The sequence below is a fragment of the Ixodes scapularis genome, unplaced genomic scaffold, assembly GCF_016920785.2.
Source record: "Ixodes scapularis isolate PalLabHiFi unplaced genomic scaffold, ASM1692078v2 PGA_scaffold11__112_contigs__length_91849675, whole genome shotgun sequence".
Taxonomy (NCBI): domain Eukaryota; kingdom Metazoa; phylum Arthropoda; class Arachnida; order Ixodida; family Ixodidae; genus Ixodes; species Ixodes scapularis.
Window position 1 is genome coordinate 76701180 of NW_024609837.1, and position 72089 is coordinate 76773268.

The 72089-nt window shown below is 44.5% G+C and overlaps 1 pseudogene; it reads right to left on the reverse strand.

Moving 5' to 3' along the window:
• Positions 1-41291: 41291 nt before the first annotated feature.
• On the reverse strand, positions 41292-41876 carry LOC120837291 (annotated as a pseudogene).
• Positions 41877-72089: the final 30213 nt, after the last annotated feature.

The following is a 72089-nucleotide window of genomic DNA, read 5'->3' on the forward strand; positions in this document are numbered from 1 at the left end:
TTACTCTAACTTTCTAGAAGATTTGAGAACTTTTTCGTTCCTTCAAGTTCAGAATGTTTGAGGCATAAATGTTCTAGACAGAAAAGTCGAGACACCTGAACAGCTACAAAAGGGACTCCGCGCAGCTGCATCAAGTCAGTCGGCCTCCTGTTTTCGTCGAAGGATACAGTGATACCCGATTATACATCTCCTAATTATACGACGACCTGTACTTTACGACGGATTTGCTTGGACCCGCGAACTCCCCATACAAATCCAGTTTACACGACGGTTACCTGCCTCATACGACGATCTGGACTTAATTCCAGAAGATTTTTTCTTATCTCCTTCTCTATCTGGGTTGCTTTTCTCCTCCCTCCATGAGAAAAAACCACAAACCTCCTCCACCTGTGTTTACGTTTCAGTTTTTCTGCTGTTCTCCCTTCTTTTGTCGCGACCTGGCCATAGCTATTGCACACACGACGCCCGGCTTTTCCCAGGCATGTTAGCCGACACTGGCGGCAGTTGTTTCGCCAGCTACACTTTACTATGTTTGTTTGCTGATGTTCTAAATTTTCTCAACATTCATGACTTTCTTGATGGAACAATTTTTCTTAATATTTTAGGAACACAACCTTGGGCCATCTTATTTAGACATATACTCACATCTCACTGTCATCATCGGATACCATGTCGGCCTCATCCATGTCATTTCTGAAAATATAATATAGATGACTCAAGCTCTGCGCATGTCTGAAGAATTATGAAAATCCATCTTCAAAAGCTGCAGGAAAGCCTCCTAAATTGGAACACCTTGTGACACATACTCACCTCTCACTGTCATCATCGGATACCACATCGGCCTCATCCATGTCATCCCTAAAAATATAATATAGGTGACTCAAGCTCTGCGCATGTTAGAAGAAATATGAAAATCCATCTTCAAAAGCTGCAGGAAAGCCTCCCAAATTGGGACACCTTGTAACACACAAACCACCAATAGTTGCACAAACAGTGTTGCAGGAATGAGATGACTGGTGAGAGTAACAGAGCGTGATCATGCTTGCTTGACTCAAGTAACTACTGCTGTGATGTCACATTTATACTTTTGTAGCAACGACTGTAAGGCACACTTACATAAATAAGGAACGCATGTACATAAGCCTCATACATTTATAGGTGATCCTGCTATGTTTCAACTTAGTTAAAACTGACAGGAAGTCACCATAAACAACGAGGGGCTGCTAGAGTGTCAGCCACAATGCAGATGACACGTTGCATCTGCAGATGCCATTTTCTGACATACGCAAAAACTTCTCTAGTATATGAAAACGTCACTTGCGTAATGACAACACTAATAATTGCTTCATAGAAGTGAGCTGGCCGCTTCTCTCTAATTGAGTGAGTATTGTTTGCAAGCACCTAGCTTTTCAAATTGTGCAAGTCAGAAAAATATAAAAAATTAAATGAAGGCCTCAGCAGATATCGGTATAGGACTGTAAGTGTCAAAGGGAGGCTTCGCACTATTCAGCATCATAAATACTAAAATTTACAATGCATACCAGTCGAACTGTCCGCCAGGTTCGTCAACAGGATCGCACGACGGTTTCGCGTGAGGCGGTACAGCTTCCGGAGGTGACCCTTGTCCGCCCTCAGGGCTCTCTTTCTGGCCGCACGTATGGCAATCCGTGGGCTCTGTTTGGGTACCTAGAGAAGAGTGAATTGTAGCAGCCTTGAGCAAACGTGTAACTGGTATCACAATGCCAGATATTACGCTAATAATTAACATACAAGTTCTCCGAAGCATTATAAAGTTTGCATGACTATAAATCAGATCAAGTGGTGTAATGTTACTAAACAGTTACTAAACAGGCTGGCCCCAGAGTTAGTTGCTACAGCATAAATGCCTGCATTCATACATACATTCAAACAAACATTCAACGACCGTGCTGTAGACATACCACTATCCTAGTTAGGAGTAATTCAGTTACTGGAACGGAAAACCAAGGTGACACAGAGGTGCTGCGTGCAGTGTTAGAAGGTAGCTGAAGAGGCAATTGGGGTCTCACTACAAAAACAATGAGTTGGAGGACCATTGCATGGGAGTTTGAAACCGGCCAAGTTTACTTTTTCAGCAGACTATTTTTCAAGAATTGCTGTATCATCTTTCATCTAAATGATACCAAAAAAGCACACACCATCCTTATTTGACTGTCAATGACACAATTTCGAATGCTCAAAGTGATTAATTTGCAGTCGCTTGTAGCTCTTGGGCAATGTGAGGGTGGGGTACGGCACTGGAACCACAACTATGCGCATAGGCAGCACAGTTGAAGTTTCGCGGTTGATGTGCAAAGACAAGAGCAGTAGACGTAAAATAAAAAAAACAAAAAAAAAAAACTAATAAGAGACTTGTTAGCATACCTCTGCTTCTGCCTATGAAAGCTGTCTGCGACTTCCTGCTGGTCCCAAGTAAACCATTGGCTTGGCAGCCAACGTCAACAGCCCTGAATGCTGACGGATCTTCGGTCCAGTCTTCGCAGACATCATCCATGGATGGATCAGGGAAATCTTCGGCAGATGGTCCAGGTGCTGCTGCTCCGCTCAATGCCTCGTCCATTAGCTGCGTTTGATAATATGCGATGTTACATCCGATGTAACTTGACTTGCATTTTTTTAGTTACATACGACATTGTAGATTGAAATGCAACATTTGGTGTATGAGCAGCTTGTGCCTGTTTTAGAGCGCAGCTCTTAGTGGCCCGTTTCCGGCTTGAGCGGCGCCGCCGTGGGCGTAACCGCAAGGTCACGTGACCCCCCGAGTTCACGTGACCCCACCCCGGGGTCACGTGCCCGCCCCTGAGGTCATTGACCCCCCTGGCCCCACACGACCCACCTCAGGTCACGTAACCCCCCCTTGAGGTTACGTGACTCCCCACAGGTGACGTGACCAGCCCTGACGTCAGACGACCCCCTCCGAGGTCACGTGACCTCAAGGAGTCACCTATCCCTCAGTACCCTTTCATCCTCCTCAAGAGCTGCACTTTAATCCGTCGTTACAGGGAATTGTAAACGGCTGTCATTTTTTTTTATTGGTTCTTTTTCACTCTGGCTTAGTGGCCAAGCAAGTTCGGGGAAGTCATTTTCCTTCTTAGTGCCGCAAAGTTATAGAGGCCAAAGAATAGTGAAGACCACAAGCACGAGCCCGAATGCTCTTCAATAAACCCTCGACTATGTGTGTGTCGCCATGGCACAACAAACACAGCGGGAGTCTACTGTTTGTTTCTTGTCATTTTTTTTTGTCATGCGCAGCAACAAGTGGGTTGTATTGTATTAAAAGTTTGAATACTTTATATTTTAAAGACCATACAAAAAGAAGAAAAAAAGCACGACCCGGGTTCAACAACTTGTGGACAGTAAGATCCAGCACCCTCAGCTGCGAAGTCCAACAAAAAAACACAGGGCTACAGCTTGTTTTTTTATGTTACGCAGCTAACGTAATACGAAACGCTGGACGTTACGCACTGTGTGTTATCTCTAAAAGAACCAAGAGCGCATAGGCACGCACTCCCGTTGTATTCAAAACCAACAACAAGAACAACACTACAACGCGGCAGACCTATACAGATATATCTGTCACGGACGAGAAATCGTACCTAAAAGAGCGAAGAATCTCCGAATCGAGATATCTCCATATTCAGCAATCCCTTCGAACAGGGCTGTTTGTCGCTACGATCACTCGCATTCTACAGAGTGAGCACACAACAATTAGCCGCGCAATTCCGTAATTGAAAACGCCGTGAAAAGCATTGAACGCTGACGATACCAACCTCTGCTCGTCTCCTTTTCGCAAGTGCTTCCCTTTCGATGGGTAGTCGCTGGGGCTCTTTTGTGCGTGAAGAGTGTTTGAACGGCGCCAGGCTTCAGCTTGCGGTTTCCATGGACGAGGCCGAACTCCATCATCAAAAGGCTCCTCACCTCGAAGCAGTCGGTGTCGAAATGTGCAGAGCACAGTCGAGTCGCACTCGTCGGAGACCACCGATCACGGCGCACAGCTCGGAGCCATTGCTCGCGCAAGGACGCTTCGCCCGGAAAACGATGGTAGGAGACGCTGCGGGTGTTTCTGGTGCTGTTGGTACATCTGACGGCACAGCAACAGTTTCCCCCACCACCACCCATGGTGGGGGGTAGAAAAATTCGCCGAGATAAAATAAAAACGAACGCAGAATACGGCGTACACGGAGTCGCGACCTACAACGCCGCTGCAGAGGCAGCGGAAGGGTAATCCCGAGACGTCAACGCACTGTTCTTGCCCGTCGAGACTGGCATGTTGGAATCAACGAGGTAGAGGGGCTTAGAGTGATAAACCGGAAGTTCCGAAGTGGCACCCCCCCCGGTTGCCGCCATGTTTTACGCAAATGTGACCACTCGTCACGTGACCTCACAAGAGCCGTGACGTCGAAGGTAAGATGGCAGCGCCCAGAGCTGGCGGATGCGAGTTTGTTCGGTGCGTGGCAGCCACGGCAGCCGTGATGAGCAGCGGCTTCCCGACGATTTCGGGCTTTTTCGTGCTTGCTGGCGCAGGCATGATGTGAAATTATGAAGGAATAAGACTTTATACCCTTTTTGCGCAAGATCGCTCTGGATCATCTGGATATTAACATCTGTGAGACAGCATCAGCCGTATCGCCGTACCGGTGCTCGGATTCCGGGATGTGTTCGAAGATCGATAGAACTTTGAGTGCTTTTGGCATGAAATTTTCGCGTTCTCTTAGCTTTGTTTGAACGTTGAAATGTCTATGAATCGACGCGAAAGGTATACGTCGCGTTAGGGCCTAGGAGAAGTTGTTTCAGGCCTGCGTCACCTAATAACCATAGCAACTTTTAGCGAGAAAGCTCCTGCGATCTTTAACCATTTGTGCTAATTGACGATTCTGAATTCGATTGCCTTTCCTCCTTTCTTGGTGAGTGCGAAGTGCACACTTATTTTCAGCTACGAGGATGAAGTTTTATTCAGTGTGGGGATGAATAAATCGTTGCAGGCACCTGCTTCAAAGCTATTCGTCTTGCAATAAGAACAACTGTTTTGGTGTATGCATAGATTAAGTGCACCTTTTTTTCTTTCGTAGGGTTTATTGCAGCAATACTTTTTTTCATCAAGAGTGCATTGTATTAGTCAGTCAACTATTTACTTGTTCTAATTACCTGGATAAGATGATTCATATTTGTGTTCATCCCTTGCCTGAAGAGCAGTCTTGTTGAAAAATGTTGACCATTCCTTTCGGTCTCTTTAATAGCCTTTTTTGAAAAGTGTGAGTTGCCAATTATTTGTATCATTGTAACCTGGAAAAGGACAACCGCCACAACCCCCTCGAGCCAATCAGAGAGACAGAGCGAAGGTGTGTGACAAATCTGTGCAGACGAGCACTCTGAATGACATGTTGTCATTTGCCTCTCTCCTACGTGCATATTGGCTCACCAAGACTGTTGTAGCCTTTGCTGTTTGCCAAATTGTGATGAAACAAATTACAGTAGCTACTACTCTAATTACCCCAGGCTTTCACACTTTTGTCATTTGTTCGAAAAGAATGTTATGTCCGCCATCACTGTGAACTCGGCTCAGCGCCTACTTGACTCGAATGCTGCATTAGCATTTGACGTGAACTGGGGCCCATTTGTGTGTTTTACGCCGAAAAAAAATGGTAACAGTTGTGTTGCTTGATGGGGTTCTGCAAAGGGTCTACGTATAAGAAGTGTCCTGCTATATAACAATCCATCAACACATACGATTAAAGTATATGCTCAGAGGTGTGTGCAGGAAAAGTGGAATGAGTGCAGCCCAATGCAACAAGTCTGCCAGTCTGGTATGTCCCATTAAATAATATTGAAGGGTCAGAGATGCGAGTGTCCTCAAAAGGACCTGCGCGTGTGGTGAACACAATTCTTGGTGTATAAAATCTCAAGACGTAAAAGCAAGCGGAAATAGGTTTATCTGGTTAGTGTATCAAATATGTTTATTTCCACTGGATTGCATAATTATTTATTCTTAGTTAATGGTTCCAGAATGAGCTCCTTCTCCGACAGTCTCCTGTCAGGCGTTCGGTCGTAATACCTGTGGACCTTGTTGTGGGATGACGGTCCTGGCACGTCGATGTTCAGTTTGGTCGAGTAGCAACTTTAACCGACTGATGCCGTCTTGTAATCATACGTCATGTGCGCCCACTGACATCTGATGCACTGAGGCTGCAGGGCTGGCTTCTAATCCGCAAAATTTTCCTGGTAGTTTTCTGCATCAATGGAGCAAGCTCGGGCATGTATTGGTTATGTGGCTGTGCCTTTTGCTGTACCGTTGACTTGATAGCTGGCAACAAAGTTTGTTTGCTATCCAAGCCATTTCACTTCCATTTCGTAAAGGAGATTTATTGTGCATCCCACGACCACTGCAACTTGTGGAAGTCTTGTGTGGCAAAGTGAAGTCTCGTGATGCTTGCAGTCCGCTTTTGAGAGCAGCCAACCATTCTATTTTTTAAGGTCACTGAGCGGCATTCTCCCTCAAAGTTCGAAATTGTGTGCTTCGTGGCGTGGACACAGATAATTAGTGTCAGCAAGTTATTAGGTATTGTCCTTGGACGACAAACGCCACCAGATCAACTCTCCTTGCATTGCCGCTCACCTGCTTTGTCGTGTTTACCTCCCGTCCAGATGAAGTAGATCACGAGCTTCGGGGTAATGCCGGCACCAAGGACAAAGACCGCTGAAGATAATCCTCAATCTTCCCCGGACGCTCGTCGAGACGTGGTCGAGGGTCGTTCGGCACGAACCCTTGCACGCCAGTTCATTGGTACGGGAACCTCCAGTAGACATGATCGGCCTCATGCAGTGGTAGCAGAGTGGTTTTCGATCGGCCATTCGCAGTACCTCCGTTTTACTCGGTGTACTTTGTTCAGCGCGGACCTACACTGGTTCTTCTGGATTTCAGGAATGCTTCGGCGTTGGGGTGTTTCGTTGAATTGGCACTGAATAGTAACAGATAGCCGGTGGTGGTCGTTGTGCCTCTGTGGCATAAGTCGCCCTCGTTTCGTCAGATGCCGCTTCGCTCGAAGAAGTCTCCAGTGGGAATGCCTGTCGAACTTCTTCTGAAAAAAATCTCGGCGATCAAAATTAAAGCCGGGCAACTGATGGCAGGAACTAGCTTCCTTATCTCCTCCCGGACACCGTTGTGAATGATGTCACGGATGCCTGGGGGGCAGGCGTCGAAGTTGCAGCTGGACGACTTGAGTGTCGCGACGCTGGGGAGTTTTTAATAGTGACATGCTCGGGTCTGCAGTGTACATTCAATGTTGGAAGCTTAATTGATATGAACCCTTTGACTGTTGTTGTGGAGTTACACCGAACATACTGACTACCTTTTCAAGAAATATAACATTCCAAAAGTTCATGACATATACCGAAGGAGGCTTATGCGAGATGTTTATTATAGCATTAGGAAAAATACCTCTACACTCTTAGAAATAGGAAACTTAGAAAAAAGGCAACCTTTGCATAAAACACGAACTCCAGAACCATGGATAGTTGCTCGTTCTCGGACAAATTATGGTGACCAAATGAAAACGAGCTATTTCCTAGAATTGTTTTGTGTTCCTTACCCGACCTAATCATGTTAAATTGCAACTGTATACTAATGTGTGGAGCTGTATCGAATGAGTGAATCTGATTGACCAGGAAGTGTTTTGTTACTGTGTGTGAGTGTTTTGTGAGTCCAATGCTGCCATCATTTAAAGGGGGCCGAGGGCCCCACAAGCTGCGTTTGTAGCTTTTTTCCTCGGCCTCCTCCATTCTGTATGAAATGGAAAACCAATAAAGAAAGAATAAAGAAGAAGAAGAAGGCTGCTGAAGGTCCCTCACATGAGGAACGTGGGATTCTTAGCTTCTTGCCTTCTGTAGCATCAGGGTTGGCGTGGGTGCTCGATCAGAAACAAAACATCCTCCACAAAGGTGGTGATGCTCTCGTTGGGGCTGTGTCCTGGACAGAATCAGGAATTCGGCTCTCTCTTGTCAATGTTGGCTGATGAACATGCACTTCACCTCGATCTTGCAAACTTCCGACGATGTTAAGGAGGATTCGTGGTTCTCAAACCAGTGCCTCAATGTTTCTTCCACGAGAAGTATAGGTTCTGCACCAGCTGGTTGTCCATCTACCCACTGTGGCGGGCGACACGGTCATATTGTTCAATCCAGCCCTCGACGTCTTGTGCACCTTGCGTGAAAGGCCATCAGAGTGCGAGGTGCGACGGGCATGCAAACGATGGTGGGAGCGGACGTGGTTTGCTGCTACAGGGTTGTCATTGTTGGCTTAGTCAGCTTCGGTTTTTCTGGCAAAAGACCTAATTCCGGTGGTTCTTGCTGGTAGCAGCGACTGGCTTGGATTTCAAGTTCTTCGTGGTGTATTTCCAAGTCTCGCCCTTGTGGTACTCACTCGTCTTGCAATTTTGCTGTCGGGCTTGGGATAGGACTTGGTTCACGGCTCACCGGGGGTTTAAGACTCGGGATAATGTGCCACCTGTGTCTTGTTATCGGGTAACTCGGCTGAGGAGCCGCCAGGGTAGACGCAGAGTGAAGGGCTGTGGGTTAAGTGCGCAGCACCTCCACCAGAACATACAATGACAGCTGAGCATGGCCTGGAACTTTCCAGAATAGTAAATATTGATAGAAAATAGGACTGGAGCAAGCATCCGAGACAATATAACAAAACAGACAGAAAAGAGTCTATCCTGACCACTAAAGAAGCTGCGCTGCTTTAGTGACATTCTGTCCGAATAAATCCTCTCCTTCGGGGCCTGGCGTCTGTCGTGGACGAGCTGAACTGAAATCGATGTGAGACCACTTTTCTGGTAATGAGCCGCTACAGACTGCCGTCGCAAAGTGGCGTGAATGGGTGGACTGGGTAGGTAACACGCGCGATGAAATGTCCATACAGCTTGCAATTCGCTTAACGAGTGTTGAAACTTTGGTGTCGACGAAACTTGCGACTGACCAGCGGAATCAATACCAACTGCAACACTTGTGCTCCGTGAAGGTGCACGTCTACGCCAGAACAATTTAGTAGGCAGCACAGCATCACCTAAAGCACGACACAGGAACTACCAGCTTGGAGGCACGTCTTCGGCGCGCCGCACACCTGTGCTCCGTGAAAGTGCGCGTCTGCGCCGGAACAATTTGGGAAGCAGCACAGTATCATTTAGCACGGCACTACAAGCGGCAAGGCAGCTCTCCGGTGCACCGCACAACCAAAGTGAGCCTGCGGGAATTTGAACGAAGCGACACCACGATTGCACACTGCCAAGCACGACTCACGCAATTTCCGTCGCTAAACTGTGTATCCAAATATATTGCACACGCTTTACTGCAGATCTCGAAGGTCCCGACGGTCAACGAGAGCAAAGAAACGTCGCCTTAAATTTTATCCTAGCGGTATCCGAATCAATCCGAGGTGCGAGCAACGTAGGGCAGATTGTCTCTTCCGTGGCAATATTGCCGTCGGTCACCAGCGAAATGCACACCGTTCCTCCGTATTTTCACCTTGTACCTACGTCACACACCAGGCTGAACTCTGAAGTCGCTGTCGACCGGCCTCATCTGACGGCTTCTGCGTCTGAAATCAACTCGCCGAGACGGACGACAACCAACATAGCATCCGACAAGCTCCCGCCCAGCTGGGGCCAGCCGCTGCATGGGCGCTGCCATCTTTCCTGTGACGTCACGCATTTGGTTTGGTCATGTGACGAGTGGTCAAATTGGCGTACAATAGCAGCCGCCTTATGGGGGTCAGTTTCGAGTGCAGACCGGAACCCCGGTTTATCGCTCTAAGCCCCTCTACCTCGTTGGTTGGAATGTACTCGAACCGCGTAAATTGAAAATTCGATAACTTTACGAAAACGGTTTATTTTGCGGAAATATTTTGCGAACTAGTTCGGTAGTGCGTGCTTGTTAATTGAGCCAAGTTTGAAGCGAATCAGAGACCATGAAAAAATCGGTGGAGTACCCCTTTAAACAGGGCATTTCTAAAGCAGAGGTTAGTAATTTCCCTTTTCAGAAGTTTGGAATGCACTGCGGAAAACTTTCAACCTTTCCACTTTGGTAAAAAAGGAAGACCAGCGAAGCTGTACTAAGGTGGGAGTGAAGTGGCCACAAGTCGTCAAGCCAGAGTGGAAAGGCTGGAAAAGTTGCCTCCATCTATAAACGACGGCGGCAACCAGACAAGCGGCAGGCCGGTTGCTGGTTGCTGCCGTCGCTTATAATTGGCAGTAAATGTGCGGAGTTTTGCGTCGACATTTGTTTGCCGCGGACATGATATTGGGGAAAAAAGCTCTTAACAGCTGCGCCGTAAAAAGGAAAGATGGGTTTCTTAGCCCGCGGCTCAAATTAAGCATACATGGCAATAACCAAGTTGAAAGCCTGGATCCAGAAACCTTTTTTTTAAATTTTGAATCATGAAACGCGAAATACCCCAAAATCTTCTACGTTACTCCCGGGCATTTCCACAACAATGAATTGCGCCACTTTTTCCAGGATAGAGAGACTTTAGCCGGAAGGACTGGGGGTTTACGGCCGCTACTGCTTCTCTCGGCGCCGAAGAGCATTGCGGTGCCTGAGGCACCTATATCGTCGTCGGCCGCAACCTGAGCAATAGCGAAACGTGGCCGTCCAGGCCAGTGCACCGCAGAAGATCCAAGGATGCGGAAGAACGGCATTCATGCTTTCGAATCCACAACTCAAAAAAGGTACTAAAATGTCCTCGATTTTTTTTTAAACAAGTTTGGTTTGCCATTTGCTTAGCCTATTTTCGCCACAATACCACAAAGTGCGATTCAATGCACAAATAGCAAATTACAAACCCAAAAATCTCGGAGCTCGTTTTTTATTTGGAAACTTTTCAAGAACGCTATTCTCGCGAGAAGAAACGTGTAGCTTTCTTTTGAAAACCAGTGACATGCAGACATGAACCGCAAATTTAAAGCCATTTTTCACGCCTCGATAGCCTCTTTAAGGATACAGTCACCTTTAAGGCGAATGCCTTATATGTAGCATTACGCGGAAAGGCGGCGTCGGCGTTGTATCCGAAAGATAGCCGTAAATATATGACATCAAGCACGCGCCGCTTAAGGTCAAAGTGGACTCGCCTCAGAAATAAAACACAAAGAAAAGCACAGCAATGCAAATGCTTCGTCGCGGAAGCCGTGCAGCCGGTGGGGGCGCTCAAGGTCAAAGCGGATGCGGCTCAGAAATAAAACAAAGTAAAGCACAGCAATGCAGATGCTTCGTTACAGAAGCTGTGGGGACGGCTGGGGCGCCGTGCCTGCCCAATCGAAAAGCGTGATGTCACCACCAGAGCGCCGTGTGCAAAAAAAAAAACGACGTGGCGGGCTGCTTGTAGAAATGCGCTGCGTGTGAAAATGCTTTCGCATTCCTACACGTAAGCAGTCTTAGGTGTCTTTGGCGTATTCTTTTTTTTTTTCAGTGTGGAAGGTTGGGAAAGGGGGGGGGGAATGGAAATCATGCAATCCTACTTCGGCCTTATTTGAAGAGAGTCTTTCGAAAGCTTCATGCCTTGGCGGGTTGATAGAGGGCTCTGCTGCTGATAAAGCATGACTGTATCAGCAACCGCTGAGCACAGTTCTGTCTCTGCTGCTTTTAGAGTACAGCTTGAAGTTGGGGGTGTGACATGGAAGACAAGAGTTTATGCTATCTTTGTCTCGGAGCGTAATCTAATATTAATAAAAACCTCTTCCTCAGCGTGAAAAAGTGCATCTCGCCAGAAAGCACAGCTGTGATTATTATTCCCGAAAAGCTGAGCACATTTTATAAGCTGAGGGCAGGAAAAAAGCAAGCACGCATTCTTCTCGTAGATTCGTTAACGTCAGCTGGGTGGCAAACCGCTATGTTGGGTAATATAGATAGAGTGAACCGTTCTAAACGGTAACAACAACAACCGAGTGTAAAACATTTTACGCTAAGAACGTGGCATTACTACATAGTTTCTTTTTCTGCTACTCGCCACCATTGTATTCCTGCAACTTGTACACACATGCAAGTAGGCGGCAAAATCAACGGGGCCACACATATGGAGCGGGTGTAGGACAAAATGGTCCGGATCAGAATGGTTCCGTACAGAGTGGTCCCAAGCGCCAACCCAAACATAAAGGTCCTAAGTGATTTGTTCACACTTTCGGCGCACCTTGAAGTTTAAGTGAACTGCTACTCTCAATCTTTTTCAACACACAAATGATGTATATTTTAATGCATATAAGGTTTTTGTGATACATTTCAAGAAATATCCAAAGACGCCCAAAAGTTAATTTGAGTTCTATCGTCACTCACTCGGTTCTATGGCTTCTATTCAAATAAGTCCGAGCACTGTACAAAGATGGAGCTTGGAAGTCACGACACAGGCACGCAAGCACACACTAAAGGTGCAAGGACGCGATATACTCTGCGATTGAATAGACAATTTGGTAATAACATGGTACAAATGGTCGACGAACGAAATTAGTACGTTTTGTTTTCAGCACGGCCTGATTTCTTCTATGAGGAGCGTTGGCTTCACTGTCACTTTAGTAGAACGTACTGTATGTGCGGGAAGAACATTTAGGAAAATCCGACAATATTGTTCATAATTTAGAATTAACGCAAAGGAGCTGTAAGAAACGTATGCCAATGACGATTTATACATTATCCTGAACATTTTGCATATTCCTGATGGTGCCCATGCGGTCGTGTATCGCTACTGCATGATGCAGGTTACGTACCCCAAGCTGCAGCAGTGGTACGGCGCTGGCAAAATTTCTCATTTGCAGCTTAACCCAGTCTTGCCTCTTCTCAAGGGCAGACCGAACTTACACTCCATAGACACGAACGTCAAATATTTTTCTTTTGTGATGGCGTATTGGGAAACAGTGCTTTTCATATTTATTTATTTATTTATTTCAATACCTTAAGGACCCCTTGCGGGGTATTACATAAGGGGTGGACATGGTGGTCGTGTGATATATAATAAACAAATGCAAGTAGATAATACAAAATAAACAGTGTAACAAATAGACACTCAAATAAGGACTTGCAAATTATACAATACAAATAAAAATTAAGCAATAAACGCGCACAAAAAATAATGAGAGGTTCAAAAATTGCTAGAAAAATGCTAGAAAAATTCTAAGTATGATACTGGTGTTTAGTTAGACTGGTGTACTGATGATAGCAATACTGGCTGTATGGACAACGTAAACATAGGCACAAGTTAGAAAAATGAGAGGAGAGCTGTTTTAAATTTCAATGGGTCAGCAAGTGAAGTGATTTCACGGGGAAGATCGTTCCAGTCATTAGCAGTTTTGACAAAAAATGAATTCATGAAGGTAGTTGTTTTACAGTTTGCAGGTATGACTTGGTGAGGATGGTAATTGCGGAGATGGCGTTCAGCAGCTACTTGAATGTATGACTCACACTTAGTAGCGTCATTAAATAGTTTATGAAAGAGCAGAAGACGGGTTACTTTGCGGCGTATGCTGAGATCTTGTAAGTTATCTTGTTTCTTCAACGCTGTGACACTAGTGTTATACGAATAATTTGAATGAATGAACCTGACTGCGCGATTTTGAATTGCCTCGATGTCGGAAGAGAGATATGACTGATGAGGGTCCCACACAGATGAAGCAAATTCTAGTTTAGGGCGAACAAGTGTTTTAAAGGCGAGAAGTTTGAGGTGATGTGGGGCTGACTTTAAGTTACGCTTGAGGAAACCTAAAGAGCGGTTAGTAGATTTAATTAGATGCTCAATGTGAGTTGCCCACGAGAGGTTTGGGGTGAGATATACACCAAGGTACTTATACGATGTGCAGGATGTTAGGGCGAAACTATTTAAGCGATACACAAATGACATTGGGTTAGTGCGGCGGTGGAAGGAAAGGAGCATGCATTTATCAGTGTTGAATGACATTTGTCAGTCTGTGCACCACTTTTCGATGGTTATTAGGTCGTTCTGCAAGATAATATTATCAGCGGGAGAAATAATGCTACGATATATTACGCAATCATCGGCAAAAAGACGAATCGTACAGACTATGTCAAATATTAAACATTGTTCGATATATAGACTTGAATATTATTTCTACAAAATACTCTTCACTACTTGGCTCAGCTACTGCATACCATCTTTCTTGAATTGAACATGTAAACTTTAAAAGGATTAGCGTTTTATAACAAGTACTCAGCAAATAATTTTTTCTTATGTCCAATTTGAAGCAAGTGCAGAATATCGACAATCTCCCGAAGAATAGGCGAATATGGAACAAAATTTGCATGGACCATTTTGTCCGGCTTTATGCTTGCGACAATTTTGTTCAGAACCATTTTGTTTTGGGGCCCTTTTGTCCGTGAACATTTTGTCTAAATCTTGTATGTAACCAGTAGTACTATTTTCATGCAGTAATTTTTATTTTTTTTTGTAAGGAACGAAATATTAAGGCAGTAGAAGGAGCACGAACACTGGCCCTGCCAGTATTTTCTTCAAAAAATCTGTTTTTTTGAGCACTCAATTTCGAAACTGCTTTATATGAAACGTCGACAACAAACTTGCATTCCAGGCTGAAGTGTGAAAATAGAACGATGTAAGATCTAGCTAAACAAAGAACAACACAGATTTCACTCAACTAGTCGTGCTTTCACACGAGCTTTAAAAACAAAAAAGGCGCATTTAAGCAGCTCTGCATGGGCGCCGCCCTAATCGACCTTCAGTTTTATTTCCCTTTTATCCCGTTTTCTTCACTTGGTCATTACCATAGCAGACCAGGTTGTTGCCATTTTGGATTCGTGTCCTTCTCCCCAGCATTGGCCTTCGAGGAGCCTCGTCAATGCCGGCTTGAGTAGCTCGGTATCTCGGCAAGACAAGAGCAGGTCAGCAATGGCAGCTGTAATCTAGCGCCCGTTTAAAACGTGTTTAGACTTCAAAAAATATAATGGCTATAAATAAAACACAAAAATGAGTATTACAGAATAACCCCTTCAGACAAACATAATCCTACAAAGGACGACAAAAAATTGTTTACGCCCGGAGGGACACAATAATATAAAGTGCTTGCAATCGCGCCAAGCTACTTTTGAAACTCTTCAAAGCGCATCCAGTTTGCCAAAGTTGCAGTGCTTCCGGAGCATTCGACCTATCTTATCCGACCCCCTTCACGCAATATCCTCGAGGCGATTGAACAGAAAAACCAAAATGGGGAACTTCCGGTGTCGAGAGCCCGCTCCGTGTGTGCTCAGCGGAGGAGCGATCTCTGAGAGAGCTTGCCTTGAGGCGCCTGTCTCAGGAGACTATGTTGATGTCGGCAGTATCGGGGCATTGAAACAAACACAGCGACATCAATGCAGTATCAACGGTAAAAACTCAGTGAAGAAATATAAAATAAATGAATAACGGAGGTACACTCGGACCCTTCGGTGCAGCGTCCCACCTTTCGACTGAACTTTGTCTTGCAAAACCACGTAGGAAAACTTTTTTCCATTTCACTTTTTAGGTTGCGGACGCTTCTGGGCTTATTTCTATTTCTGCTTTTATTTACCCGTGTCCCTTCTCCCCCCTTTTTTCTGTTTGTATCTACAGCCGGTTACGCTGGGTTATAGCAGTCTTGTACACGTTACTCGAAAAAAGTAATCGATGACTATTACAATAAATCTTGCTTAACAAGTACTCATTTCAAATTAGTTGAGGAGAAAATCAATCCTCCGTTACTTGAAAAAGTAACAGGCCCTTTTACGATCGCTTCAAATTTTGAGAACAAAATTTTTTTGCGGGTTTGAAAACCGCTTTTTAGTAATGTCCACTATTGAATTAGGATCGCAAAATGATAACGTACATTGTTTAGAGAAGAAAAACTTACAGGGAAAAGACGAATAGAACACATCCCGTCTATTTGACATTACATTCAATTATACATGTACACTCTACACCCAAAAGTAACTAAATACCGTGACTAATTACTTGCTTCAAAAGTAACCAAATAAGTTACTCATTACGGATTCTCGAAAGGAACGCGTTACTTCACTTCAAATGTAACGAGTTACTTTTCTCGTTGCTTTGACGACCGAATACACGACTGCTTTCTTTTCATGGTTTTCTTTTCTTTTTAGTAGCCGTTCCATTTAGGCACAGCTGCCTCTCCAAGTTTTCGTCAATCATGTTTCCCCCGCTTCATTGACAATACCTCTTCGGCGACGCTGAAGTTTCGTTCGACTGGCGCATTTGAAGGAACGGCAGTGCTGTACGTGCTTCACGAGGAGCTGGGGAAACTGGAATATTCCCCTCTCTTTTTCATTCTCTCTGCTTCTAAAGCTCGAAGTTGACAGTGGATACTGTGCCTTCCCACGTTGGAAACCTCGGGGTTTAGATTCGGTCTGTACGCGATTCTAGAAGGTTCAACTAAAGGACAGTGTTGTGTTCCCTGTGTGAAGCACATCACCATCTCTTTTTCGTCTCACGTGTTCAGCAATAAACGTCGCTATACTGTCATGCTGTTCACTTGTTTTTGGGTTGCCCTTCTGCTCTTTTAATACACGTGTACTCCTGTTAGAATTAAAATGAGGCTGTTTCAGAGGTGTTGTACAGGTTACCCCTCAAATGTACCAAAATGCAGTTACTCGTTATTGTCCTTAAAAGTAATTTCGATCTTTAGTTGTTCCTTTTTAAAAAGTAACTAATTACGTGACTCGTTACCAAAAAAAGTAACTAGGTAGAAGCAACTCGTTACTAGTACCGCGTTACGTACATTTCTGCATTCAATGTACTGTTTTGATTCACAAACAGGAACTGTAACATCAGTCTACATAGAAAAGACGAGCCGAACTTGTTTCATCTTTCGGCACCGCATTCAATGTGCTGTTTTCGTTCACAAAAAAAAAAAACTGTACTGTAGAAATGAAAATCTGCATGGAGGATGAGGAGGTGAGGAGGAGGGAGGATGGGTATACCCTCCCCTCAGTACCCTTCCCTCCTCCTCCTCAAGAGCTGCGCTCTAATTCGGCGTTACAGGGTGTTGTAAACGTCTTTCATTTTTTGTTCTTTCTTTTATTTTCCTCGTGATCTCGAGTTCCGCATCAGAGCAGGTAAGCCTCTACATTGGTGCAGCCATGTACGTAAAGCGCTGCTAGTAACGAGTTACTTCTACCTGGGAACTTTTCGGTAGCGAGTAACCAGTTGATCACTTTTTTCAGGAAAAGAATGGATAACGTACTTAGTCAATCTTAAGAACAGGTATCGAGTAATGAGCTCGCAGACATTTTTTCAATAGGGTGGAGACGCTCTTTCACGCGCTCAAACATACAATAAAAAAGAAAAAGAAAAAACTTCGCAATTAAAATTGTGTTTGTCATAACCTTCTTGTTGCTGTCTTTAGTGCTTTTAAATGTGGCTTGAGAGATAGCTGACAATTTAGGACAATGAAACCTTCTGCCATGCAGTGAAAGCCAATGAGTGCTTTCAGAAGAGTGGAAAAGCGAGAAATGTATTTTAATTCAGTAGGACGATTGCTAGTCTTATTCTATTTATTCAGTGCAACAAATTAAAATAGAATATAAGCTTCTGCTACAAATGTTTTCTTTACTTTTTCAGAACGAACTTTTGGTTGCTACAAAGGGTGCTTCAAAAAATTCAATTCAACAACATCAATAAAACCTTAACAATAAAATATTGATCACATCACCACAAAGAAACAAGTTAATGACAAAAAGTACACCTAAAACAAGATGACGCTGATTCGTGAGCTTGGTTACAGCTTCTGCCAAAACATAACTGTAGTAAAAGTTTGAACTACCACAACTTATGGTATGCACACGAACTGTCTAACTTAAGGCGGTGTTTGAGTTTTGAGGTGTGTTGGCAGAGGGGATAGGCTATGCCGATACTCATTGAGCTTGACCTTGTTCAGGAGATGGTGATTTTCGACATTGCGGGATTCACTAGATTGGCAGAAGATGTAACAAAGTAATCCAGAGGAATTTATTTGCACAAAATAAAAATGTATTTAACAAAAAATATAATATATATATAAAAATATAAGGTTGTCCAGGTACCAGCACTAACTAAAGAAGAAGAATTTAAAACAGTTTATAAGTTTTCCTGTAACTATACCCACCTCACAGTTGTCGAAATTTCTTGCATAAACTCGTCGGCATAACCCCAGAAGAGGTGTCCCGGCGGTCTTCGTGGAAGGTAACCCTGGTGCACCCGAACGCTCAAGGAGCCCTTCAAGAACTTTCAAAGTTCAAGAAAAAATGGCGGGAGAATTTAGCACTATCCCTTGTCGCAGCATAAGAAGCTCAGGGCATACTCGTTCCACAAAGTCAAACTCTCTTTTCACTTGTGCAGAGCTTAGGCTGGAGCGGAGGCGAGTAGAAAGAAGGATACCATTTATAATGGTGACCAGGGAGATTGGCGGAAGCGCCTTGGGCCGCGCTTCTTAACTTGCGACAGACTATGATGTTTTCTTTTTTATTTATTTCTTTAATGTTTTATTAACACAACTTATTCTCATACCGAGATTTTAGCATAGAGCTAAAAGCCTTTGTTCAGTCATTATGACAGCTTTTTCACAATTTATTTTCCAAGGAAAAATGTAAGCTTATCACATATCATACTATATAGACAGCATGTATTTTTCGTTTTGTAAATAAATCTTAACACGTTTAAGGTAATAAAGGCCCGTCTTTCCTTCGGCGCGTGTTCACTGCAATGGTTCAAAACCATCAAGACACAAAAATGTATATTTCGCCTTTCTTTAAATCTTTTTCTATTTTTAAATTTATAAGTATATATATTCCCTAGGTACATGCTCATATTTCAGGCAACCACTGAAGTTGCTTGCACAAAATAGACGGCGTCCACACCATGGGAACTTCGGGTTCACCAGCTACATGTACATGTGCGTATATGTGACACAACAGACGCATAGAAATACCTTCGCGAAATGGCAAATCTTGGAGGACTGGATTACAAAACTTGTTCAATAATAACGCGTGGCCCCTATCAACATTGGCAGTGTTTTTTGTTTTTTTTTACCAAAAAAATATACTGTGCATAAAAGAGCGCTTAATCAACGCTCAAATGAGCGCAAGCAGTTCGTACCCGGATGCCAATGTTACAGAATTTGCCATTCTATGTTAACTTTATAAGTGATTTTCGGAAATTCTCAGTTGGAATGTAAATCCCGTTCCTCTGAGATCATAAGATCCATTTCCATATACAAACATTTTGGAGCCACAAATAACGTTTGAATAAAATAAACAAGCTCTGAAACTTTTTCAATCCAAACTGTTTGCGCTAAGTTTGAGTGCAAACTGAGCGTTTGCAATGCATACATCTTTTTGGATATAAAACATCACAACATTGTCGGGGAGACAACTCGCACAAAACGGTGAGTGTGCAGTCTGATTTGAAAAAAAACGAACATGTACTCGAATAGTTTCCAGCGGAACGTGTATTGTTTTTGGACATCATGGCACACTTCCTGTAGCTAGCAGCAAACAGCACTTGTACCATTCTAGTGGTGCACGGGACACAGGCAATGCAAACCTTAATGCTACATCATGTCCTGTGCTGAAGAATGATGGTACATGTTCTGCAACTCAGCGACAGGGAGCATGTTTTGGCAAGGTCACCCTCTTGTCGCTCAATGGGGAATTTCGCCATACAAACCGGAGTTTGAGAAATACACGAGGGTATTCATTTTTTCAGTTTAATTATAAAGACGTAATAAAGGTGGTACTGCCCTTGAATTTTTTTTTTTTGAAAGCGCCTGGAGATTTTTAATTAAATACAGAAACATCACTGTGTCGGCCATTTTCAGCGTGGTCTGGGGCATTTTTGAAAATAAAATTATTTAGAAGACTAGCGTGTCAAAACGCAAGGCCGTTCGTACTTGTGGCGCCTCTAATCTTAATTTTAAGACAATGAAGAGTAAACTAAATATTGTTGTAATCTCCGTATTTGTGTAATTAAGCTTGCCATGTTAATTTTATTAAACGAGATGGCGACACTAGCACTAAATGCCTCAATCCGGAGATTTCCTTATTGTTTTTCTCTCAAGCTCGAATACGATCGCGATGACTCGTGGCTCGGGGATCGGTAGCAAGTGTAGAAAAGCTCGCGCTGAAAAAGCCACTGATCGTAAATTCCATCCCCCGTCCCTGGCCGTTTCAATCTGAATGAACATCATACCACATTACAGTCATGTATCAAAATCGCATGATTCACGTTAAAGACGTCAAACTAGCAGCGATATACTGCACTGGCTTTCATCTCAAACGAAGACACCAGACGCCCTCGGGGCTGACTAACGTTTCGTTGTCTAAACATACAGCAGAATTACAATTGATGGCAGCGTTGGTATGCACTTTCTGAACGTTGCAAGAACGAATAGCTAACGTGCCCATTAGTGACCGACACGATGTTCTGCAACTTTGTCGCGAAGGTGTCACTAACCTGCGACCAACTTAGACATATCCTTCGTGATGCCTCAGTGTACACCATCACTGTACGTTTTTAAGTGTGCACTAATCTTCTTAATTCATTGATTGTGGTAAACCTTCTTCACGTTGGGAAATTGGTTCGGCGATTTTTTAGTAGAAAAATTTAGAAGCAAAAGGCGATATTAAAAAGTGGGGGTAGTAACGGTCCTAAACAATTTTAGCACTTCAGAAAGTAATAATGATACTCTCTTGAATACACTGTAAAAAATTTCCGTAATTTTACAAACACTTTGTCGTAATTCTGACGGACAGTGTGTCCGTTTCTTACTTAACGGACATAAAACCTGTTTTTCGTTAGGTTGAATAAAATAGTAAAGTTGTGTGCCAAAGAGTACCATAGTAGAGGATAAAAGCGTTAGAAGCGCTTTTATCGTCTAATCCTGCTAAGAGCAATTCGTTATAGTAAAGACGCCAAAGACTATACCGAGAAACCCGCAGTACCCTGCAAAAGGAACAAATAAAAGTGGGGGAAACACAAAATAGAAATCAAGTAAAAGTCTGCAATTCACGTTAAAGCACATAGGCACTGCTCTACCTCAGTGGGAGTGAAGGTAGCGAGTTTCCTGTCTACAGATGTTTTCGAGCTTGTGATGATTGTTAGGGGGGTTCTGCGTGAGTGCAAATAAAGGGATTGCCAGAACAGTGAAGACCACACCAAGAAGGAAGGCTGTTGCTCTACAGTACGAAACGGTTGAAAGGCACCAGCCCAATTCTTGCAAACAAGTCCCTTCAGTGCTGTCTCATGAACTTGCAGTTCCACAACGCTGTTTAGGAGGCATAATAATACAACCCGCTGGAGGGCCACACTTGAGATCAACTCTGGTCGTCCATTGAAGGGCCAGAATTCTAGCCAATGTCAAAGCAGTGAGTGATCCGGAGTGAGCTTGGCTGCCGAAGAATAGTGTATAGTTACCCTTCGATGAAAACTTTCAACTGATCTTACAAGATCAACCTCACAGGAGTCTCATTTGGAGCTGCAATATTTTAGGTGTGGAAGGACCAGGGCTGTGAAAGGCATGGGCGTACCAACCGGGGGGTCAAGGGGGGCGCTTGTCCCCCAGTTCTTAGAGTGGGGGGGGGGGGGGGCAAGTCATGTGTTTTGCCCCCCCCCCCCCTCAAACAGCCACCACTGGGCAGGGCAAACACTGGCGGGCAGCGCCCAAGGGATACCAAGGGCACCGCTCCTCAATCCCGGGGGTGGGAGGAGGGGAGGGGAAAGGGGTTTAGTTCGCCCCCCCCCCCCCCCCCCACTCAAAACCAAGTTGGTACGCCACTGGTGAAAGGCACCTAAGTCTGTTATGGCCTGGTCTACTGGACACGCTAAGTACAAAACCCGGTGTTCCGCACGTTTTGAACAAAACTGTCGTCAGGCAGTGCGAAAAAGCATAGCTGGCTGTTTATAGTAGACCTTGTCGATGTTGTTCTACAAACCCTGGTGGTTTCTGGGGCCACCTGATAACCGGCACCAGTATCAGGTCGTCCGTAACCGCAGTGGAGTTGATTGCAGGGATCACGATTAATAAACATGTTGAGAACAAGTGGACTGAGCCCACTGTACGTCGAACTGTCGAGTATTTTGGGCCACTGGAAATGGTTCCATGGTATACACTGCACTCCGAGCGACTCAACTTGAAGACGTCGAGTATGCACACATTTAATTAAATCGTGTTAATGAGCACCAGTAACTCGCTGGGCAGGTCATAGGACTCAGCTTTCACGGAAGCCAGGTAGCGTGCACAGTATAGCAGCCCCTTGCCATGCTTGTGAGAGGTTCCGGCTCCAGGTCGTGGCGTCGCCAAAAGGGTAGTAGAAAAGGTACCACGACCAGCACACCTCTACAGTTCTTAGCACGTTCCTTTCTGTAAGCAGTGTGCTCCACAGTAGCAATTGTCAAGGTGACTGCCATAAACCGAATCCTGCATCCACGCTTTACATGCCGCTAGAACTGTTCAGGGATGCGTCTCATGGAGTGAGTGAAGGTGCAGCAGCTTATTCGGGACCAAGTGCCCTGTTTGAGAACCACACTGCGAGTTGAAGCAACGCAAACCAGGGAGTACAGGGATGGGGTTCGTCTGGGCGGGCCAGGGTGGTGGAACACGGGGGGCAGCGTCGCTGGCTGCCCGGGCAGGCCAGAGTGCGGTGTCCGTACTCGACACAGCTGTTGCAATGATGGGCTCGAGGTTTGTGGGGACGGCAGCGACATTCAAGGCGGCGGTAGCACACTGTGTAAGGGACATGGGTTCCGATGAAGGTGATGATGGCTGAACCTGTTGTGCCTACTCGCCTTGCTTGAAGGATGTCACCTTGATAAGACTCCAGATCATTGATGATCTCGTCGGGGGTAGGTAGGAGTGGACGGGAGGGGAAGTGTTTTGTAAGGTGATATTGGTGATGCGAAGTAGCCAGTTGACAATCGCTTCGTGATGGGTGAGGAGGACGGTTATTTTGCCGGAGGTGGAGCGACACGTCGGTACATATATGAGCAGGGAGCTGTGCGGCTTGCAAGAACGCCGGCAAACTGTCAAGAGGCAGCGCAGCTGCGCCAGCAGGACGGACTGGGGAGATGCACTATAACTACGTGAAGTTCGGGGTCAAAGTCGGCCGGAAGACGAGATTTGCGGGGCTTTCCAGGGGTGATCCATTTCCCACCTTGGTCGTCTTGCTCTAGAGAGATTTTCATGTCCTGGCTCAGGATGGACGCAAAAATATTGGTGAGCTGCGAAGCGGCGATGTCGGCTGTAGCCATATTCGAAGCAGAAACGGGCGTGCCACTAGCAGAACGAGACTCGAGCGAACCGATCTCTCGGCGGACGTGCTGCGGCGGGCCGACGGAGCGCGGCGATGTTTATACCAGGATCACGTACAGTCGCGCACAGTTCTCTGGGGTTTGCGGAGCCCGGAGAAGACGTCCGCTCTCGTCGGAGGTTTGCAGCAGTCTCCGGACACTGAAGGTAAGGGCGTTCACATCGCAGAGTTCACTATTGAAGGGGGGCTACTGAGGTTTTAAGAGCCACTGATCGTAGCAATCGCATTCCAAAGACACCGCGTTGTCGTAGACTGTTTTCACCGACTACGTCCTGTAGGGCTGAGGCCAGGGCTGGGGGATCCATCGCCGGAAACGCGGAGGAACCAAGCAACAACGTGAGGCTAGCCGAGTCGGTTCGTGGGTGCCGACGACATTCGAGCAACGCTTCCAAGAAGACTGGATATTCTTTCCGGCGAGTACACAATACTTAGACATCATGCTTGGGGTTGATGAGGATCGCAAGAGGTGGATAACAGGACAACCAATGCACAGCAAATAGGTCGAGCACTATAGACGGCACAATAGTGGTCGCCGCCATGTCAAATTGAAACGAAGCTGACGAAGCCAAGCTCCAGTTTAGTACACATTGAGCTTCGACATGCTTTATTACAAATAATTTTATAAATTTTAAAACAATTTTTTATATCTTAAAGTTTTAATTTAAGTCGAATAAAACAAGCAAATTCACGTTGCGTCAAATAAACTTGGTCGCAACTCGGAACCAACGAGCATCGCCGCATCGCCATCGCCATCGTAACAAAACGCAAACACCCGTATTCACCAGGCGCGACTAACTAGCGGCGTTTTAAGGTTAGTAGCACGACTAAGTAGTCGCGAGCTAAACGAGAAATCCGCGACTAACGAGCGATTATGTTCTGCGGTATTCACGAGCGCGAAGCAAGCGGGTGACTATGTAGTCAGAACTAACAAGCGGAAGTGACGTAAAAAGATAGGTCACGCATATGCATACTTAAACGCCACTGCGTGAATGGGTATATTTTCGTATAAAAACTAAACTTTAAATGTTTATCAGGATAAAAAAGTTACAATGGGAGACATATTGTCCGAGACAGAGTTTTACAAAGACAAATTTTAAAACAATACCAGGGAGAAACACGGAAGCCGCATTGCCAGCGACATAAACAAATATGGAAATGCCCGTAAATGCGTTTTTTCGCACCGTCCAGCGCCCTGCTGAGATCGCTTAAGCAATACCTCTGGCCGTTGAACATGGATATTTACACAATATTTGCTCCTCCGATTCTCTCTAGATATGTCCCCCAGTGTTCCGAGACAGTAAGTGCTTCGTTATAGCGCTGGCGGTCAGCGGTGATACGAGTCGGCCATGGCGCTGAGCCGCTAGTCACCCGCTAAACACCGGCTAAACTAGCCCTACCCCATGACTAAAATTTGTTAGTCGACTTCTTAGTCGCACGGGGCGACTAGGCCCTAAACACGACCAGTGAATACCAAGCGCTCACTTAGCGGCGACTATCGCTTGCCACGTGATCATTTTAGTCGATGACGTCCATAGTCAGTGGTTAAACAAGCGCTACTCGCGCTTGGTGAATACGGGTGAAAAACTTTCAAAAACTAAGCGAGTTGAGCGAATTTCAAAACTTTCGCAACTTTCGGGCGCTTTCAGACTTTAGGAACAAACGTCGCAGAACGTTCTTGGAAAAAGGAAGTGTCCTAGGTGCCGGCGTGCCCATAAAACCAGCTGTGGATATGAGTCTAATTGGTGAGTGCTCGCTCACTCGTTTTACTTTTTGAGTCATTTCTGTTCGGAGCGTTTAAAACGTGATCCTTTTGTGTGCAGTCGGCGTGAAAGCGAACGTGTGCGGTTCCTTGTCGCACATGTGCTTTCCGCATTGGATGACCCTCGAGCTTTTGCCAAGGAAGCCACGGAACCGACCTGTCACTGCACGGGCACTCAGATTGCGGGAACGCAGCCAAAGGCAAAGATCCCACCGGAGGCAAGGGGGGCCAAGCGAGACACTTGGTGAGTGTATCAGGGAGCTTGATTTCTGCAAATCGGGTGGCGGCTTGGCACCAGATAGCTAGGCGATGTGTTTTGCGGAACCCATGACTGCTAAAGGTATCCGTTAGTGTGATAGCACTTGTATTCGCTTCCACTGTGCAAGGTTAGATTCAAGTTCGATTTTCGTCCTCGGAAACTACTCGAAACATTGCGTGACTTGCGCCTTTAGAAGTAAGGTCTGTATTGATGATGTTGCTTGCGAAGAGTATAAACGAGTTCTCTCTCGACTGGGGCACTGACTTCTTATAAAAAAAAATTCTGTGTATGGTGCACTTATTTACTAACCCTCTGGCAGTACTTCACTGTAAAGGTTAGGCGAGAAAAAAAAAACGCGCATTGACTAGTGTCAAAATACACAGAAAAAAAAAAGTGTTTAAACTGCTTCCTCCTCAGCTGATATGCAAAGGGAGAAATCACGTGGTCGTGTTTCACCGGAACCCAAAATTATCCCAGCAGTCTGAGAGTCAGCAAGGGCAAAGCTCTGAATAAAATGCATGCTTCACATTTTGGCAAGTGCCAACAACTATAAAGTATAAAATGCATGTAAGCAATTTAGCGAGCAACAAGAAAAGTGATGGCGACCCTTTTTGCTATCGCTCGATCAGCTGCACGACGAGGCAGGCCACATGAAAGCGACGGGAGCAAGCGACCGAGGCGATGAGCAAAGCATTCTAGAAATCCAAAAACCGAGCAATGAGAGCTCTCCGTCGCTCATTGCCGTCGCTTGCTAAATCGCGTACATACGGTTCAGCTTGAATTGTATGAACGCGAGAGACACATGCAACTCACTTCCAAATGCCTTTCATTTCAGGGCTACACTGCCCTTTGCGTCCAAGTGCTGCACGGGCCTCGTGCACTGGCACTTCGACACCACTTAAGAAACTAACACAAACATATCCAGGGGTTTTAGGTTGGGTTAGCCATCCTACAGAAAGGTGCTGCTTGGTTAATAGACGATTCGCTATTTTCCCGAGCGCCCCGGCCCGCCCGCGAGGAATTGTGGGAGAGATTGTCCTCGCCAGGCCGCTCTGCCTTGAGATCGCATTGCATTGTCGCTTGCCTTCTCTTAATCCTGTTTTTCGATTCCATTACATATTTTTATCTATTTCAGTGTTTTTTTATCGCTTCTAAGGCTTTCTATTCTCTTCTGTGCACAATATTTCTTGTATATATATATATATATATAGTATTTGTGTCTTTATTTTGCCTTTCTCGATGGGAGTGCCGACGGACAACATGCCGCTTCGCGCGTCGTTTCCCGGTATGAGTACTACCATTGCTACAGATTCCTATCGCGCTGTTAGCTGTTCTTGTTGGTTCAATTAGACCCGCGTACAGTCGAGAGGAGCCGTTTATGAACACCCGCGCACATGTCATAGGGATAGGCACAGCTCTCAATCAACTATCGTGATGCGAGAGCCGAGCGTGCTGTGATTTGGCCACCCACGCTCACTCCATTTACTCGCACTGTAGCGAATGCCTTCGAGTGCCGCTTACTGAACTAAGATACAGCACACCGCTGTATCTTAGGGGGGCAGGACAGGGCCCGAGGGTGGGGCCCTGCCCTGCCCCCCTCTCCCCCCCGCGGATCTCACCAGGGGGGGCACAAGCCTCGATGCCCCCCTGAAGTCTATGCCTATGCTTAGAAGCAATAAAATATACATTGGAATAGATAAGGACATGTAATGGAATCGAAAAACAGAGGATTAAGAGGAGGCTAGCCACAAGGCAATGCAATCTCAAGGCAGAGCGGCTAGGCGAGGTACAGTCTCTCGCACAAATCTTCGTGCTTGGGGGATTTTGCAAAAGGGCTATTTATATCAAGTTCAAAATGAACAGCACTCTTCATTGATGGCTGATTCACACGACGAACTGATCCACAGACGGATTGATCATGTCCGCGGTTCGTCCGTCTCCCAAGCGCATCCACACGAAGGAGCAGACACGCAAATGACAGCCAGGACGAGCCGAACATGTTTGCGACCACACTGTGGCACTGTTGGCCAAGATCGAAATCGACATTTGCTGCTTTGAACAAGAACTGTGCGCCACTGTTACGTGCAGAGTGAGACATAACACCATGATAGGCTTAGTGCGAAGTGCCACTAGCCTTACTGAACCAGAACATGGCAGAGACACAAGCATGGTCCTGCTCGAGGAGACTTTGGCGTGGAGGCGGTGAAGTCCTGGACCTGCTAAGCGGCATTTGGAGATGCCTCCACTCACTTTGCACTTGCGCCTTCAGTACACCACAGCCACAAGAAAGGTCTTGCTGGGTGAAAGATTGATTGGAGATTCAAAGTGAATGCGGCGTGGTAAACGCGTCTTTACAGAAGCTTTTCGACGCAGATGAGTACCAGATTCTGCGTCGTGTCAGTTGGGCAAAGTTCCTCACGCCAAACTTTTTGATATGAGAAATGAAATGAAAGAATATTTTGTTGCAATAGTTTGGGTCATTTTTCTTTAAAAGTCTTACTTGCAACTTTCAGGAAAGCACAAGCATTACAGACCAGCTGCCCTCACAATCATGAACCCCCCCCCCCCCTTTCTCTTCCTGGCAGTTGCTGTCGGTGAGTAACCTGATAGCCTTGGGCTTTTCCGCTTTTCTAATAGAAATTAGTGGTTCTTGTACATGTGCAAAAGTGAAAAGAATGCTACTGCCATGTTTGTCAGTTTTGTAACTCTTTATTCCCTCAGACCGCAAATTTGCCTTCAGCTTGGTTCACATGCACAGCACATTTATGGCATCTTGTATCCAAAAATATATATTGTGGGTTGGATGTGTGTTGGGGGGGGGGGGGGGGGGCATTACTTTGCCGGTTGAGTTAATAGGCAGGAGATTGCGAGAAACAAAAGGGTAGATAAATTACAACCGTCACTTTTACTATGAAAACCTTTTAATACAGGACTGGCGAAAAAATGAGAACATGAAAAGGTATGACGTCCCGTCCTCCTCTTACTCTTTACTTTCTGTAACCTAGTATGGTAATTTAGGATCATATACTACTACATAAGATTCAACGACGTGGAAGGTTATGGTGCACCTTAACCCATTTTGGACGAGCCTCGCTCGTCCACCTAGGGTTGTTCCTAAACCGTTTAGGATGGGTGTAACTCATCCGCGCACTATACCTCGCCCCTTGGCTCTTTTTGGACATCCCAGGCTTGTCCCGAGCATAGTTTGCGGTGCTGCTCAAAGATGGCAGCATGTATTTTTTTTATTGTACACATTTTTAAGGATGGCGACTGATTGTGGAGACATGTGCAGCTTGGGCTGTACGTGCAATAAATATAGAAAAAACAACTTAGGATCAAAAACTGAAGAAAAAAAAACGGTTAAGGTAAACAGTATGCAACATTATTATGCAGTTTCCTCGTTCCTTCGACAATGTCTAATTGGATACGAGACACACTTTTATGACGTGCAGGCAACGTCAACAAAAATGTTTGGCATGAAATGACACGCCAAAAATACAATATAAGATAGCTATACTGCTAGGACCCATTGTATGTTCCTGTAACCCTGCTAGATTTGTTTTGAGAATGGCGCGATAGTTTCGTGGATAAATCCACTTAAATGTGAATCCCTCGGAGGGGCGGATCCAAGCAGAACTGGAGGCTGGCTTTGTAGCCAGCCTCCAGCGCGATGTCTCCTTGCACGCACTGACAGATTTGACTATGTTGGCGTCTCGAGCTTCAGTTTTCTCGTTTACCTTCCACGTTTCGAACATGCGGTTTGTGATGATTACGTCTACGACATCGCTCGCCTTGTCAGAGTGTTCGACATTGATTGCAGCAGCGTTGAGTATGATTGCTATCAAGAGATGTTGAAAGCTGTTCATTTTGACTGCGACCCGCTGGCGACAAACTCCAGTGACGGCGAGTTACGGACGAACTCGTTGTGGTCACTGTCGGCCGGGGATATCTCGCAGGCGCATGCAGGGTGGAAGGTCAACGGGCCGGCGCCGAGAGCGAGAAAAGCATTTGGGTTACCGAGTTGCGCGAGCGGTTTTGATCGTACCGCGGCGAGGAGAGCTTGGGCGATCATGGGGGCCCCTAGAATGAGAGAGCGTTCATGGTCACATGCTTTATGGGCACCATGATGTGACTAACTTGGGCAGTGTTGCCTGGTCGCCAGATGAAAATGATACAAATTCGTAACTTAAATAGTGCAATTACCAGAGCTCTAAAATTGCCTAACTTGGTGTATATTCTAAGTAGTCTATGAGCAATCCATTTCAAGAATAATAGATCCGTTTAATTTTCGTGTTATAACCCCTTTAAGTCACCGCAAACTCCGCTGTCCACTTATTGCCAATTCACATGAACTTACCCGCAGATAAATTGATCAAGTGACAAGACGTCCATGGAACATCAGTCCTCCAAGCACATCCATACGGAGGAGACGAGCAGATGATAGCGAGGACAAACTGAACCAATTCCTGGCCCTGCATTTCCGCAAAATGCCAACATCGAATTGTGGCACAGTTTTCCAAGGTCAGAAGCGATGTTTGCGACTACGATCACTGTGCTATTATGAAAAAGTATTGTGTGCTGCTGTTACATACCGAGCAAGACAAAGCATCATGACAGGCTTAGCGTGAAGCGCTACTAGCTTTACTGACCATATGGCACGAGTATCGTCCTGCTGCAGGAGGCTTCAGCGTCTAAGTGATGAAGTCCTGGTGTTGCGGAGGGGCATTTGGAAATGCCTTCACGCACTGCTTGCTTGTGCACCACTCTTCAGCACACTACAGCCGTAAGAAAGGTCTTGGCTGGGTTGAAAACGGGGTGGACATGCAGGGAAGCTTGCAGCTTGCTAGGCAAGTTTTCACTGAAGCTTCTTGACACCAACCCGGAGGAGTACCCGGAGGAGACGCGAGCCTTCGGCGTTGCTTCAACTCGCAGTGTGGTGGTGTGGTTCTCAAAATGGGCACTTATACTCATTTTCATACATAGCGTGCAAAGCTGTCAAAGGTACTGAAGTGGTGTGCATGAAAATACAGGAGAAAAAAAAGTGTTCCTGGGCGCGTTTCGTGGACGAGTGGTAGGGCTGCTCTGGCGATACCGACGTCTCGGCGGCAGTGGTTCAAACACACTAGGCGCGCAGCTTTTTTTTTTTTTTTTTTTTTTTTTTTTTTTTTGGGGGGGGGGGGGGGGCATTTTTTGTGCAAGATTGTGCACATTGCCAAACTGCATATTTCAATTCCTCCTTTCTTCTTGCTTTTTATTTATAAGTCGCCGAGAGGCCATATTTCTACCATATGCTCTGCCGCTTTGCAAGTGTTATTTGCGTCCAGCACCGAGTTATATTTTTCTTTCGTGCAGCGTGGTATGAGGAATCTCACTGATAGCAGCCTTGCCCCAAAATTTATAATAGGACGTTAATCGACAATATTTGTAGCCTTAACAGTTTATTTTCAAATAGCTGTCAAAGGTAGGAATCCCCCTCTCGGTGTACTTGCGATGCACCTTCAGGCGAAAGGCGTTGCGTGTGAATTCGGCATGCTTGATAGTCCCCGTGCTCGAAACTTCTACATGGCGAGGTCTTCACGATCGACTTCTCCGGGAAGCCCGTTCTTGTACTCGCGTACACGTTGGCGATTACCTGCTTGCACTCTTCAAGGTCTGCGGACAACGAATCTTCGAAAATATCCGAGCGGGAGAGGTACTTGGGCTTGCTGCGTAAGACGCCATCTTCTCAAAACCAGCCAGTGCCACACAACCCGAAAAGCCGCAGCGGCTGCCGTACGGACGAAAACGAAAACAATTTAAAGTAGTTTACATTATCTTTTCCTTTTTATCGAAAAAAATTTGTGCTCCATCGAAATCATAACACTACTATCAGTTGCTAGCCCCAAGAGGCACATGTTTCGACTTTTTTATAAGTATTTTCGTAGGGGACGCACTATTTTATGGGGTGAAAGTAGACACGGTCAGCGATGCAAACCGGTGCGCTAGCTTTGACTGCGTTGTATGCTACGTATGAAACGGAGTATAGTCTTGAATAAGCTGCTGCACCTCCACTCACTCCCAGAGACGCACGTCACGACAGTTCTAGAATATGTAAAATGCAGACGCAGGATTCAGTTTCGAATAATATGCACGACGCGAAACTTGTTGAATCTCGTATAAAATGAATTCTCAAAACGAGTACTCGCAGGTGTAGCTATGTGGAAATATGCCCGCTTCTTATGGAGCGAACCCAGGTTCGATGCAAAAAGTAAACATACTGTTTTTTGCTGGTTTTTTTTACAATTATTCTTGAGAAAAGTGAATGTCGACGAAACTTTGTGCACTATTTTTTTTCCTTTCCATTCTAATTTTTTTTTTTTTGCAAAATTATTATTGAAAAAAATATGTCGACAAAGCTTTGAACTAAATGGTGTCGGACTCCCTTTCTAGAGGTGCATGGAAAAACGGCGGGGCTTGGGTTGCCGGCTGGACGCCGCGAAGCAGCATTCATACTTTTTGTTTTCGGTAGGGCAAATGCTGCTGACCTGTGACTCTTGTTGAGAAGGGGAAGAGTCAAAACAGAGTCACACAAAAAATTGACTCTCTAAGAGAGTCGTAAACTGTCAAAGAAAGTCATGGAAGCAGTGACTCGTTTTGGACTCCTTTTTTTTAAGAGTGTGGGGAACATTGTTGGGCACTGGGGACCATTTTTAGTGTATGTAAGATACACTAAAAATAGCTCCCCAGTGCCAACGAATGACTTTACAATAGCCGGCGTTCCACGTGGTCAGATGTCGCGATTCAGGCGGTTGGTCCTCGAAGACCCGTCAAAAAGCACGAGCGAGCGCGAGTATCGCGGTCGTCACAAAGTCCTGGCCGCTGAACCTTCTGCAGACTGTCAAGCTGTAGACGGACCTGCAACAGAACGAGCATCTGCCACATTCACCAACGCAGTTGTGACACCACCAAGGTTGCGGGCTGACGACAACATAACACATCTACGGTGCCATCAGGTGGAACTCGATGAACCACTTTTTTAGGACGTGCTAGGCACATCACTTGGAGGAGCGTTACAGGCACCATGTCAGTAGTGAAGACAACATCATTCTTTTTTTTTTCCCCGGTGCGTCATTTCTGATCAGCGAAGAACGCATGGCGTGTCACCAAGGGGGGGGGGGGGGGGGGCTTGTTTTCTAACGCATGAATGGCAAACAAACAACGGACTCATCTAAGCTTATCCGACGCACCTCCGATGTCTCAACCGCGTTTTTGTTGTCCAGGTGCCGACCCGAGCAGACCGGAAACAGCTTACACGAGAAGAGCGGCACGCAAGGAAGGGGACGAAATGAATGAGTGAGCCGGTCGGATTGCTTTTAGACGTCCCTTGAGACGCTTGCATTTTTTCGCTTTATTTACTGCCACGGGATGCATCCGGCAGGTCGGACCCTCGATTTGTAAGAGGGTTCTTGGTGGCAGGGGTCCAGACTGTGTGATATCGAGTGGGACAAAGATGGCTTCCATAATGTAGTGTGCGCCTCCAGGGACGTGGTCATTAACCCCTTCACCCCCGCCGCTTTTAATCTTGCAGCACCCGCGGCCACCACGTATATCATGCAACTGTTTGGGATTGCCAATGACGAAATGGATGTGTCGCCGGCAGTAGGAAACGACGATAAATTGTATCGCCATAGAATGTGGCTGTATCGCGAAATATTTGCTCGATGGTTTGACGCGCGGTTGTCGATGTCAGTGTAGGTTTCTGGACGGAGAAAAGATTAATAACGTGTGGTCCAGCCTCAACATTACCGGAAATAAATACCAGACTGGGGATTTGAGTGATCGGAGACAAAATGTCCATGTCGGTCAGGCACCCTTTATGTGTCGCGTCGAAACAAGCAATAGATTGGTTTCTGGTGTATACTTCAGAAGATTCTTCTGCATCCTGTACCTCGTCTCATCTTAAGTTGAGACGTAGCCTGCGCTACGAGCTGAAGGAACTAATCAGACAGCGTTAGAAGTGCCCCATCATGGTGTTCGTCATGATGATGCACGTGTTGTATCATAACTGGATCTATCAAAAGTAGAAAAGTCCCAGTGACTTTCGCTTTTCACGCGGCTTCGTTGTTCCCATTTGCTTGTAGTGGCGGCTGCGTCTGGACTTAAGCTGAAAAGAAGTATACAGCCACTGAGAAACGTGCGTTTACATTGTCAGCGCCCCATTTCCTGGTTTTCTTATGGGCGCCGCCATTTTGTCGCCTTGTGCAGAGTGGGCCAAGTAGAGCGATCTCGTCAAGCGAACTGCTCAGGCGCGCGCATTCCGGAAGTGCTGCCTCCGCAATGTTAATTAGTTGTAGTCACCGCTTCTGGGCCTCCCAATGCAGAGGGCTGCGGTGCGCGTACATCATCGTCTGAGACTGCCCAGAATCGTAATGGATTTTTTTGTCTTGTGCAGAGGCGTAGACTTTCCTTTTTCCCGGGGGGAGGGGGGGGGGGGGGGGGGGCAGGATGAGAAGTTCTTCGGAGGGGAGGGGGAGGGGGGGGGGGGGCTGCTCTCCGTTACCTTTTCGCCAGAACTGAAGATTGAAGCTAACGAAAGCACGCTGGGATTCCATTTCCCATATATTTTGTCAATAAAGGCAACGTGGGCGTGATTTTATTTACATGCCACTACTAGAAGCTCGTTACGTGGCACGTAAACAGCGTCTGTGTAAGGATCATGGCCCGAGCCCGTGAAGGGGGGGACACGAGCCCCGATGCCCCTCCGAAGTCTGCGCCTATTTGTGTGTATTTCATAAGATTGTGTTGTTTGTGATGCTTCAGCTTGTCTGCAAGCTCAGAAAAGTAGTTTTTGCTGTCTTATTATTTTAGAATCGTTTTGACGTCTGCTGCCGTGGCCGAGTTTTTTACGCGGTGGTCCCACTGCGTTAGCGGGAAGAGCCACCGTCACTACTCGAGCACTCCGGCTGCTTATACGTCTCAATGAACTTGGAAACACGCGAACATCTAGTTCAATAGCATCTAGTTCAATGGGTTTTTCAGATCCTTTTTATGCCAAAAAGTATTCGCAAAACCAGATAAAGAAATAAAATACATTCGAGGGGCCACTGGCTCGGTGTAGAACAGCTGAACGGCATCGAGTGTGTCGGTGGGAAACGGAGCTTAGTAGTTTTCAGGCTTGTGCGTAACCTTTAATCGATAATGTGAAGCGCTAATTAGACACTCTCGGGCTACGATAGTTTTCTTAATGTCAGTTCAATCTTACTGAGCCTGTGCGACATGGTGCAGATGAACTGCAGAAAAAAGCCTGCGCACAACCAAGAAACGATCTACAGAAACACCATGCGTGCTGCGCCGTAACCACCAGCGTCTGTCAAAAAGCTGCAACCATCCGAAATAGAACAAAAAAAATGTTGGTTCGAGATAAGTTTTTGCGTACAATATTTCTTAAATTTCTTTTTATTTTCGAAAGCTCCGAACGCTAGCTAACAGTCGCCCAACGGTGGCTTTTTCTTTTTTCTGCGGTCTCAACTGGTGTTTGTTTAAATGGATCAATAACACCAGCCAAAATTAAGTTGTGGCAAAATAGACCACCACAAGGAGGGTGTGTATCATTGCTGTTTTTTGGCGGTAAGTTTTGCACTTCTAAGTTGCATTATGCTGTATGTAAACGTTTTGCTAATAATAAGATAAACCACATTCGAAAATGTTGGTTTCGTTTCCAGCAATACATATCCGTAATCACAGCTTTTTTTAGTGATTGTCGTGATCTTTTAAATCACAGTTGCATTTTTTATATGTCGTCGCAATAACAGTTATAACCAGGGAAATACATCGAGCGAAGTGTGAACTAAAAAAGGCCGCCGGCCAAGCAGCGCGCAGGTCCTGATTTAGGTAGGGCACTACGGAGCAAGTGCTCAGGGAGATTCTAACGCAAACACTTCGGCACACCCTACTATTTCTCGTGCCCTGTAACATTTTACTCTTTAGCAAACGTTTTTACACAGTATATATAAATTATAAAGCAAATCGCGACACAAATCGAAAACGCTATTTCTCCTGGCGTTCTGTCCGTCTCTGTTTACCTTTCTTGGCCACTCTTGTCGGAGGTTGCTCTCCTTTGGGAAGACATCCAATTGGAGGCCTTCTTGCCGGGTGCTGCTATCGTAATACTTAGGAACGCAACAGGTGAATCCACCCATTGAAAATCATGCGTAAACTGCCCATTAAAAGTCTCGTTATAACCCTAAAATTTCCAAACGCCATGCATGCAACGCGGACTGACGTGGTCGGAAAAATGGGATAATTACGGATACCAGAGAACGCACAGCGGCAGTGGTAGCGTCGTGCAACTCCTGGTGAGTTCGGTCTATGGGCGATCGCTTTTATTAAAAAAATACTCCTTCGTGAGCATTGGCCACAGCGTCAAAAAACTGGGGCGATACTTTTTTTCCATTCTGTCACGGGCTGGTAAATCTTTTCTGAAAATTGCAAAAAAAAAAAAAAAACGTTTATTTTTGCGTTTGTGTATTTATATTTTTTTTTTTGGGGGGGGGGTGTTAAAAAGCGCATAAAATGACTGGCAACAATAAATTTAGGCACCAAGACTGTTTGAAGTATCGTTACTTCCAATCGTATACCTTATTTACTGCCACTACTCCAGCGGTGTGTCTTACTTCCCTGCAAGGTAAACGCAAAAATACTCGAAAAGCCGGGAGACGTCATAATTAAAATAAGAACACCGACTTGACATAGCAGAAAAAACTATTTCATTAGACGTTTCGCCTCCCATGCGGGAGGCATCATCAGTACTTACACAGCAAATGCAAGGTTCAACCTTGACTCAACGCTATTTATCACGAATGTCCCTGTAAGCTTCGTGGAGAGGGCCGCGGTTTTTGTTGCACACGGATGTGTCCCTGTAAGCCTGAACTTAAGAGAGGTGGAAACTCATGAAATTGTAAAAGCGATATCAATTTGGTGACGGACGCGTCCTGCAATAATTGTGCGCCCGCGCGCATGCGCGTTATTGACTTGTAAGAAGGAGAGACGGAGAGCAGTGGGGACGTTTAAAGACGATCTTCGCTTTCGCCTTGTCCTCGCAGCTTGTACACACGAACTCGACTCTCTGACATATGATGCCACTTACGGTGGCGCTGCTCTCAGCACCGCGCATGCGCAAAAGCTTTGTCTCATGCGAACCTGGTTTCTGCGCGCGCAGCGCCGACGCCTGGTGCGGGCAAACCCAGATTTGTTTGTAATCAGAGCGATGGTCTATTGCAAAATACGCGGCACAAAAAACCCCCGATCCCATTCGAGTAGCCGCAAAAACACCCTCATGTGTGCAAAAATGTTGCAAAAGCCAGGTGTATTCGATTAAAAAGTTTACTCTGGCTTATTATAACAAATTGGTAATAACAAGGTTCAGACGTTTCGCCACCTATGCAGGTGGCATCTTCAGTACATACTGAAGATGCCAAACCCCCTAGGCTTCTGCCAAACCGGTCGGGACACGTACTCTCGTCCGGGTCAGGACGGCGTCTGCCGACCCGCCCAAGAGGAAGAACGGGGAAACCCGGAGAGCGGGGGCTAAAATTCTCCCGCTCCCCCCCTCCCCTCCTCCCGAACCAACCGGGCGATTCGCCCACGGCCCCAGCAGCACCATACGGTCTCTGTGAGGCGAAGTCTACTTATTACAAATGTCCCCGTAAATGTCCGGCAGAAAGCCGCGGTTAGTGTTGCACCCGGATGGGTCACGACTAATGAACCATGAATCAAGTAATCTCCTTGGGCCCCATCGCTGGTCTCGACCCAACGTCGCCACATCGTCCAGGTCAAACGTGTGCTCCGTCGTCCAGCAATGGTCGACAAGTTCAGTCGTTGATCGTGTCGCTTGCGTGGCCTGGCCTACGTCTCTTTTGTGTTCCTTCAGTCCCGTTGTCCTCGTCCTTCCTGTCTCGCCAATGTACGTAGCGTCACAATCGCCGCACTGCACTTTGTACACCACCCAGCTCTGGACGTCCGTAGGGGTGCGGTTCTTTGGCTTCGGGAACACAATCGCCAGAGTGTGATGAGGTTTAAACACAGTTTGTGTGGCCAACGGACGTAAGGCTCTCCTTACTGCGTCTGACAGGCCGCGAACATATAAGATAGACACAATCGATGCGTTATTTTCCCGTTACACGATTTCCTACAACCCTCTGCATGCGCTTCTTAGTATTGGCAATAAACGCCCTTCGATAGTGGCGTTCTTTTAAAGCATTAACTGCGTCGTTTAGTTCCAGCTTCCGGAGGCTCTCGTTTGAGGACGCTGCATCACAACGAGATCAAAACGTTCTCACAGCAGACCGCTTATGTTCCGTTTGGTTGTGGGAATTGTGGAACAAAAAATTACGACTGTCGCAAGGCTTGCGGTACGCTGCCGTCTCTATACTGCCGTTACCACCTCGGCGCACAAGTACGTCTAAAAAAGGCAAAAAAAAAAGCTTTCTTTGTCTCATAAATAAACTGAATGGCGTGGTGAACGTTGTTGAACGCCGCGTGGAAGTCAAGCAGGTTGGCCCGTTTTAAAATTACAAACGTGTCGTCCACGTACCTACAATACATCGCAACAAGAAAAGGTAGTGAGCTAAAAACCTCTGTTTCAACATGCTCTATAACCAAGGTTGCCACGGGAAAAGAAACATGACTTCCCATGGGACACCCTACAATTTGATGATAAATTACATCGGCAAAACTGAAGTAGGTTTGGTTCAAGCAAAACCGCAATAGAATAACAATCTCCTCCACGAGCAAGGGATCACGGCTTGCCAAGGTTGAATCATTCTTCAGAAACGCCTCAACTACATCAGCAGCCAAGCAAATGGGGACATTCTTAAACGAAGAAATAACATCAAATGACCACCATCATATCGTCGCTCCCCATCTGTTGAGTGCGTGCGTGCGTGCGTCGCGTGCGTGGCCAAGGCCACGCACCCGACACGATCAAAGACTGAACTTTTCGACCATTGCTGGACGATGGGGCACTCGTTTGACCTGCGGCGACGTTGGGTCGAGACCAGCGGTGGGGCCCAAGGAGATTAGTTGAATCATAGTTCAGTCGTCGTGACCCATCCGTGTGAAAAACTAACCGTGGCTTTCTGACGGACATTTACGGAGACATTTGTGATAACTAGACTTTGCCTCACAGAGACAGTACGGTGCTGCTGGGGCCGTGAGCGAATCTCTAGGCCGGTTCGGGAGGAGGGGGTGGAAGGACGAATGGGAAAACTTTAGCCCCCGCTCTCCTGGTTCCCCCTGTTCCTCCTCTTGGGCGGGTCGGAGGGCGCCGTCCCGACCGGGAGGAGAGTACGTGCCCCGACCGGTTTGGCAGAAGCCGAGGGGGGGGGGGGGGGGGGGGGGGGCTAGTCTCGAACGGTGTAAGGGAAAGGGGAGGGCGAGAGTAACTGGTTGACTGCCCGCCTCTGCTGTGTAAGTATGTACTGACGATGCCACCTGGCATACGTGGCGAGACGTCTAAACCTTGCTATTACCGATTTCTTATGTTGAGCCAGAGTAAACGTTTTAATCACCCTCATATGTGGACACACACTATAGCCAATTCAAATACTCTGTTTTACGTTAGGTCCGAACGTATAGCCAACGCTGTGATCAGACGAAGGCAAGCAAAAAGAGCAAAAAGGGCTTCATGATGGCCCTCGTTGTCTATGTGTTTGCTATCGAGTGAATGCGCCGTCACCCTGCGTATTTTTTTTTCTACGCTTGATTGGAAAGTGCAGACCTTTGCAAAAGTCGCCTTCTGCGCGCCTCCATTTTTGTCTGCTGGGCTGGCTAACGCCTTCTGAGCATGCGCTCTTGCTATGCTGTGCGGTATATCAGACGCATCTCACGGGTCCGCAGCTCGCTAACTCGCCATTTTTCACCCGGGTTATAAGCGATGCGAAGGTATATACCGCCTTCCCTGAGTAACTGTTGAGCAAAGACCTGCGCATTTAACGCGCACGTCGCGGCAACCGCAGATAGGGGTTAGCAGATGATATTTGCGGCCGATGACGCCATCTTGGAATGAAGCCTGTTAGCGGCGCCCCGGAGCGAGTCCGCCATCTCGCCTAATCACGAGAGTTGACGTTTTACGTAATACCGCGATTGGACAGTAGCGTGCGCGCTACTCCATCGCGCTCGAAGAGCTCCACGTTGAACACCGCTAAAGACCCAAACGGCCCACTAGCATTTCACAACAAAACGTTGGGGCTCCAATCTAAGCTGCGAAGGTAGTTGGTCAGCGAAGCTGCGGTATCAGCCGCAACGATTGCCTACTGCACTATACGAACTGCCGCCGCAGGTCGGAGCACGCCGCCGCTAGTCGTACTGCCGTTTCTTTTCCCTTTGCCGCTCCTAGTATTCGCGCTGCTCCTCGGGAGTCCTAACTATGCGTGGCAATTCATCACGGTAATGCAGCAAGAATGAAATCAGTTGCGATACTACCGTTTGATCTTACGTTTAAGCACAGCGGATGTTACGAACCATCAGGGCCAATCGGAGGCTGTGTGAGTGTCACGTGACCTTAGAGAGGGGGCACAGCGACGCGCGGAAAGCTTATCACGGGCCACGTCCACAAAACGGGATTGGCTAAGATAGCTCGTAGCATCCGCTGCGTCAGGACGTAAGGTCAAACGGGGTATAGGCGGGTTCTTTTATAAATGAAAGGCTTGTGACGTCACTCCCCACGTCGCAAGCTGCCGTCGCCGCGGCACATTGGCCAACAGTAATCTTCACCGGGAACGTATGCGGTGAGCGCTGCGAGCTTCGCATCGTTTTCAGGAGCTCCTTATGATTCATTATATGATTAGGATGCTTGTTTTGTGCTTATTCTTTATTGAAACGAATGTTGTGCTGTATGTTGTATATGTGGTGTTTGTACTTTTCGCTTCAATCTTCTGAAGTCTTTTTTTCCGGAAGAACGCCGACGCGAAAACACTCGCGGGGAGAAGGAACGTGCTTCGCATGTTCTCATGAGCCGTTATCATTATTATGCGGTTTGCACTTCACACGACGGCTTCGAATAACGTCAACCCCTTTCGAAGCAGTTGCAAACCCTAATATTTACCGGAACGCGTGGGAGGGTGTTCCTATTCTTCACACGCGCCTTAGCATCCATCATATGGTTTTGATGCTTGCTTTGTTGATGCTTGTTTTGTGGCTTTCTTTATTGAAACGGATACTGAGCTGTATGCTGTACGCCTGATTTCAAAGGAGATATGCTGTTTTGCCTTCAATTGTTCGCCGGAAGTTTCTTGCTTACAACGCCAACGACACGAAAACGTTTTTGGCTAATAAAAATATACAATTAACTTAGCTGTAACAAAAACAAACAAAAAAAAACTCTCTGTGTTTTTTCTAACACATCCAACGTTTCGCACAATCCTTACACCTCACACATATTTCCTACATCAATTCTGCTGAAAGCAAAGAACCCACTGCAAATATTTTACTCCACACCGGCTCAAAGCAAATCTCATTCAACGGGCCTTTCCACAACGCAGGAATTACCGCTTTTAACCTTGTAAATCGCAAAACATTTTGTCTGATCGTTTGCATTTTTTTTTGCAGATAACAACAATATGATTTTGCTTGTAGTACCGTCATTAGTCGTTCCTTTCACTTTCAGGATGGACTGGCCTTGCAGCGCCTTTTGTAAAAATACATGCAAATGACCCCACAGTGTGCTGCGATTGACAGCGGGAGCTTCTGCGTTGTGGAAACGCATGTTGGAGGATATCTGTCTTCAGCCTGTTTATTTATTTATTTATTTTAAATACCCCCAACCCTTTTGGGTTATTGCAGGAGGGGGTACAATGAAATGCACAATGATACGTGCACGAACGTTATACATTTGATAATCATAAATGCACTGCTACTGAGAGTGACAATAGAGAGGTGGAGCTAATCATCAGTAAACCAATCCATGAAAATTTCCTCAAATGTGTAGAGAAAAGAGACGCCGGGAAGAACACTTAAAGGCAGCCTATTCCATTCTTCAATGGTCTTCACAAGGAACGAGTATTTATAGATGTCAATATTAGGTATACAAGGTTCAACTGATAAGTCATTCTTTAAGTGTCGGGACCGTCTACCAGGGGGTCTTATGTCGTTTTGCGTGTCGATAATAAGATGGTTAAAATACAGTAGATAAAAAAATTTTAGTCGTGTAATTTTACGCCTGAATGCTAAAGAGGATAACTGGGCATCTCTTAGCAGTGCCTAAACAGACTTGTTTCTATTATATCTAGAAAATATAAACCTGGCAGCAAACCTTTGAATACGCTCCAACTTGCTTATTTGGGTTCGTGTTTGGGGGTCCCTTATTATTGATGCATACTCTAAGGTTGGGCTCACCAAGTTTTCATAAACATTCGTTCTGACATCAGAGTTCGGCCCTCCAAAAGATCTCCTCATGAAAAAAATGTTTCTATATGCAGAATCTCATACATTTCCACTATGCGTGTTCCAGTTGAGATCACTTGAAATTTTAACACCGAGATACTTAAAAGTGTTAGAACGCTACAGTTTTATACTAGTTATCTCGTACGAAAACACTAAAGGAGACTTCTTTTTGTTTACACTTGCGACAGTTTTCTTATCAAAACTGATGCGCATATTCCACCTCTCACACCATCGCAAAATGGTCAACAAGGAACGATTCAACAAGATTTGATCGTCAGCACTCTCCACAGTGATGTAAACCAAACAATAGTCAGCAAACAATCGTACTTCCAAAGCCGAATCAATATCTTGAGCGATATCGTTAACATAAATTAAAAATAAAATAGGACCCAAAACAGAACCCTGGGGTACGCCAGACGAGACAGGCAAAACAGATGACCCATGGCCGTCTATTTGAACATACTGCGTCCGATCAGAAAGATATGACTTGATTCAAGAAACCAAGTTCTTATCAACACCAAGACGCAGTAATTTCTCGAGTAACTTGCTATGTATGACTCTGTCGAATGCCTTAAATAGGTCAATAGACACAACATCGACTTAGCCACGTGCGTTTAGCTCTTCATCAAACTGATGCGTTGATTCAAATAGCTGAGTAATAGTCGGGAGATCCCTGCGGAAACCGTGCTGTTTGTTGTAGAAAAGATTGTTGTTTTCGATGAAATCCACTAGCCGTTTACAAATAATGTGCTCGAGCATTTTCCGTGAATTTGATGTCAACGAAATTGGTGTGTAGTTTCTACGCTAAGAAGTTTGCCCGATTTGTGAATTTGTACAACTTTGGCGGTTGGCCAGTCATTTGGTAAGCGACATTCGTCGAGAGATTTCTGAAAGATGCTAGTCAGAAAGTGGGATACCGGATCGGCAATCGCGTCTGAATGTTCGGTACAATCACTGAAATGTTTTTGTTTGTTTTTTTCTTGAGAAAAGACAATAGTTTTTTTTTTTTGTTGTTTTTTTTTTTTTTTGCCGTCAGGAGGAATGATGTAGGAGACGAGTGTGAGGAAATAAGTAATTTGGTATAGGATACCTAACAAAACCCGTAAAAACTGGCAAGCAGGAATTAAAGAAAAACAATATGCGTTTAATATCCGATATTTATTAAGTAAACAAAAAATACCGTGTTTTTTTTTCTTTTAAAAAAGGAAGAGTCGCGAAAAAAGAAAAGCTGCTGTTGTACCTACTTGACGATGTACCGCAAAACCATCACCACCCCCCCCCCCCCCCCCCCCCCCGCCACCAAAAAAAAAAATATATCGCTGCAAAATTTGCAGTTCGAAACTTACCCGTGGTTTTATGTAAATTTTATTTATTTATTTATTTATTTATTTATTATTTATTTATACATACATGATTTGACCTCCAATAAGCACACATGCTAGGAGTGGAGGGGAACACAGTGGTCCAACAGACGAGAATGCCCAGACAACAAAAAAAAAACGGAAATACAATAGCAAGAATGCACATTTATCTATATAAAGAAGGCAAGGTGCTAACTACAACTGCACACAACAAGCATAAAATGGCAATTACGAAGTGTCAAGCACAAAGCTATCAACCATTAAACAAAATAGAATGTAAAGCAATATACGGGACCGTAATTAAATTAACAAAATCATGTCTTCAACAAACACAAAAGTTTGTGATCGCAAAAAAAAAAAATATCGTCGAAAACAAATTAGATAAATCAAACGTCATTTTCCTGCTTGCGTAGTATCCCAATGCTGCAGGAACGTAGGCTGGAGTCCCACGCTCCATTTTGAAACTTCGCAATGCAGGAGACATAAGCTTAACTTATACAGTTCCACCGTATATATTATATACAGAAAAAAAAATGCAAACTTTAAATCTTTGAGTTTATTTCTGCTCGTAAAAGTCTCAAGATCGTCGTTGTCGGACGAAAGAAAAAGAGAAGGAAAAAGAAATGTAAAACCGTTTTGAAGAGGTTGTGGGCTCATCCATGCATCGCATTATGACGGAGGTGTTGCCACGTGTCGATAACCTCCTGAGGTGCATAATATCTTCTTCGTCAGTTTGAAATTTCTGCGTGCTTGTGTGTGTGTGTGTTTGGGGAGGGGGGGAGGGGGGACCATTGCCGCTACGCCTTTCTACTTTGTCCTCATTCCAAGAGCGTCTTGCGAAAGGCTTAGCTGGTGCGATGAAGCACGCCGGTCTCTGCACATCGCTCTTTCTTTTTTTCTTTTTTTTTTTTTGGGGGGGGGGGGGGGAGGGGGGGTTGTTGGCCTGAGGTGAGAGAGAGAGAAGTGGAGATGCTGGGTTTGCGCAAATTCCTGCTTTTCTGCAGGAACTCAACATGATCGATATAAAGCGGTTTCCCGACCGTATCTACCCCTATCTGGCAAGATTAATCAGGGTGACGAAGATTCCAGGGAAGTTGACTAACTTCTGTCAAATCGTGGACCGGCAAAAAAAGAAATGAAATACAAACGAATGTTTTCTTTTTTGTAAATGTTGGCGGAGTAACGTTTTTTCTTTCGTTTTTTTTTAAGTGGCTTTGTGGCGCACTCTCGAATTCTTAATGTCGTCGTCTGTCTCCACCGACTTAAACAGGGTGTTTGATTTTATTGCGAACATACTTTTTTGAAGAAAGGGAAAAGAGTGAGACGAGTGCCGCCACACGGGGAGTTCGCTAATTAGCTGAACTGTTTTAATTACCTTTTTGAATGTTGTTTAATGGGCCATGTTGCAATTGCAGTATTGTCAACAATTACACTGAGAGGTCAGACCACTTGAAATCATTTGCTAAAATTTCGTAGTTTTAAGATATCATCCAATTTTCACAGAATTTAAACCAATTTAAAAATGCGCCCTCGGGGAGTGCCGCAGGCTCCTCCCACATAGCCGCTTATAAAAGAGACGTAGCAGATCCAATCTTGTCGCCACTATCTCGGCAGCGTGTCCTTGGTAAGTACCAAGACGCCGCAAGATAAGATGTAACTGATTCGGCTACGTCAGTCTTTTGAATGTCATGGTGGACAGGACTTATGGTGCCCTTCTTGGGCGGTATTTCGAAATCGCGCTAAAAAAAGCGTGAAAATGCATCAATTATTACTAAAATGATTTTATATTTTTTGCTAATTATACTATTTGGCCTAGTCTTTACATTTAATTGCCATCAATAGTGCATTTAAATATGACCCCTAAAATCAATCATTAAAAAATTAATTAACAATTTTTATCGACTGGCCGGCTCATCATGACGATTATCCTCTTATCTGATGTAGGCCGAACCTAATAAATACATGGTGAAGACGGCATTCGTTAAACTCGTAACCCCATTTATAAAAAAAATATAGGTATATATATATATGTTCGAATTAACATCACAGACCCTCCATAGTTAGTTTAGCTTTATGATGTCTGCACCGGCTTTAAGAAGTCCCGACAACCAATACGCATGACGAAGATCATGACTCCTTGAGCAAAGAGCAACTAACACTTTATTCATTCTGCTACACGACGCAATTTTTTTAACACCAGTATAGTCACAATCTTTCACTTTGTAAGAAAATAATATTGCGACTGGCTGAGAAGCTTATAGGGCAGCTTTGACGTAAGACTATTTTGATGTCAATGTGCTTATATAACTTGAAAAACTTTAAGACAGCGACTAGAGGGCGATCATCCTTGCAGCAAGATAATTATTGCGGCTGAGTCAAGCTTATCTACCTCTTGGGAAATCAGTATTACGCGTGAAAGGAAAAACGGATTCCTTAGTTGTACACTTAAACAACTATGTTCTGATGAAATACCGATTGACACTTTGAGAAACTTCCATTCGAATGATCATAAAAAAAAATATATATATTTATTTATATGTAGGGTGTCTCAAGCGGTTTTATAACGAGCCTGCAACTTTGGCGCTTCCACATAGAACACTCAAACACCTCACCAAATGTGCACTGAGGAGGCCAGTACTACCATGTGAAATCACATGGTGTAGTTATTTTCATGTAAAAAAATTTAGAGCAAACAGATCTTTGTTGAGTACACGTTTACGCGCGTTCACAAACGACCGAGTTACCGACGCTTTGAACATGTGGCGCCATCTCCTGATATGGGCAGGGAACAGACGACACACTCTGTGGTCTGCTCGCTACGCCTAGTGGACGATGGCGGCATAAGTTAATAGCGTTGGTACCTCGATCGCCTGCGAACTCTCCTAACGTGGACTTTAACAAGTTAACACGTTTTTCTACTCTGAGTTAAAAAAAAAAAAAAAAAAAAAACTGCGCCTTGAAATTTTATGCTGTAAAACTAACCTGGTCAGTGCACATTCGGTGATATATTTCGCTTGCTATGTGAGGTCGCCAGTATTTTTTTTTTCGGTTCGTTTTGCAGCGCAAAACTAGCTCGGACCCTCTCGGCTGTAGGACAGGCGTAGCACTCAACATCTCAGCTCCGCCCACTCAAGCCAATCTCAAATAGGCGTCTCTGCAAAGATGGCAACTAAAGAAACTGCTAAAGCAAATAGTAAGCAGGAAAAAAAAATAGATCGGTCATTGTGCTCAACAGTCACACGCCCATAGAAAAGATTAGAAACAATTGCTTACGCCACAGGGGTTTGAATAAAAGCGGAAGGCGTTTGCGACAGACTGTTTGCAAAACCTGTCAAAGTGCCCAGAGTTTGCCGAAGTCGAGGTGCTTGAGTAAAGTTCGCTGTATCAAACAGACATACACTCGCACGTGCAGTGACGCAAGCGAGATTCTCGAGACGAGTAAGAAAATAAAAATAAGACGAGTGAGGAGGGTCATCTTCGATTTCCACAGCCCTCTCCAAATGCACCCAGCGACGGTGGCATCTCAATGCGAGCTTGCCTTCAAGCGCCTACATTCCTCAGAGGAGGCTGTCAACGTTGAGCATATCACGGTACCAAGCAAAAACAAAAGATTCAACGAAGCAACTTGGGTGGCCGGTCTAACTCTTCGCGGAGGAAACTAAATCAGGAGTAGGCAAAGACAACATAGAGGTGTAGCATGGCCCATCGGTTTTGAGTAGCTAGTCTTGGCTAAAGTCGGTCTGATAAAAAAAAAGTGAAACGCATTGTTTTTTTTTGTTTCTTTTCTGCTCCCTCGTATTTCTTTTTCGGACACGAATGTATCTGTGTTTGTTTATTTATAAACCCATGATTCCTACCCTCTCCTCCACTGCGTTAGCCTATCGCACCCTCTGTCTTATATAATGATATTTATTTGGGTGGCAAAGAAATGCGAGGAGAAACACCCTCAAGTCAAGACTTGACAGACTCTTAGCCCCATACACTAACAGCTTCAACGAAAATTACACACATCAGCAAAATAACAAAGAAAATTGCACTAAGAAGAACAGATCCGAAATGACACAAGGGCCGAGGGAAGAGGAACAATACGAGCCGCACTCGAAACTGAAGTTTATTCGCGCTAAGGTGGATATTAGGGCCAATTAAATCATAGCATATTAAGAGAGCTCCGGAGAACATTGACCACTATGACAACTAATGAATTTTTGGTGCTGTTATTTTTAAATATGGACCAACTGGCCCGAATAAGTAACTACCTTATCAAAGCATTACACAGCCACTGTACATCGTTTCACCATACATGGAAGCGCAGCCAATGCTATACTAGCATGATTAGTCAAATAATTAGCGCTAAAAGTGCAATGTTACGGTGTTTGTAATTTTTCTTTGTTTGTTTCTTTGTAGCTTAGTTAAATGCAGAAAGTGTTTTGTGAGGTGCCGGTTTTAGTTTGTAAGCCCTTGTATATGAGTATAAAATTCACTCGGTTTAACCCCACGCAAAAGGAAATCAATCTGAAACAAAATTGACGAATTTATATAAACGTTCTTATATTTCCCTTTGTGTGAAATACGGTATTCGGCAGCCAGGAAAGAGAAGCTACTGAATGTAAGTGAGCTCCGTCAGCCCCTCCATAAGTAACGAACTGCGTTTGTTCGCGTGTCTCAAAAACTAGTGGGTTACTTTACTTGAGGTGTAATTCATTACATTTTAAAATGGACTATCCCGTGGCTGACATAAAGCCAGGAATGAAATGTGTTTAAAAACAATTCAATATGCTTGCTTCAGCATGTGACATGTTAAAGCACCCCTTTCGCAAAGCTTACATTTAAGAAGGTCAGTTATCGATCACATATTCAATCATTAGGCGTTTGTTCAATCTCTTAATTGAAAACTAGCGAAAAGTATTTTTAAACAAAAAATAAGCCAAAAGGATGTGTTCCGCGAATTTCGGAGTTCATTATCCAAACGCGCACCTTCACGATTTCACCGTATAAAGCGATAGTGGTTGGCAGGGGTGCAGGAGTGAGGAGTGACATAAACCTCGCGACATCGGGAAACATGTCATATCAAGAAAAAGGCCCAAAGGAGGGAACTCTTTTAAGAGATTTGTTCAGATCAGCGAATGTGAGAATCCGAACGCGAGCACCGCATCAGAGGCGCTCAGTTTGAAAAGAAACGCTTTGAGTAAGTTCATGCGTCAGTGTGATCTTGATGCATCATATTCTAAAGGGCCAACCATTGCGTCTCAAAACAAGGATGGTGCGCCGCCATCTTTGAAACACTTTGAGTCATGTTTCCAATGTATGGTACCACACATGAATAACATATACCCGCCCAAAAGGGGGAAAAGGAAATTTGCTTATCGCGGCTAAAAGATGGTTTTTCTAGCTGCTTTCCTGATCAATCTCTTATATCCCGATACCCTTCACATTTTCAAAGGGTAATTTGAAGGGTGAATGCCATAAATATGGCTAAATTTTTTAATCGCGTGGCGGCGTGCGCGGCCGAGCCAGTTTTGGATACTTCGACAATTCATTATTTTTTCCTTAAGCTGTGGACGCGCTGCTGCTACATCATACGAAAGACAGCCTGCACACACTGTCTTAAGCGTGTTTGCTTCCTTGTTCGAAGGTCCTGACATATTGGTGATCAGACACTGTCTGCGGATATGTTCGAAGCATACATATATACCTGAAGCAAACCTGCTTATTTCGAACATGCCGCAGGCAAACCCGCTTAATTTGAACATGCCTTAGGCGTGCACTCAAATAATTCTGTCATCTCGTCTGCCGAGAAACTCATATGTCTTTTGCATGATTTATGAACAGGGCGACTGGGTTTTTAGGGGAGTGACAACGGATGCATGCAACTTGTCACACTGCAAAATAAATATAAAAAATCTAAATTTTTATTTTGATACATTCTAACCGTTTGATAATATCTGTTTGGTTTTCTCTGCCTTTAAACTATCCGCTAACTTCAATAATAATGAATCCGTCTCGGCGTTGGGTGCTGTAGACTGACGCAGACTTCCAAGTTCAGCGTGAAGAAAATGAAGCGACCTTTTTAAACAGTCGCAAAAAAACTCGATTTATCGCAACGCCCCCCCCCCCCTCCCCCTCCCTCCTTTACCTCGAGCCATAGATAACAATCTTACCAAACCCAATGTACACTTTAAAAAAAAAGTCAAAATTTTTGTTGATGCAAAAGGTGACAAATTTCGAATCCCATTTATTATTTTTTCTTTTGTTTTTAGGAACGAATTCGCCGACATGGCAGGAGCCTGACATTATTTGTTATAAATGAAGTTTAACTCATTAATAGGAAAATTCGTCCATGCAAGAAAATTTCGAACCTCGCTTGAGACAAAAATTGTGAATCAAAAATATTTTAGAGTGTGTCTTGCATCTGTCTGAAAAGCTTGCCTTGCGCTCTGGGCGTTATTACAAAAGGCTGCAATATAACCGAAATAGTGCTGTGCGGGTTTTGCGACCGTAAGCCACATCACCGCATTCTAAGATTTGCTTTCAGATGGAGCCTGGTACAGGCTTGTCATGTTTTCCTTCTTTGATTTTTTGTATAAATTTATTAGTGCACCGATTTCCCCTGTTCAAATTAAATACAAGTGAAGAAATAAAAATGACCCCTATTTCACTACAATTTTACTCTCAGCTATCTATGCATTTTATTTATTTACAGTGCCTTATATTTTTTTTACTTTTTCAAATGTAATAAATGTATACTTTTTGCACTTTTTTCAGTATCCCAATTCTCAAAAATGGGTTTAGCTAAATTAGGTTAGCGCAACTTGATATAGAACTGACACGCTATGATAGAACTGTTTCCCTTAAAACGAAAAACGATTCGCTAAGCCTTAAACATAGCAACACCAATATTCAGGACTATTCTAAAGATGCGTATAAACTGAATCGAGGAAACTAATACAGTTGCAAATATTCCAGCAAAAAAATTTATTTCGGAAAGAAAATACAAAAATAGTTATCAAAAGTCTTCGATCGACACTCCAGCAGTATGCAGGGTGTCAAAAAAACACATTTACAGGTATTTTTTCCACGCAAAAATAAACTAGGCATCGCTGAACGCTGATTCTCCGCCAAAAGGTAGCGCTAGAGGTCACAACCAGATGCCAAAGTTTCAGCCCGATCCGATACCTTATTCAAAAAATATAAGTGATTTTCTAAAATGTTTAATAAGAAAATGGAGCCCATTTTTGCCCTTTTTCGGTTTCTCGCGCCATAGAGCCCCATGTATTCGAAAACTCCGACGGCCGCCGGTTCCCCATTGAACTTTTCAGAAAATCCCCTATAACTTTTGAATAAGATATCGGATCGGGCTGAAACTTTGGCATCTGGTTGTGACCTCTAGCGCTACCTTTAAAGCCCTGTAAATTTTCTTTTGTGACACCCTGTGTAATGGTTGTTCTGGCATTATTCCTCCAACGCAAAATGACGCTGCAACAGCCAACGTTGTATGTGCAAACTGGTATACTTATGCGAAACAAACCGCTGTTAAATACCCATATTTTAAGCCTCGCTAAAATCAAATACGCTTTCAGGTTTCTTTTTATTTTTAAAACCAACAAAATAAATTCAGCTTTTGATGTTGACGCTCAATCGTGTGGGGAAATCTTTGAGTTTTCCTTCCTTTTGACGTTTTCAGCGCAAAATTAGCAGGATATATACGGTAATATAGTGTGATAATATAGGTAATGTGAGGCCGCTCAAGTGTGTATGCTCCTCAGAAATTATTTTATACCCGTAATAAAAAACAAATACACCCTAGCTTATTTTCATAACAAATAAGAAATTACATATTCACATCGGTGATCACACAATATTTGGCGGTGTTTTCCGGCCAACAAAGTTAAGTGCAACAAAGAAACCCTGCACAAATGGAGAAATGACGCTGGACGAATGTCCCCTCTCGGAAAGCTTGTTCCGAAACAGAATCCCTTTGACGATCAAACACAACACTCACGCATCGATGCCTTGACGGACATATTGCATTGTTCCCTCTTGTGTGAGAACTGCCATATGTTGCACCAGTCTGGTTAAAACCAACATTACGAAATTTTTTCGCCATCCCCAAGCCCGACCCTTCCGGCGTCGCAAGCCTTAGACCAAAACAAGCCAGCTTTCCCTCCATTTCCTTCCTACCCTTTCCTCAACTCGACGTTGACGAGTTCCCCACGCGGCGAACGGGCCAAAGATCTTCGTTATGCCCGACGCTCTCCCGATCAGATCCCTAATCATCCTTTGCTTCCCTATAACTCCGCGCGCCAAGCCATTTAGGTGCAGCGCAGCCCATTACTCGCCCGTTGACACCACTTTGTTGACGCGTGAAATGTCGTGCTAGCTTCCGTAACTAGAGAAAGATAAAGAAAAAGGAATAGAAGGAGAGTGTAGAAAACAATATGGAACCGAGAGTGCGCGCGTTTGTGCCGACGATGCCGCCTCATAATACGGGCATGGCAGGGAGCGGCAGTGCGGGTGGGTGGCACCGCCGATCTCGCGACCTAACAGCGCAAACGATGATCGTAAATTGTGCAGCCCTGTCTGGATCGCCTCAAGCTTGGCCTCATAGTTAGAAAGCGTTCGCCCAGTTGCCGTTTTTTTTTTTTTCTTGTTTTTTTTTTTTTTTTTTTCTACATTAAACGCGTTAAGCAATATTTCCGATTCGCGGGTATAGGCGAATGTTTTACCTTCCGGGTTATTTTCTATTTTTTTTTAGTCTCTCCACTTTTCATGCGCATTTCTTCTTTATACGTTATGCCTTTAGACTGGAGTTACTTTATTTACAGCTTACGACCCCATAATGACGGCGTTATATTATTACCGAAGAGGATAACGGTGATCTGATAGCGGTGTCGGGCTTTGCAAGCTTCGTGGCGAATAATAAAGGCGCACAGAGTCACGATTTCGCTGACAATATTATGAAAATTAAACGTTTGTCAGGCTAATATGATATAGGTTGTTAATTTTGTTTGATAAGTGCACTTACGCGGGTGATGATAACTGGGTGGTTTAATATGACATTGAACACGCGTGTTGGGGTGGGTGTTTTAGTTTGCCTGAAGAAATTCTAGATTATCGCCCCCTTTCCGCAATAAACAAACATAGTTTTTTTTCTAGAAAACAAATTTCTTCTTTTACCAAGGGGAGTCAGGTGGAAACTCTATTTTGGCTGTTTCATGCCTGTAGCCAGTTCTCTCAGTGGTTATTAGAAGGTGAAAGCGAGATCACTCACCGTAGGTGCCTGCGTCGTGTTCACAATTATGAGCCCGTGTATTATACTGGCTGGTTTACCCCACTGCGCTGTCTATGACATACACGCCCAGCTTTTTTTCTCCTACATCTTATTAGACCTTCACCATGCTAAACAAACTGAAATTTAAAATAAATGTATTTAGTTTGTACCGGAAGCGTTTAAACGAATTTTATAACAACAGGATGTTCCTTGGGGGAGGGGGGGGGGGGGGGGGGGGAGGGGGCTGGAGGGAGCTATGCACAAAGAAAGCATGGCGGACGACGATCATGGGCCAGAAGCGGCGAGGTGCCGATGCTTCATCGCACAGGAATCCAAAAAATACCAACCACAAAATACAAAATGCCTTTTTTTATGTTTGTTTCGTGTTTCTTTTTTTTTTTTTTCTAAAAGCACGAGTTCGACACAAGACTGAGAAACAATGGAAGGTTGAATTCACGGCGTTTTTCTTTCCGATTTGTTCTCTCGTGCTATTTTTGGGTCCCGATTTGTTGACGAAATACCGAGACAATCTAGGAGTGGGGAAGACGAATGGTAATGTCAAGTGGCTTATGATAAAAACCGGGGTCTAACCTGTCCACCTCACCCCTCTTCCTATGGTTTGACCCCCCCCCCCTTTTTTTTTAAGGTGGTCCACGTCCCTTCTTCTATCATTTATAAGAATAAATAAAAAAAATTATTAAAGCAAAGTATGGAGAACATATAGGATCCGTCCTTGTCACAAATTACTATTTTATTTCTCTTCCTCTATCACCCTTTCACCCTTATTCGCCTAGCGCAGCTTTTTCTTTTCCTTTTTTTCCTGCCCTGACACACGTACCATCAGCGCGTTTTTTTTTTTTTTTTTGTTATGAAATTGTACACTGTTATTAATATTACCCGAGAAAACCTACTTCTACCTTCTAAATAAATATGACAAATATTAATAAAGCTAATTCTACGCAAGCAAATAGGTCGCTATACCGTTCGTGGAAACGAAAGCAACATAAATGGGTAAAGTTCACCTTAGCAACTTCTAGCAGCCTAAGAAAAAGTTTCCATACAAAATGTAAAGAACCGGGAATAAGGTTTTAATTAAATGGAGTTCTCTTTGACTCTCGTGGAAAGAAGCAACAGAATCTATTTGTTCGCCTACTTCGTAAGTCTCATTCAGTAAATTACTCAGGCGAGGACAGATCTGCTCTCTTTTGTTCTCTTATGTGAACAATAATATAAATAATAACAAATAGGTTTCTTTCGCGAAGAGTTCAATGTTTCGTACAGGGTCAGTCAAAGCCTGAGTTGGCCTGCATGACAGAAACCCAGCCGCCAGCGAAACTCTGGATAATTAACACGATATAGTTCAAACAAGATACAAGTGTCAGTTACACTTAAAGGGCTACTCCACCGTTTTTTTCATTGTCTCCGATTTGCTTGAAATTTTGCTAAACTAACCAAGAAACATTGCTGAATTAGTATCCCAAATATTAGGTCAAAATATTGTTTTTTCGCGAAGTTATTGAATTTACAGCTTGGTCTTCACGATGTTTTTCAAACTGAAAGTCTCTACTGGCAACAACAACACAGTGACGTCAGTGGAAGGCAGGGGTTAACTTTTTGGACTACAGAAGTTGTTCCCAACGGATTTGAAGCAGTTTCTTGGTTTCAAATCAGTGCTTTGGAAGCTCGCTCCCGTATCCGCGCTCCAGCACGGAACAAATGATTGGCATATTCTATTTTTAGACTACTTGCTCGACTGGCAAGCCTGCCTGCCACTGACGTCACGGCACTGAAAAGTGCGCGGATATTTGAATACTGGTTTTTGCACCATTTTCATTTGCCGATTTCACAATACCTATTATGAATTTCGCGATGCTAAATAGCATACCGGAAAGGCCGGGGAGTCAGAAAATATAGTTAGTTGAGGTAGCTAAAAAACTCGGTGGAGTACCCCTTTAAAGGTTTCGGTTATGGGTTACTGTGAAGGTCAACTTAAACAACAACCGTAAATCCAGAGGCGCGACATGCGCAGGGTTTCGGTACAGTGGCTGTAGTTTCGGTTTCGTCTTTCTTTTCGCTCAGTGATGACTTTAAAGTGAGCGACGCGGCTGTGACTCGAGCGAGACATAAAAAGAGAGGAAGAGAGGGAGACCCGTGAGGGCCGTGAAGAACGCCGGTCGGGCAGCGATTCGATGTCTACTGTAAATAGACGTTTCTTTTTATATTTCTCTACTTGATGGAGTCCTGTCAGTCATTTTTATGATAATCAACATCCGCAGACCATCGGCGTTCTCAGTCATCGGGTCCCTGACGCAATTGTAAGAAAACAACGAACTTTCACTGGCACAGTCGACAGGATTGCGCCAGCGGGCCCCGCCGGCTGGAACGACCCAGCAGATTCAGCGGACAGCGACTCCATTCAACAAGAAGAGAGGCGGCAAGTTCCTGGGCCTCAGCAGCGTTTTCAACGAATAAGACTTTGAACGCCGAGACTTCGCGTCGACGCGGCTTCGGAAGTGCTGCGGACTCACACCCCTGCGAAGCGTCCACACTACTCGGACACCGTTATCGGGCCGGACTGTTCCGATCGACAGACTGCGCGTGCTTTCCATAGGGACTTGTCAACCTTCAGAGGTAAGGTCATTATTTTGACTGGTGCCCGCCATGGAGCTACGTTGTGGTGAACGGCGTACGCCGGTTACCTCGTTGGATCGGGATGGAGCTAATGATAACGATGTCGACGAGCGAGGTGAACCGTCACCTCAGAGTAGACCAGCGGCGACCGAGCGGACGCACGAGGAAGGAATCCGGGATGGCCGTTCGAATAGCTCACTGATTGAAAGAGAGATTGAGCTCGTAAGAGAAAAAGAACGGCTAGTGCGTCTAGTGATTGAACTAGAGCGAGTTCGTGCGGAAAACAGACCCGGAACCAGTGGAGGCGGCGCAGAACTCAAGCTGAAGGAAGAGGTACTTCGCTTTTCCAGGCTCATGAGGGGTGTCTTAACACAAATGCCGTCGTCCGAATTGCTCGTACCAAGCTCGTTCGACGGTGTCGAAAATGTCTTTGCGACATATGAGGTGCCTGAGCGCCTGAGGGGCTCGCTCGAGCGACCTTATTTTACGGAGCACATGCGGGCGCTGGTGAATAGGCTGCCTGTCGGCGAAGCAAGTGATTACGGTGCGGTTAAGGAGCGAGTTCTCTTGGAACTCAGACTGTCGCCGGCTGAGTACAGGAGGCTTTTTCTCAAAACCACTAGGATGGAGAAAGAATCCTGGACTCAGTTTGCGACACGGGTTGAGAGCTGTTTTGAGTATTATGATCGAAGTCGCTCGATCGACTCTCTTGAGGGCTTGCTAGCATTAATGGTTTCTGATCGCATTAGAGAATCCTTGCCCGTCGACATGCAGACCTATGTCACGCTAAATGAGTCTGGAAAATGGCTCAAACCAGCAGAGATGGCTGCGCTGGCTGACCGTTTTGAAGAGGAAGAACGATGCAAGCAACGCAACAATTACCCTGGATATGCGAAAAACCGCGAGTCTGAAAAGAAAAGAGGGTCCAGTCCTGTCGGGAAAAAGCATGATAAGGTAGGGCCGGGGTCAATGTCAAACCAATTCAGGGTGAAATGTTTCAATTTCAAGGGTATGGGACATTTTTCCCGTGACTGTCCTAGTCAACAAGCGCGGGACCGAGACTTGAAGAATAACTCCGTGGTGGATTACATCTCAACAAATTTAACACCATCCCAGCAGAGTATATCCCAGGACAAAAATGTCAATCAGAATGGTACGCGCTCTGATTTGCGGAGAGTGAAGGTGAAATGCGGCCCGAGGATGGTGCAGGCAATCATCGATTCCGGAGCAGATGAGTGCCAACCCGCACGACTTGACGCTCAACATCGAGTGCTACAAGAACGACTGGGACGTTCCGGGCAAGCTGAAACGGGAGACCTTCGAGACCATGTCCACCGAGCTGCTAGCGCGTGCCGAGCGTTCCATGGCGTAGGCGCTGATGGTGGCCGGGCTGCGGCCGACAAACGTGGAGTCGGTGGATTTAGTCGGGGGTGGTACCTTAGTGCCGGCGGTCAAGCAGCTAGTTTGCAAGGTCTTCCAACGGGAGCCCTCGACAACTCCGCACCAGGACGAGGTGATGGACCGGGGCTGTGCCCTGCAGTGTGTCTTTCTGTCACGCATCTTCAAGATGCGAGACTTTGCGGTGGTGGACGCCCAGCTTTACTCCATCGAGCTGTGCCACGACCCGGGCAAGGGAGAGGAAAGTCGGGCAGAGGTGTTTCCCCGCTGGCGCCAGCTGCCCTTCAGCAAGATGCCCACCTTCTACCGGAGCAAGCCCTTCAACCCCGAGGCCAAGTACCTGCAGGAGGCGGCGGTGCCCCACGCAGACCTGCAGCCGGGCAGGTTCACGGTGAACAAGGTCGTCTCCGCGGCCGGGGGCGAGGCGTTCAGGATCAAGGAGAAATTGCGTCGCAACCTGCGGGACATCTTCTCGGTGGTGTCCGCCTCGGACCGCAAGCCCGACGGTCGACAGGCAAGTGCTGGGTGTGCAAACGATGGCGACCTAGCGGCGCCGGGGGCGGCGACTGGCGAAGAGGCACCCCCGAACCAGGGAGGAGACCCCTACAAAGTGGCCGAGGACGAACCTGTCAAGAAGGAGGATTGGCCCAGCCCAAAAGACAAGCAGGCCAAGGCCACCGGGAGCTCCGGTGGCCTTGGCCTGCTGACCAAGCCACCGGGAGCTCCGGTGGCTTGGTCTAGAGGGCCGGGTGCCGCAGCTAAGCGCCTTCGAGATGGACCAGCTTGTGGAGCGCGAGGTCAAAATGGTCCACACGGACCGCATAGAGAAAGAGCGACTGATTTGTCAAGAAATGGGTTTTGGTTCGTCGCATACGCGAACCGAAGTTTTGGTATTTTTTAAATGGATTGTATATTTTAAGTTGGTGAGTTTTTTTTTTGTTTTCTTGTTTTGGTATGACTGAATGGGCAGTTGCGTGATTGGGAAAGTAGCCTGGCCTAGAGAGAGCATATGTTCCGCATACGCCTTTGCTGATTTTTTAGATGCACGTTTCAGTTCATATGATGCAAGTGTTAAGGCACTTTTTTGTAGCAACGGGTGTTTAGAGCCTTGGCGGGCATATTCAAAATCACCTTACCAGAGCGAAAGTGACCAGTGTGTGACGGGCGGACATTTTTTTGTTTTTGTTTGTGTAATAATTTTGTGACATTGAGGCCCCAAAATTATACTTGTTGGGGAGGTGTGAAGGTCAACGTAAACAACAACCGTAAATCCAGAGGCGCGACATGCGCAGGGTTTCGGTAGAGTGGCTGTAGTTTCGGTTTCGTCTTTCTTTTTGCTCAGTGGTGACTTTGATGTGAGCGACGCGACTGTGGCTTGAGCGAGACATAAAAAAAGAGGAAGAGAGGGAGACGCGTGAGGGCCGTGAGAACGCCGGTCGTGCAGCGATTCAATCTCTACTGTAAATAGACGTTTCTTTTTTATATTTCTCTACTTGATGGAGTCTGTCAGTCATTTTTATGGCCATCAACATCCGCAGACCATCGGCGTTCTCAGTCATCGGGTCCCTGACGCAATCGTAAGAAAACAACGAACCTTCACTGTTGCATTACACAATATAAATGAAAGAAAAGAAACATCTAACCCTGACTACAAAAGAAGCAGAAGAAAAATGTTATTGTACGGTTCCAAGCGTCCACTGGGAAAGGATGAAAGTAAATTTTGCTTGCATATCAGAGTCCCTATAACAGTCTGACGGTTGTTTTGGTTTTCTTCTTGAGTAAAACTCGAACATGCTGTCAGATAGAGACTATTGAAAATGTCTGGCACATAAAATTTTAGCTCCAGACATTTCTGGCACGACGATTCTACACCAGTCTGAGTGTTCTAGGTGCAAAGTATGGAGTTTTGAAACTGGTGCTCTAAAATATTTTACGATATTCGCTTCAATAAGAAGAGATGGACATAAAGGACGATCCAGTTCAGCAATTTTTCCTTGGTATATTTCTGTGTCAGAGCTGAATACGACACTTTTAAATATTCCGTGCAGAATATTATCGATCTGTTTGTTCCATAATTCCGAACATCCTCCAAAGATTCTGAATCCATATTTGAGGTCACTGTATGCTACTGCGTTGATAGCTATTTTTTTTTCACTTTTCGAGGGGCAAAAGTTTATATATTATACATCACACTAGTGACATGCCTCAGTTTTTTGCAAACCGTTGCTCTATGGGGGTTCTACGACAAGTCACTGTCACATTTAATACCTAGTTACATCACATTTTCAACGTAGTTAACAGGGGCCCAGTTGCATAACAAACCCTATGAAGAATGTAGGAATAAAGGTATATTAAGCAAAACAATATTCAGAGGATTACGCAAAGCATACCAGACGTTTTTTCGAGTTGTTTATTTCTAAAGTATTTACTTTAAACAAGCCAATGAGATGTTTTGCTTCGTTCTGAAGAAGAAAAATGACTTTCTCATATTCTATATGACGTGATAATATTACAGTATCATCGACACGCTGGTAAAGTTTACAGCTCAATAAAGAGTTTGGCATATTATTTACAAATATCTTGAAAAGTAATGGCGACAAAATGGGACGTTGTGGAGCTCCGGATTTTAAGATGACTTGAAAACTCCCCGTTTTTTTTAATGTAAACATGTTGAATGCCTTCATTTAAAAATTGTTTTGAGTAGTTCCAGAAACGGGCCGCGGAGGCCTTCGTAATAAAAGTTTTGTAAAAGAAGGGCGTGGCAAACACTATCAAATGCTTTTGACTTATCGACGAAGAGCTCAAAGTCAAATTCATTCTTCTCAAATGCATAACGCAACTCTGCTGTAAATTCTTCAAGCAATTGTTGTGTTCCTCTCCCGCTGACAAATCCACATTGGTTGTCAGATATTATCCAAAAGTTACCAAGAAACTGACTGATAACTTGGAAAATATGTTTTTAGAATACCTGACTTATGCAAATTAAAATCAAAATGGGTCGGTAATTGTAATCACAAAGGGGGACATCATCGTCCGATGAGCTCCTCCTTTGTGATGTCGCTTAACTTTTGCCTTTTCTAGGAGATTAGGGATTTTTCCATCGGCCCTAAAAACATTTAGCATGCGTATAAGGGCGTTTTTAATGGAGGTGAAATTTCAGCGGAGATCACAAACTTTTATATTATCAGCCCTAGGTAGTTTTATTGGCTTAAATCTAAGCAGTATACTCCTCAAATTATCTTCTTTTAATTCAGGAAGAAAAGGTGTATACACTTTTGAGGTCCCTAATTTAATTGAAAAGGTAAAGTTACCCACAAGAACGCCTGAAGACTTCGCAAATAATGTGTTAAACCTATCGGCAAGTGAACATGTAATTCTACCAAATGTATTTTACAACGCCTCATCTACCGAATGTGTAGACTTATGTCCACGAAGTTGGTTAAGCAAAGACCAAGATTTTGTAACCTTAGATCTCGCAAAACGGAACTGTTCTTAAAGTTTTTTTTTCTTGGCTTCTTGAACTAACGCATTTGCGCGATTACGAGCCAAGCGAAATTTGGTTTTTAATTCCGTGTTTTGAGGAGTACGCCTGCCTTTCTTCCATACTGCGTCTTTTTCTAGGAGGGCATGTAAGATGTCAGAATTTAGCCAAACATTTTCTGACTGCGATAATCTTTTTGGACTAATTGGTAAAAGAAGTACAAATTTCTTGGAAAGTATAGTAGACGCCGTTATGGTTATTATTTAGTATCAGGTCTTGCCAACAAAAAGCCGAAACCAGTTCTTCAACTGTTTTTGATCTATGATTTTAGCTTGCCTTCTTGTTTTAGTTGCTTGTTCAATCAAGTTCAATCAAGACGCAATCTGACAAGCTATGAAATAGTTATCCGCTAGCTTTTGTGATAGTACTGCTAGCAATGATCGAATTTGACGTACGCAAGTGGATATCATATATGCAAGACGTGACGTTTGTATCACCCAAAAGCTCTTCATTTGTTGGCGAGTGAACCACGCTTTTGTATCCTACATTCGACAGCACGCTGAGAAAGTCGCGAAAAACTAATCGGAAATTCTTTAAGGAGTCTACAGTGAAATCCCCTTCTAGACGAACTTTCTCGGCAGATGATAGAACAAGTAGGTCGTTAACAAAGCTCGCGTAGCAAGCTTTGCTAACGTTCTCGCTCGTTCCCTCGCTAACGAGCTCGCTGAACTCGTTAACTCTCTAACGAGCTAGCTGAACTAAGAAACAACCCAAATACCTTGAAAGGGGCCTATAAACCGCCTAAATTGACCAGGAGCAGTGCACGTTCCAAATGTTAAGAAAAGTAACTGAGAGTTAGCTAACTCAATATCAGTTGTATAGAATTAGAAGTGTTAACATTTTATTTATTTATTTATTTATAAATACCCTCAAGGCATGAAGCATTATAGAGGGGAGTGGTACAGCAAATACAATAAGTAAAATGGAATAATAATTGGGAAAGCATACACGAAAGAAAATAAAAATAAAAAAACAAACAATGGTTACAAATGATTAATACACTTTGATACTATATAGTCCACTAGCCTGAAACCGGCAAACACAACGTCTTCTACTAATACAGTTAAATAATCAATCAGATATATTTTTAAGGCAGATTGAAACAAATCATAATTAGTAATAGTGGCTATCAGAGAGGGAAGGTGGTTCCAGTCACTAGACGTACGTGGGATGAAGGAATAAAAAAAGGAATTAGTGTTGCATGAAATGACTCCTACTTTATGTGGGTGATCCATCCGTGACGACATGTATGAAGGTGATGTTAACAGTTCACCGCGTAAAGTGGTGTGGTGGAAAATTTTATGGAACAAACAAAGTCGTGCGTTTTTGCGTCGTGACGCTAGGGAAGAAAGACCTAGGTTAGATTTCATGGAGGATACGCTAGCAGCTCGTTGGTAGTTAGAATATATAAATCGAACCGAGTTATTTTGAATCATTTCCAACTGATTAGCGAAAGTTCCGATGCCAGGATCCCATATCGCTGAAGCATATTCTAGTTGTGAGCGCACAATTGTTTTGTAGAACAGTAATTTAATAGAAGTAGGGGCCGAGTAAAAGTTGCGTTTTAGGTACCCAAGCACACGGTTAGCCTTGTTAGTAATGGAGTCGATGTGAATTTGCCAGCTAAGATTAGAAGTAATATGGACGCCTAAATACTTGTATGATTCGACAATTTCGAGTAGACTACTATCAAGGTGATATGAAGGTAAGTTAGCGGAACAACGAGAGATTCGCATGAATTTGCACTTGTTAACATTTAGTGTCATATGCCACGTTTTGCACCAAGAAGTGATAGCGTCAATATCAGATTGAAGTGCATGCACGTCATTGATAGAGGTTATTTCCCGGTAAAGAACACAATCATCTGCGAATAGATGAATCGAAGATGATATACAGTTTGGTAGATCGTTAATATAGACAAGGAAAAGTAATGGCCCAAGTACAGTACCTTGGGGAACGCCAGATATTACAGGGTGAAGGAGAGAGCTGACTTCATTCGCGGTTACAAATTGCTGACGATGTGTGAGAAAGCATTCAAGCCATTTTAGTATGTTAATATCAATACCTATTTTTTTTTTTTTGTTTTAGTAGCAGGAGCTGGTGAGATACCTTATCAAATGCTTTCGCGAAATCCAGATATATACAGTCGGCGGATGATCGGTTATCGAGTATAGATTGCAACTTATGGGTGAATAAAGCCAGTTGTGTCTCGCACGAAAAAGATTTGCGAAAGCCGTGCTGTGCGCGGTGAAAAAAAAGAATTTGATTCCAGATAGTTCGCGATATGGGAGAAAAGTATGTGTTCTAGAATTTTGCAAGGAACGCTAGTGATTGATATGGGTCTGTAGTTGTAGGGTGAGTGCTTGTCGCCAGATTTGTGCACGGGAACCACCCTCCCTATTTTCCAGTCCTGCGGGGGCTCACCAGAATTGAGGGATTGCTGAAATATTTTAGCGAGGGCGACAGAGGTATAGGCTTTCGTGTTTTTTAGGAACATGGGAGTAATACAGTCAACACCAGAGGAGGAGAAAGGTTTGAGAGAGTCAATAATTTTGGCAACACCATCAGTCTCACTCTGCACAGGATACATGGGTAAATACTCAGGGTTACTAAATGAAGGCAAAACGTCAGAAAAAACACACGAAAAAGCGCTGGAAAACACGTTGTTAAGCGTATCTGAACATTGTTTGGCATCAATTGGTTCCCCGGTTTAGTACATAAATATTTGTGAAAGAACAATAAATTCGGAAACTTAAGAAAACCATTCTTCTATGACCTTAGACCACCGCCTCAATAACCTCGACACAAGAACTTCGAACAACCGAGAACCCGCACTCTTTACGCAAAGATCCTGGCGTTGTTTTCCCAGAAAGACGCGTATTGCATCTTTTTTCCTCAAGCTTTTGTCTTCCCAAACAGTCCCTTGTTTGTGCGAGTTGGGTTTTCGTTGAAGTACAAACTGGGAGGGGGGGGGGGGGAATTAGCAGGCATAGCCCTTAGCTTTCCCAGTGATGCCATCCAGATTTTTTGATGGCTACAGAGGCAAACCTTATAATGACCAAAGAAGTTCAGTTTGAATCGCGTCGGGTCGGCAGACGATAAGGAGTAAGTACATCCGAGGGTTGAAACTTCGGAATGTTTAGTGCCGAGTCCAAGTTACCAATTATATGACGGATGTCGTCGGGTGGTTGGTATGCTGGCCAATGGATTTCCATGCTGCTCAAACGACTGTATTTCTCAGAGTGATTGAGCTCATCCTGTAAACGACGTACTTCTGACCTCGGTTCGGTCAGTATTGACGGCGGAACGCCAACTTCACTCTTGAACTCTTTTATGTGATTATCATTTGATGTTCCTTTAGCCAACAGAAAGTCGTATTGTATAGAACGAAATTGCAAGGATTTCTTTATCTCGCTCAGAGTTACATTCAGATCTAAACATTTTTTTGTTGAGAGCAGCTCGTCTATTTTTACTGAAAGCAGCACCAAGCTGTCCACTTTCTTTTTTTTTTTTTCACTGGTTGTAGAACATCCTGCTCTGCACTGATCGCTTTCATCTTGATAGAAATATTTGCATCGCTCACTTGTCCGTGTACACTTGCATCGCCAGTGTTATTTTTGTTTTTCTTGGTGCGACGTCTCGGGCAAACCCAACAGTCTTTTTCTGTTTTGCCCATGGTCCTTGAAAGTAGCATCCGCAATTTCCGCGCATGTTGGTGCGAGATGGTATTCACTTCAGTCTAAACATTCACTGCAGTTTAGAACTCTTCCATCGGTAGGTACTGCCTTGTGACCTGCATTAAATACGGACGGCTTACGTGCACGAGGTGAAGAACTAATAGGTCAGCAAATGCACTGAGTAATTCAGACGAGAAGAATCAGGCAGACGTTGTAGTAAAGGACCACTGGCTCACCGAAGAAGCCGTAGCACACAACCACACCACAATAGATGGGTGGAAGAAAGCCCCGACGGCGACGCGCTGAAATCTAGGAGATGTCTAATCAGAGAAGCTGTCGCAGACAAAGCACCGTAACAGATGTGAGCAAAAGAGTTTCGATGACGACTCTCAGAAATCTGAAAGAAGATGGCGGATCCCGATGCATAGAAAGGTGTTGTTCACCGCATGAACCATCTAGCTGGCTGAAGCCGGATGTCTAGGTAGACGATCGAGCGGTCGCCCCAGATGACCTGGTCGCCTTTAGTTTATTTATTACGTCGCCAAACACCCCGACTCAATGAAATCATAAGGTAACGACGAAAAATATTTCTCTCAATGATAATAATAATGATAATACAATTATTAAAGCAGACATGGGGATTATAAAAAAAACGGGCGGATGAAAGCCAATTGTTCATTTATGCCAAAGCATTAACTGTCTTATGGAGCGAGCCGACGTGATCACTTTGAAGCGCGAAAACGGCACCTTAAATCCTTTCTCCAAGTGTAGCCAGGTCACGCTATGAAACGACGCGAGATACTAGAGTGATTTAGTAGATCGTTCAGTCACTTTCGCTGTGCTATCCGCTACCCGCTACGACCTCCGCTATATGTAGCGTAGCGGAACTACCATTTTAAGTTTTAGTAGATCGTTCGCAACCCGCTACGGATTACAACGTTACGAGAGCTAACGCAACGCCACTAGCGGCTCTTTCGGACACTAGGGCTCGCGTAAAACAGATTTGTAAAGCAATCCTTCGCAATTGTTTTTATTAACGTCGTTATCTTAATAAAATATTGTTTTTTTCATTGAATAACGTGCTAATCGTTGCTTCTTTTGTAAGTAGGTGACTATTATGTTTGTGATTGAATACAAGTGTCGGCCAAGCTGTCCAAGTCAAATGCCAAAGCCGCCGAGAAAAATCTTCAAAAATAAAGGACAACCACTGTAGCTCATCTGATGCGTCGTTGTTCACCGAAAATGAAGCGCCACAGAAATCCCTCATATCCGCCTGCTCGCTCCGCTTCCTTAGTCGGTTTTGTCTTCACGACAAAGCGGCCGAGCAGGGGGCTGCACCTTTCGCACACAGCACAAAAACATGTGAAGCTTTTTCTTTTTTTTTTCTCCTTTCCGTGGCCGCGTTTAGTATATCCGCCATGAATCGCTACCTGTTGCAGTCGTGGAACGGCTTTGTCGCGGGTACTTCTCGCAGCAGCAAGGTATAATCCACACCTTAGAACCACGATCGCGAAACGCACAGACCAAGTAGACGCGGCGTGGCGGCCCTCTTGAACAGCGTCCCTCCCTGGGTCTCCCTTATCTCGCCAAGACTCGTTCTCGCGAGAGCCACGCTAGCACGCCGCGCTACGCCCCTCGCTATTTTGGCCCGCTAGCGCGCCTCCGCTAGCCTCCGCAGCTCCGCAATGTTTCCGCTAGCAGCGCGCATGCGCAGTAGCGTCGTCACTCTAGCGTATAGCTTAGCGGGAGAGCCCAAACGATCTACTAAAACTCTCTACTTACACACGGCGCCTAGTTTCCCCGATCCCAAAGGAGGGAAGCAAAGCGGGTGAATTTTCGGCTTCGGTCCCATTGGCTGGCGCGCGTCGACGAGCTTCCCATTGGCCGCTGCGCGTCAGTTTGAACGATCGTACACCCGATGGCGCTGCATGTCCGTGAAACAGCGGCCCCACCGTTCCGCGCCCAAGGTCAGCGCGCCGTACTCCGCAGACGAAAGAAAGGAGCGAAGAGTGGCGTGCGTGCTTTCACAATCACAACTCATAAGAAGTGCTTAGGTATGCCTCAAGCCTTTTTAATATTAATTATTATTAAAACAATGATAATATATTATTATTATTATTAATATCATTACTATTATTACTAATAATATTAGTCATGCACAAGCGTAACTTATTATAAAATAATATTTACATTAATAAATGTTATTTCCAGTCAGAATTATAAACAAAACCCCGAAGTGCTCTTGTTACAAACATCTTTATAAATTAAACATACGAGGAGCTCACAATATTAATTTACAATTTATTTGTGTAGGTATTCTTTTTCAGTAGAGGCCGCCATCTTAGAGGTATCTATTCTAAAGCACATCTTCAATATTTCTTCTAGTTCGAGGATATTTCTGTCTGTTTGGAAAATATCGGTGGTTGTTCCGGTTCTAAAAAACGGCGATGCGTCCCTTGTTACAAATTAAAGCCCCATTTTCCTCATTTGTGGCTTTGCGAAAGTTTTCCAGTTTGTCATACGTACGAGAATGCGAGAATGTTAAAAGTGAAAAGTTAACTTTTAACTTTTAGCTCTTTACAGTTAAAACTTTTAACTCTAGAAAGTTGAAAGAAGGAAACACAATCCGTGGATGACGCGTGAAATTTTACATCTAAAGCGAAACATAAATCGAATAGAAAGACTCCATACATGTCCAGATACATTGCTTCCTACTCTCCGATATCAATTACGTGCCCTGGTGCGCATATTAAAAACAAATTACTTCAATGTCGAAATGGCCAGCTTCCTGAAAGAATATTCCAGAAATGTTTGGGCGCAATTCACAAAAAAAGAGTGTAACAAGTAAAGAAATTGTTCATGACGGGCTGAGGCTTATCGATGAACAGTGAAGCTAGAGAGTTTAATAATTCCTTTTTATTTGTGTACACTGCTGATAACACTGAATTTCCATGATTCCTTATGACAGTTACGAAATCAGCGACTTAGTAGTCACTAGAGAAAGGATCTTCGATAGCCTTCTACGGTTAGGCATTAGAAAGTCCTGTGCACAGAATAGAATTCCTATCGCTTTCCTTAAAAAAAGTACGTCGAATGGTGCTTTAAGTTTCTGTATGTTATTTATTCTTTTAGTTTGGGAACGGGTCAGTACCACAAGATTGGAAAGTAGCCAAAGTAGTACCTATATATCAGAGTGGTGAGAAAAAAAGCGTTTTCAATTATAGACCTCTATCGTTGTTGAGTACATCTAGTAAGGTTCTTGAACATTTCATTTTCAATCACATCATATCTTTTCTAGAATCCGCGTCGTTTCTAATGGATGAACAACACGGGTTTCGTGGAACGTGCTCGATTGTGACCCAAATGTTTCACACGGTTCATAATTTTGGTACTGCAATCGATAATGATGGTCAAGATTATGCTATTTTCTTAGATTTTGCAAAGGCATTCGTCAGGGTTTCCCATCCCAAGTTACTACATAAGCTAAAGCAGGTACTGGATACTAACAACCTCTTGGCATGGTTAGGCTCTTACCTTACCAACCGTAAACAGATGGTGTATGTGGGCAGTGCAGAATCCAATGAATTACCTATTCTATCTGAAATGCCCCAGGCATCCGTACTCGGTTCATTGTTTTAAATTTTTATTCACGCTATGATGGTGATGGTATGATGACTCGATACAGTGTCGTTCTTTTTTTCTTTTTTTGCAGATGACTGCATATTGTTTTCCAAAATAGATTGCGTTCCTGACCAAACATGTTTAGATGATAGCTTTAAAATTATTTTTTGTGGTGTCAAAAATGGCAAATGAACTTAAACGTTGAGAAATGTGTGGAAATGACACTAACTCTTAAGAAGGTACCGCTTTTTCTCCCTATAATATCAACTCCAATGCGTTGGCAGTGGTCCACGACTACAATGATCTAGGTGTCACAATTAAGTCTGGTCCATTCACATTGGGCAGGTTGTTGCCAAAGCGTCTAGAAAGCTGCGATCACTGCGGAGGTATATGATTAACTGCACTCCTGAAACGAAGCTAACAGCGTATAAAACTGTAATACGTCTTTACTTGAATATGTTGACATATTATGGGACCCGAATTCACAATCCTATATTTTGGTGAATGACAAGCGATGAGGTGTCGAATAACTGAGTAAACTACGTTTTATAAAGCAAACTTGTGCCAAAAAAAACAAAAAACAGAGGATAACAACAGAGCGTCGCGAGCGTCGAAGTCGGCGTAACAGCTGGATCGAACGCTGGGGCGAAAACTGACTTTGGCTCGCCACGCGTAGCCCCTGATGTACACGTGTGGCCTTCTGGAATAATCGGCGGAGAAGGTTCGACGCGTAGAACATTGGGATCTCGAAGAAGCAAAAGGATTCTCGAAATTACCAGAACGCTAAATTGCAGCAATAAACGAAAGACGCCGCTCCCAGGAGTCGAACCCTGGCTTTTCCCGTGGGAGGCAAGCACGATAACCGTTAGATCACGCGCACTCTGCAGCTACCTGGCCAGATGCGCGCGTGGCAATATAAAGCAGTTGGAGGAGGTTCAAAGAAAGTTTCTTAGATTAATTTATAATTCATATAGCGATGATTTACGTGTTTCACCGTTGTACACTGCATCTGGGCTGCCTGGGTTGTCACGTCGAAGGAAAGTAAATCGCCCTAAAATGTTACCCCCCCCCCCCTGCCCCATCACATTATACATAAAAAAACTTGCTTAAAGTTTGACACCTATCTTCAGTTTACCTAAAGCCCTCATACCAAACAGAAGCATAAGAATCTGATTTGTGAGTTTCGTCGCAGGAAAGATGCTTTAAAATATTCTTTTTTCCCCGTACTGTTTGTGAGTGGAACGAGTTGCCGCACACCTACTCCTTCGCTTCACTCTCTAGTGCCATTAATGAACTTTGCTTCGTTTGATTGACCTGTACGGACTAGGTTGCTTACGTATTTTACTGTATGTTTATAAATACTTATTTGATTTGCTGACCTTTTTTCTTTCGTCGACTGATGCCTTGAACCTCAAAAGTTGGCCTCAAAATCTTTCAAAGTAATAAATAAAGATAAATAAATAAGTTGGTCAATAGCGTTAATAGTCTTAAAGATTATGATGTCCTACAAGGAGACGGTACCAGCATTCTTCAGCAGTGTAAGAATAATCAGTCGCTGCTTTAACCCCCCCCCCCCCCCCAAAAAAAAAAAAAAAAAAAAAGTGATTTCGTTTTTTGCCGTTGGCGTTCTTTTTTTAGTCTACTAATTATCTCGAGGGATCGCCAATACAGCGTGATTCAATGTCAGGGGAAATTGGTGTCTGTGTTTTGAGAGCGCTTTATCTTTTGAAAGTCATGTATCGTTGGTCGTGTGCAATGCTTTTAGAGTGTTAGGGGTAATTTCTCGTTTGACGCGTAATTTTAGAAACCCTCATTCGTTGATTCACCTTTTTAATTCTTTTGTGAAAGCACGACTCGAGTTTGCTTCTGTCGTATGAAACTTGATATCTAAGACACAGGGTATGAGCTTAGAAATTGTTCATAAAATTTTCCGGATTGTTTATGATAGATATTTTGAGCGGCGCTTTTATTATAGGTATGAATATATCTTGAAAATGTCTTCACTATCACTACTGTCTAAAGAGAAGACTGTTCGAGATTTAATTTTTCTACACAGGGTTTCAAAAGCCGTAGTTAATTCGGCGCAACTCCTTGCGAAAATTAACCTTTATATTCCATTCCGAGTGACCAGACACCTTGTTTATTTTGATGTTCGCTTGCCATGTAATACCTCACCTTTCTCACAAATTCAGTCATTACATAATACCTTTGCTCCATCCCACCTTGACATATCTGCATCAATTTCTATTTACCGTCATGATTTAAATGATATTCTATCACCTTAGCATAAAATTTGTGTTAGATGTTTTATCTTCTTAGTAACCGTGTTTAAATCTATATATTTGCTTGATTTTGTTTGTTTGTGATGGTGCACCAATGAGAAGACTAATGTGGCCGTTTTCGGGCGCCCAAAAATAAAGATTATTATTATATTATGTGCCCCCCTTCACAGACTCCCCCTGGATCTAAATACCCTTGCACTCCCGGTGTGGCAGCCACTCCTTGCCCTGCTGAATCCTCACATCAGGAGTGCTTCCCAGCACCCGCGCATATACAGTTGCTTCCAGCTTACCGCGAACAAAATGTAACGTCCTCGCGTTTTTTTTTTTTTTTTGCTTTCGTATTACCGAACAAGTGGTAACCACTGGGTACCCGGTCAGGTCATACCCATATGCGTGCACGACCAGACGTCCGACCGGTTGTACGACGTGTCCGAAAGACGGCCGAAACCCGGTGAGGCACCGGTCTGTCAACCGCTGCGTTGTGTACATGCACGTGAGGCCGGGATTGATCGGCCTCACGAATATACGCACTCAACATTTATACGCCCGAATAAACACCAAAGCGGAATAGCTCCCATCATTTATTTATCGAGGCTGACTGGTATGGTTGGATTTCACTTCCAATTTTGCTGGCAAATGCAACGTCGCTCGTGCGGCAAAAGACAAATTGTGGGAAGTTGCAGAGCCCGACATCGCAGCCGCGAATTCGCAAGCAAATTCGCATCAAGGGAATTGGGCTTAAACAGCGTGCTTTGCAGAGCACTATAAAGTAGGGCAAAAGAAAACCACCCGATTGCGGGCGATGCCGGTTCCATTCTATATTTTATATCTTCTCTCGTTTAGGTCTGATTATATGTCATAACAACGCACACGGAAGAAAATAAAAAAATGAAAATGTAAGCGGCACAACGCCTATCTATGGCGTGCTACACAACCCGCCCTCAACGCCCTCTTTTATTTTCAAAAAAGGCATTAAGGGAGCGCACCCCGATAAATGTGGGACAGTACGATCACGAAAGGTAGCCGTTAGAGATTGAAACTTCGTTTTTTTCTGGCAGGGGAAAAAACTAAAAATCAGGAAGGAGAAGAAAGGCAACAGAAACTAAACTGCCATTAAAGATTTTCGGAATAATATAAAAATAAGCTAGTAAAAAGGTATAAAGGGATGCTGTCGATTCATTAACCTGGTTCTTCTCGCGGAAAGAAGAAACAGAAACAAAGAGTGAAACAAACTCTCTATTGCCATTCGGGGATAATTGATTACCACCTCTGGTGCTCTGTAAACCTGAAAACAAAGTGATAGATGCGCGAAAGAAAAGAAAGAAGGAAAGCTCCGTTCAGCTGCACGTGTTCTCGCCATACGTGTACACCCTTGCTCACTTTTTAATGGTACGAATACAACTGCATTCGCGATTACAAGTTGAACAGTTTTTTTACTGTTTATTCCCATATTCACTGAGAGCTCAAAGAAAAAAAAAAAACGCTGGGCGTGACGAGTTTTGGACATCTCATTATGGCTTCGCAGCCAATGAGATTAAAGCATTTGCCGATAAGTAGTCAGAAGAGCCGACCACGGAGCGGGAAGCGCAAATTAACGAAATAACCCCCGTTTCAGCGACTATATGCAGTGACTTTCCTCTGCGACGTCACGCCACTGCGGTGGCGCTTCTGTCGTCATTGCGCATGCGCAGTACCGACAGTGTATTTGTATTTTAGTGTTCATTCCCTTTTCGGTCACTTTTATACTTCGGTGGCTGTTCTGTCGGTTTCAACACGTCAAGCCTATGCGCCGAGCTTTAAAAAAAAAATAATAATGTATGATCACGTGTTTATTTGCAGCATCGCGTTGTTACGTGTAGACGTTACGAAAAAGTCGCTGAAGATGTTGGCTGCTAAAGAATGCAATTGCCTGCTAGCTTTCACGCAGTATTGAAACATATAAATGCTGCGCGTTCCCTTGTGGGCTTAAACTTTCTAGACCTACTTGCACGAAACTGTTATGGCATTGTAAATCAAAATCTTGGTTGTTGTGGCTTAGTCGTAACATTGAATGTAGTGGCTACAAGTAAATATATTGTGTTTTTTTTTCCTCCACATTTTATATAGGCGATTTGGTTTAAAAACGTGAACTGTTCTTTGTTGCTTATACTTTTCTTTAGCATGGGTAAAGTCCTAGTAGTATTCAAGACTGCCTTTTCCTCGTTTGCGAAAAGAGCAATGCTGTAGTACGTAAGACTATTCTTTTTAAAAGACGGGCGTGAAAGGTTGCAATGGCATCAGCATTATTCCATTTCACAATGGGATAAAAATATAATAACGATGATGGCGGCCACATGACGTCGAACATACGTCTCTTTCAAAAACCCTACATCGCATTATGTGACACGGTCAATATAGTTTCCACGTACTATACCAAATATGTAGGCAGTAGTTAAAAAACCTCTATAATAAAATTATGACTGTATGAAAAAACAAAATTGTATTACCACATCACAAAGTACTTACATCGCAGTAAGAA